Consider the following 72,089-nt stretch of genomic DNA (forward strand, 5'->3'; position numbering starts at 1 on the left):
AAGACCCATTTGTATCCAACCATTTTCTCCCTAGATAGTAAAGTAACAAGTCCCCATATATTATTACGCTATAAAACATCCATTTCTATTATCATAGCAGACACCCAATTAGGATCTTGGAGGGCCTCTGATACTGATTGAGGAATAGAAATGGTCTCAATCTTGCCCAGGAAGGATTTATATGCACTTGAAAGACTATCATAGGAGACATACTAGGAAATAGGATGGTTAGTGCTACTAGAGAAACCATACCAATTAGGAGGGTGACGATCATGGGTAGGATAATGGGGTGTATGCTCAGGAACGGTAGGAGACAGGAGAAGGAGAGTTACCTGGACCTAGTTCTGAAGATGATTCTGGCAGGGGAGGTTGAGTGCGATGGCGATGAGAGTAGACCTGCAAAAGCGGAGGGGAACCCTACATAGATAGGAAGGAGATTCCAGGATAGTGTAATTTTCAAAGGGAGGAACAGGACGGGCAATAGCAAAGATCTCTTTCTACAAACCACAAGAGAGAGAATCATGTACCACATAATTAGTACTATAAAAATGAACAGTTTCATGAAATGTCACATCAAGAGAATGATACATATGTTTAGCCAAATAATCATAACAACGCTAACCCTTTGACATAGCAGAGTACCCCAAAAAAATACACCTAATAGATTTATCATCAAGTTTATGACGGGAAGGACTACGGTTATGAACAAAACAAGTACAGCCGAAAACATGAGGCAGAAGGTGAAACAATGTATAATTAGGCTGGAGAATCTGAAGTGGGGCCTTACCACCCAAAACTCGACTGGGAGTACGATTAATTAGAAAAACAGCTATAAGAACAACCATATGCCAATAGAATTTAGGCACATGCATACCACTTAGAAGACATCGGACCACAGACATAAGATGATGGTTTTTGTGTTCAGCTACGCCATTTTGCTCAGGAGTGTAAGGGTAAGTGAATTGATGTAAAATCCCCTTTTTATTAAGTTCAGTCCGAAACTCATTAGAAACATATTCACGTCCATTATCAGAACGAAAATTACGGACAATAGTATTATACTGGGTTTTGATCATTTAAAGAAACTGGGTATATAAAAAAAGCATATCAAATTTTTTTTTTTTTCAATAAATAAACCCAAGTATAACAAGAATAATCATCAATAAATGTTACATAATATCGATGCTTAGAGAAAGTAGTAACTAGGGAAGGGCCCCAAACATCAGAATGAATGTAACGACCCGGGTTTTTGATTCAACCCGGTACTACAGTGATGAGCCGAAGATTGACCCGATAACGGATCCAGATGCGGAAGTAAGAAACAAAATGATGGTCTTCCAAGGCACAAAACACCTCTAAGACCCTAGGATGACCCTTCATGAGGTCACGGAACTCAAAGAAACAAGGTGCGGAAGGAAAGGACCGGAAGAATGACAATTTAAGCCCCCAGCGGCAAGGTAGTCATCTTTGAAGGTATGAATTCAGGTGTCACCGAGCACACCACTAGAAAGGCAATGAAAAACTAATCAAGATAGACTCAAGAATCGTATGATTCAGAGTCCGGACGAAGGAGAAACAATAAGATGAAGAGAAGCAAGTAAAACCCTTTAATCAAGGGCAAAGTGGTCAATTTGCAATTAAAAAGGGAGATTTAACTCTAAACAAGTCAAATGAGGTCCACACAACTTAATCCAATCGTTTCACAACATTCCAAAAGGTTCTAAGAACTTTGGACAAGAATCTTACGAAATACTCCTTCCCGGTTGAAGTAAAAACTGACACCCTCTCACTAAAATATGAATAAGTCTCACCACAATTGGATTTTGATTGCATGGTTGGTGTCATTGGAAATTTGACTTCAAGCTCATGAATTTAGGCTCAAGAATCACCCCATTTAGATTAGAAACGAAGAAGTTATGGCCGTTTGAAGTCAGAACAACAGTGCTGAAACTGAACTGAAGCAACTCTCAGGATCAGGCTATTTTGGTCAACCGAAATAACCCATTGGATGACTATAATGACTTAAATCTTTGATGAAAACAAGTTTTTAAGGCTTGGTTGGTTCAGTAGACCGAAATGGACCATTAGTAGACCGAAATATGTCCAAACAGCGAAGAAGGCTACTGGAAATGATGGTCTTGATGCTAAAATGAAACCCAAAAGGGCTTCGGTCGACCGAACTAGCATTTCGGTCAACCGAAATGACTCGAGGAAGTGCAAATGAACCTGTTATGCACAAAAAGCTAAAAGTCTATATGGAATCCCCCATGGTATGTTCAATTTGCACTATATGTAAGTGTGTGATGATGTGAACATGCACGCAAGTGTAATATGGATATTTAAATCTGTTACAATGGCCTATGGCCTCATTACATCCCTGTGACACCCCCAACATTTTCCACGCATAAGTTGATCAGGCTTATACACGAAAAACGAGGGATATCAAAAACAATTGGCAATATACAAGTATGGAATACAAAATGATGATAATAAAAGAATTTAGACAGGAAAGGAACACTAAATAATACAACATCCATCCATCCTTTATTTAAATACAGTACTCCATTACAACTTGGAAATCCTATATCAAGGATCCCTAAATATAAACCTAAGAGTTCAACGTCAAAAGTAAATAAAAACTGAAACGAAGTAATACATAAAACTTCTACCTTGAACTGGATCGTAAGAGTAGATGAGTTCGGATGGTGGTCCCACACTGCTAACCTCAACCTTGGAACGGGTACTGACCGTATCCTGAAATAACAACAATGGTGGGTCAACCCCACGAGCAAGTCCTCTCTACTATGACCCAAATCAGAGAATCAAATAAATTAATCATTTATATCCGGATGAGTACTATATCTGTATACATCCTAAGGGAACTATCCAATGTATAACATGACCTCAACCAGAATAGACGGTGATCACTTAGACTCACACTAGGTGGTTAAGTGTCGCCTTTCCCTACCCGGGAAATCAGCTATTATACAAGGTGCACGTTACTGACAACACAGACTGTAAAGACTACACAGTAATAACGCATCTCAATGTACTAATGAGTTACTGAGCATAACAATTAGGCAATACATGCCAATAATAATACTAAATATACTGAGTATGTTAATTAGGCAACACATGCCAATAATATGAATAAATATACTAAGTATATCAATTAGGCAACACATGCCAATAATATTACTAAACATACTGAGCATGTCAATTAGGCAACACATGCCAGTAATATGAAACCCCATACCCCGACAGCCACACATCTGTCTATAGCAACGAATGCATAAGGTATAAATGAGTCGAAACTTATTAGCCAGCTCACGTGGTTCTATAGGGCAACACATCCATATAATATAAATGCGACATAATTTAAACAGTCCATTTATTCTCTGAAATGCACACAGCATAATAATCATGGTTTATATATGATTAACAGTATAAACATCCCATAATATAACATGGATAATTTATATGACGAAAACCATGGCATTGTTTAATTTCAAAGCAATGATTAATACCATTTAATAACATAATAACACCATCTATATTTAACAATGTCGTTAAATAAAATACATTAACATCCGTACTGTAAACGAGCAAATAAATGCTTAGAAAAGACTAATTGGCCATAAGAATAATTAACGGGTATTAAAATAATAATTTCGTGGCCCGTTAAACCCGTAAATACCAACATGGTACCTAAAAAATCCAAGTTTAAGGTTCTAGAATTTACAAAATAGGCCCTAGGGGTATTCTGGTAATTTCCAGCAGCTAACAGGGCCCCTCACGCGCCCCCACGCGCCGCCCTAAGCTCCCCCACGCGCAGCCCAACCTTCCCCACTCTCCCACGCGCCTCCAAGCGCGTCTGGCATCAGCCACGCGCGCGCACGAGCTCCCACGCGCGCGTTTAAGTCTCCTGCAGACGTGGCACCTCCTGGTTGGTTGGCTGTATTGACTTGCTGTGGGTGCGCTACACAGGATCATTCATCTCATCTCACCTAATCCAAGGGTCAATGATCCGGGTGTACCGCGGTAACATGGACCGCGATGCACCGGATCAATCAGGTTCATCTAAGGCCTAGGATGCACGCGCACGCTACCCTAAAGTACACCGCATCACACCGGATCACTCCGGTCATCTCCCCCACCTCCGGTGGCCGGAAAACTCGCCGGAGTTTCGCCGGAAATTGCAGAAAAGCCCCGGAAATTGCCCAAAAATTCTAGAAAAATTTCTAAAGCCTTAAATAACAATTCTTAAGTTTCAATTAATTACCTAGGCCAATAATAAATTATTTAACCCTTAAATAATTAATATCACATTATTTTAATAAATTAAATAATTAATTTATCATTGTCCTAGCATGGTTTCTAACAAAAAAAAATAGCCGAATAAAGGTAATGAATAATTTATGGACTCAAAGGGGAAAAGTAGATAATAACTTGCCTTTTTGGATTTAAAATAAATCCGCCGGTTGCGCGTAGTCGGGTAAATTTCTCCTACACCGGTCCAAGCTCCTTTCTTTCTCTGTCACATTTCTTCTCTTTTACAATGGCTCACTAAAAGCTATAATTTTTTTCTAACTCCATTCCATTCCTTCTAAGGTAGGCTAACTAATTTATATACAATTTATATAATATAAATATTACAAATATCTAATTTTTACATTTACTAACCACCTTCCCAACCATATGCCTTCAAGTCTACCCATAAACATTAATGAAATCCTATCCTAATCTCTAATTTCATCATGACATTGTGATTTAATACTATTATTATTATTATAACTATTATTATTATTATATTATTATTATTATTATACAATACAAATGAAATACTTTAATTAACTAATATTAATTAATCTAAAACATAACCAATAAAGTTTCTAAACTAATCATTATAATATATAGAACATAAAATCAATATTACATGCACAAATAAATAAAATTAATTAAATAATTTAACATATATAATTAAAAGGTGAATAAATCTACACATTAAAGAATTAATCTAACACAAAATTAATTTAAATAAACTCTTTAAAATTACGGGGTATTACAATCCCATTTACAAAATTTGACATGTCAAACCTCAAAAGTTGACAAAATACATTTTAATGGCAAAACTTGAAGTTTAAATTACATACATATGAACTTAAAGGTTTGTGGCCCTTGGCCTCATGTCATACATGTCAAATACATTAAAAAGAGTGTACTTATGTACACTTTACATACATAGAATCAAGAATACAAGTTTTGTCATGTGAAGCCACAAATCACCCAAGCAATGAAATCTTCAAGTCTTGAGTCCTATACCTGAAATTTGCCCCAATAACGTAGGGGTGAGCAACATAAAGCTACTCATAGGAGATGAGCATGCATCAACCTAGCATTTTACAATTTATATCACCTTAAGGTGAAACATGTTAAAGGACTCATGCCACCTAGCGTCTATGTCAAGATGTGACTTAGGGAGCATCTTAAGCTACCTTAGAGTATAAACAACAAGAATCATGATATATATACATATATGAAACCAGGCAAGGTTGGAACAATCCAAAGAACATGACAAAAGGACACTAGAATACAAGGATTACATTATGAATGCAATTTACATGGTTGGAACATACCAATTGACACAATGGGGATAATACACGAAATCATGAACATGGCATACTATTTATGCAGTTAAACAAGATTTGAGCATTTCATAAAACATGAAAGGATTTTTAAATCTTCAAGGTATGCAACACTTGACATTTAAGGAATGAAATCACGGATGAAGCATAAAATCTATGCAATGGACAAGGATGGGATATTCCATAAAACACGAACAGAAGAATACATGAAATCAAGAACAGGGCATAATATCTATGCAATTAAACAAGATTGGTGCATTTCACATAACACGACCAAGACAAGATGTGAAATCAACCAATGTGGAAACTCGGATATTGCCCGGATTAAAACCGTACTCTTGAGATCACTTTAGGGCTACTAACCCATGGGTACCTTTCCCCTAGTGCGCACTATAGTGTAAGAGGACATTCCCCCGTACTAGGACCGAGTTCTAGCCATGCCAATTCTTGATTGATATCTCCAAGTCCCAAAATCAATAAGTTGAGTAAACCAAGAGAGTATCAAAATATAAGAAATGCATTAACCACGTTTCATGCGCAACCAAGATTTTGGAACACACAAGTCATGCCTTAAGTACTCAACTACGATGGCATGTGAAATGTCAAGAAGTCATAGTATGTATCTACATGGACTACACTAGGATTTAAGCACAGAGAATCCATTGATGAAAGTATACCACAAGTATAAGATACATGAGTTAATTATTTCTTAAGCAACACATGTGTAATTAAACCATTCCAAGACAAATGAGTATGTTCATTAAGTACATTAATGAAACCTAGATACAAGTGTTCACGATACTTGAATAAAAGATAGAAGTTCATGAAATTCAAGTCAAATTCACAAGTTTAACAAGAATTCTATAACAAGGCAAGATTAACTCGATGGAAGCATAGAAAGGAATTTAATCTACTCAAGGGATTAAATTATCCAGATTACAAGGCAAGTCAAGGGTCATGTCATTAACAAGTTCAATATCAAGTTACAAGTTCTTTTCATGCAAAACACAACCATGTGAGTTAAGTTCCATACAAAGGAACTGATTTGATATAAGTTTTAAAACTTATCCGTTTATTCTCGAATTGATACACGTGAAAGAACTTGTTAAGAAATCATGAATACAAGGTTAGAAACTTAATCTAGTTCATGGAACCATTGATTGGGTTTTAATTAATTCATTTAATTAAAATCTCTAGATTTAAAAAGTCATCCAAGTGACCTCAATTAAATGTATGTTATACAACATATCAAGACTTGTTTTAAAAAAACGATACAAGTGAATTACATGCAAGATACGACCATGAGTATTAAACTTTAATACTAGAAAAATAATAAATGATAGATTTCAAAACCTAATCAAATATTCTAGATCAAATATATGTGAAACTACATAGCATGCACATCATGAATACCAAGTCGGAATTTCAATGGAGTGAATAGTACACTCGAAATAAATTAATTAATCAATTAATTAAATATTCTTTAGATTTTAAAACATCTCCGATTACTTTCAAATTCACCTATGTTGAAGAGTATAATAAAACCTAACATAACATGCTAACATACATTGATTTCAAGCTAGTTAAGGCCATGTGAATTAATCTTTCATTCAAAATAAATATTAAATAAAATCTTTATTACTTGTTCAAATACCCTAAATTTAATATATGTCAATGACCATATTATGGAGTAATATAATACCATGCTACATGTTCAAAACAAGTTATGAGCAACCTGGAAAATCAAATCCAATATAAGAAAATTAAATAATAAAATCTCTAGATTTCATATTTAAGCATGTAATCAAGTTGTATAAGCAACAATATCATATTATATAACAAGAATTAAACCTAGAACATCCCCTACCTTGATTTGAGATGAAAACCTCAAAGGCCCATCGAAATAAAAGTGCTCCGAATTCGACGATACCGAGAGGTTTTGTCGGGGAAAACACCGTGAATAAGAATCTGCAAGAAGCCCCATGAAAATCTCAACTTGACCTTAAACCTGAACTCAAGAAATCGTCAGAAATGAGTTCTAATAAGGGCATAAGGTAGAACACGTTGAGGGGAACAATAAACGTTAAGGCCGAAGGATTTCTACCAAGGAAAAGTGGACCAAAAGAAGAGAGAGAAGGTGGCAGCCATGGCTGTCATGGATTCTGGCCAGAAGAGAGGAGAGAGAGAAAAAAATCTAACTTTTTCTCTTAAGGCCTCCTATTTATAGAAAATCTCAAAAAGTGCCCCGAAAGGGTTCCGTCGGGTCTGGAAAAGTGGATTTTGAGCAAACGCGCTCAAATGGCAAAACTCCGTGAACAAAAAAGATTTCAAATGAGAAAATATGGATAATAGAAGAAACAACGTCAAAAATCGAGTCCCGAGCAGAGAGATATGCCTGAACAAGTTCGGTGGCAACCTAGGTCAGAAACTCTGAAACTGGAGAAAAACGATCAGAACGGAATTCTAAGAGTACACGACTCAACAAAATGTGAAAATGGATCTCGTATGAGGATCCAGGCTATAAACGGGGTATTTAGCAATAGCTTTCGTTAATTGCACAATGACCCAAACAAAAGGGTTAACTGCAAAACTGCTCCTGAATGAAAATATCTTCTAAAATATATTTTCTTAGATACCCTTAAAATAAAATATCTTCAAAAGATATTTATGAAAAACACCCCAAGAAAAGAAAAGAATTCCAAAGAATTGTGCATCCATGCCCCTATGGACACCGGGAGTAACCAGAGTACTTTTGAAAAAAAGTGAAGATACATATTTCGTGGAAACCACGCAAGATCAAGATATGTGAAGTCAAAAACTAACTCCGAGCATGAAAAGTGAGGTTGTGCCAAAAACTGACAAACGGGAATAAGACAGAATAAGGAAAAAGACGAAATAGTGCATAGTGTCGAAAAATGAAAATGTGGAAATGACTCGGTTCTCAATGGAAGTTGTCAATCCATGGAAAAGAGTCTTGGAAATCATTTCCAAGCACTTAAGATGACACTAAGTGACAAGAAACAGAGTTCAGAAAGGAAAATTAAACGAAAAAAATTTATCCGTAAAATTTCAGGAAAAAGAAAAGGAAGGGAAATTTTCGGGTCGTTACAATGAATAAGATCAAATATACCAGGAACACGACTTATATGAGAAATATAACTAGTTCTAGTATGTTTAGAAAGCTCACAAACTTCACATTGAAACTTATGGTCCTTACATCTTTTATTTAACGATAGAAACAATTAACATAGATACTGAAAGTTTACATGCCCCAAACGTGCATGCCACGGACTAAAAGTGCGAAAAGAAACATCATAAGCACTAGAAGCAGGTAGGACAGAAGCTTGAAGACCCGTTCCTGGTAGTTCCCCAAAGTAGTAAAGCCCATCATGCTCATAACCCTTGTCAAAAATCCTCTTCGAACAAAGGTCCTGCAACAGACAGTGATTTGGTAATAATATAACTGCACATTGAAGGTTTTTTGCAAACCGGCTAACAGATAAAAGGTTAAAATTAAATTTAGATACATGAAAGATAGATGAAAGAGTAATATCAAGATACAGACAAATATCACTCCTACTGTGAATGTAAGATGTAGATCCATCCGTAAGATACACAGATTGGGTAACAGGTATGACATTGGAAGAAAAATCTGATAGCTCACCAATCATGTGATCATTGGCCCTAGAATCCAGAACCAAAGTAGGCTGCTTGACTTTAACATGAAATGCAGTAGGAGTAACTATAGCAATAGTGGCAGTGGGAGTAGCTGAGGGAGCACCAACTCTAGAAGCAAGGGAGCCAAGCCGGTATCTGCCCAATTTGAGACTGAAGTTGGCTCAGTCCAGGAAATACAGTAGATCCACCAGTAGTAGTAGAAGTCTCTGCAACAGCAACAGTACGAGAAGAACCAATTCCAGATAAACGGTTCCTAGAAAATTTCTGCTTCAGTTCAGGATGAAGTTTGAAGCAACGAGCCTTAAAATGTCCAATCGCTCCACAATGGTGCCAAATAATCCGACCTCCAGAAGTACGTAATCCAAAGTTGGCTGCAAAAGCTATACTATCCCCAGCAGGCTCAGACATTAGTAGAGGAACAAGTGAGAGTTAAATTAAATGGTGCCTGCATTTTTCACCATCAACAGTAGCAAAGGCTTCCAATAGGGATGTCATTAGTGATGCATTTAAAATGTGAGACTTAAGTGGTTCAAATTCTGGGCGTAATCCTAAAAAAAACTGGTAGGTATGCTGACAATTAAGATGTTTGACAAGAAGAGAGGCTGCCTCGGGAGGAAATTCAATGAGAGGCTCATATTGAGCCAGTTCCTCCCAACGAGATCTCAAATACCCAAAGTAATCAGCTACAGACAAATTCAGGCCTTCCTGCGAAGCCTTAGCAATATCTTGGTATAACTCAAAAATACGAGCAACATTCCTAAAATGAGCATATATTTGATTCGAAGCAGTCCACAAGTCATGAACAAAGTCATAAAATATGAATATATTATAAATTCGTTCCTCAATAGAATTAAACATCCATCTTAAAATGGTGCAATTGTGTATATCCCTTTGAGCATATTTAGGATCTTTAATATCTGGCAGCTTTTCTGTGCCCAAAAACCACCTTGATTTGCCTTTGCCACCAACATAAAGGCGGAAGGAACGAGCACAGGATACAAAATTACGGCCATTCAACAGTACACTAGTAACTTATTGAGCCGGTGTGTGTTACGCCGAAGAGAGAGTTTCTTTATTATTACTTGCATCAACCATAATATTAAATAGAACAATTCAACAGATCACCAATAATTTCAAATAAAGGAGGAATAAACCTGATTTTGATCAAACCAAGAAGTCGGAGACACAGTGGTCGGACTCGAAAATGCTGCCGAATATATCGGCAACCCCAAAAAATTGTAAACACGTCTTCTGACCCTTAGTGCATGAAAAAGACTAAGGGAATACCCCTACAGGGGTTGAACCTAGAGGAGATTGGCTCTCCATAGGACTGTCGTAACAGCAGCTTAAAGAAGAGAAAGGGTCTGTGAAGAAGCGAAAAAAAAAAGAAAGAGGGAAGGGGCTGTGACGAGATAGAGAGAAAGATGAATAGAGACGGTGAAAGAGAGAGAGGGGAGTCGTAAGTTTGAGGCTCTGATACCAAGAAGTAATTTGGTAAAATTGGCGTGCTCAATTTGAGAGCCTGACTATCAAATATGGAAAAAGAATAAAAATCATATCAGAATAAAAATCAAATCCCAAAACAAAATCCTAAACAGTATCTTAAAACAAAGACCCAATAAATCTGCCACAATCATTGAGTCAACTTATAGATATGAAAAAGAAAGAAAGAGGGAAGGGGCTGTGACGAGATAGAGAGAGATGAAAAGAGGCGGTGAAAGAGAGAAAGAGGGTAGGCGTAGGTTTGAGGCTTTGATACCAAAAAATAATTTGGTAAAATTGGCGTGCTCAATTTGAGAGCCTGACTATCATTATATACAAGAGGAAAAATACAAATATGGAAAGAGAATAAAAATCAAATCCCTAGACACAAGCCTAAATAATATCCTATAACGAAGACCCAATAAATTTGCCACAATCATTGAGTCAATGTGACGGCCTAAGTTTTTCAATCCGGTGCGTCAGTGATGAACCGAAAGTTAACTTGATAACGGATCTAAAATGCGGAAGTGAAAGATAAAACCAAAGTCTATAGAGATATAAATCATCCCCAAGAGATCAATGCGATCTTCCATGAAGTCACGAGACTCAAAGAAATAACCGAAAGCAAAAGCTAAAATGAAAAGGTCAAATGGTACCCTATTGCACCAATGACAACCAAAGGAACAAAATCTAGTTCAAACTAGACAACGTATGCCATCCAATGGCTTAAACAAGATCAACAAAATATGTGGGAATAAACAAATAAGGTTAACCAGCCGAGACAATCGACCAAGCAAAAACCGACAAGGCAGCATCATTTCGGTCGATCGAAGTGAGCAGAGAAAAGAAGGGAATAAGCCTTTATTTCGATCGACCGAAATGACAAATCGGTCGACCGGTTTATGGTTCAGAATGGAAAATGGCTACTGGAATTGGACTTTACTATTCAATTGCAATTTAAAATATGTTCCGATCGACCGAAACAAGCCACCGGTCGACCGAAACAGGTCAAAAATGTGAAGAATGAACCTGCCATGCACTAAAACTGAAAAGAGACTTTAAGTCTCATTTGAATCCCCCATAGTATGATCAATTTAAATTATATGCTATTGTGTGATGGTATGAACATACACGCAAGTGTATTACAATTCATTTACAACATTTGACATGTCAATCCTCCAAGTTAGAAAAATTACATTTCAAAAGCAAAACTTGAAATTTAAATACATACACTTGAACTATAAAGTTTGTGGCCTTTGGCCTCATGTCATACATATCAATACATTGTAAATAGTGTACTCATGTACACACTACGTGTTTAGGATCAAATTTACACATTTTGACAAATAAGACTACAAATGACATTTCGAGCCAACCTTCACAAAAATGGAATCTTCAAGTCTACTAATTGCCCAAGCATAATGAGAATCTCAACCTTGATTCCTGTACCTGAAATAATATCCTCGGTAACTTTGAGGTGAGTAATATAAAGCTACTCGTAGGAGATGAGTATGCATAGACCTAATGTTTTACAAGTTTAAATAATTTAATCATTGTGGTTCATTCCACCTAGCGTCTATGTCAAATGTGAGACTTAGGGAACATCCTAAGCTACCTTAGAACATTTCTAACATAAATCACACCATTCATGCAATTCTTGACAACATAAGTTCATGCTATACAAGGTAACAAGATATAGATTCTCAAGGTCATAAACTTAAAATCTATAATGCGAAACAACTAAAGTTGGATATGCCACCTAACGTCTATATTCTAAACGAATCTATAGGATCATTCCTAAGTTGCATTTGAACAGTATAGCATAGATGTACTTAACAACATCAAAATTTACAATGATCCTTTAAAATCATAATGCCTGAATGTATTTAACGACATCGAAACCTGCAATGATTCATTAGAAATAATAATGCCTGAATGTACTTAACGACATCGAAACCTGCAATGATTCATTAGAAATCATAATGCCTGAATGCACTTAACGACATCGAAACCTGCAATGATTCATTAGAAATCATAATGCCTGAATGTACTTAACAATATTAAATTGCCAACAACCAATACTACAAGTCACAATTAAACATTGGTTGTCATCTTGGAATTGAATGCGAAATCAACAAAGGCGGATATACTTGGACATCAATCAGATCAGACCGACACAGGGCTACTTTTGGGCTACTGACCCCTGGGCAGCCTACCCAACGCGCGTATAATTGACTTAGAGGACTTTTCTCCCCGTACAAGAGCCAAACTCTAGCCACCAATTCTTAACAATGTCCCAAGTGACTCCAAAATAAATAAGTTAACAACTTATATACGAAATATATATAAAGCACAAAACTACATTCCATGCACAAGTTGGTTGAAACCACATAATACATGCTCTAAATCCACAACTACTATAGGATGACAATGTCGAATCTTCAGAGTGCGATTCGTTACACGCTATAATAATACCATATGTCGAATCTTCAGTGTGCGATTCATTACACGTTATAACAATATATTTCAACATTGAAAACATAAACTCATGCATCCATTACAAGTCTAAAATCATGTTTCAAACATGCTACCAATGTCAAACACATGATTTAATCAGTAATGCGATGAAAACGGAAATCAATCAAATAAACTAATTAATTTCCCCATGTTTCAAATCTCAATCAAATGATCCATAATTAATACATGTTAAACAATATAGCATGGTCATTACATATACCAAATCGAAAACTTAATTAGGCCATTGGAATAATAAAATGGAATTTAATTAAATTATGATAATCAAATCCCTAAATTCTAAAACAACATCAAATGGTCTCAAATTAATATATGCTAGTATACAAGTCATAGTTATCACAAATATTAAGTCAAAAACTTAATTAAGCCAATGAAACCATTAAATAGATTTTAATTAATCATTTTAATTAAATCTCCAGATTTTCATACTCATCCAAACGCTCTCAAATTAAAGTATGTTAAAGAACATGCCAAGACTTAATTTAAAAGCATATCATAAGTTAATTTCATGCAAGGTACGTCTATGAAAATAAAACTTTCACCAAAGATAATTATTAAATAAAAAGTGCAATTCTTATTTAAATAATCCCAATTTAATGTATGTTAACAAACATACCAAAGCCTAATTTTCTAGCATGCCATAATTTAATTCTAAGTTATATATCATCATGAGAATTAAATCTTAACCATAGAAATTAATTAAATTAAATTCTAGAACTTAAACCAAAGCATGCATACAAGTAGTATAAGCTTTTAAATCATCAATACAACATGAATATAAACCTAAGACACCCCTTACCTCAATTTGAAATGAAAATCTCAAAAGCCACTAAAATGAAACCGCTCCGAAATCGACGATACTTCGAGGTTTCGTCGGGGACAACATGATGAATAAGAACCCCATAGAAGCCCCATCAAAATCACAACTTGACTTCAAATCCGAACTCAAAAAATGGCCAAAACGAGATTACAATCGGTGGAATCGAAGGTCTCACCGAGACGAACACAAAACACTAAGGCACTACGGCGTTTCATTGAAGAGAAGAAGCTCAAAATAGGAGAGAGAAAGTGGCAGCCCATGGCTGCCATGGAATCCGGCCAAGAGAGGGGAGAGAGATAGAAAATTTTGATTTTTTTTTTTTAAGACTCCCTATTTATAGAAAAATTCAAAAAGTGCCCCGAACAGGCCCCGCCGGGTCCGGAAAAGTGAAATTTGAGCAGACGCACTCAAATGGCAAAACTACGTGAATGAAAAAGAACCGAAATGAGAAAATATGCACAACGGAAGAAACGGTGTCAAAAACTGAGTCCCGAGCAGAAAGATATGCCCCAAACAAGTTCGACGGCAACCGGAGCCAGAAACCCTGAAACTGGAGAAAAATGACCAGAAGGAAATTCTATGAGTACACAACTCAACAAAAAGTGAAAATGAATCTCGTATAAAGATTTAGGCTCAAAACAAGGCATTCAGATATAACTTTCATTAATTACACAATGGCTCCTCCAAAAAGTGAAAACTGCACAACTGGCCAGAATGAAAATATCTTCCAAAAATATTTTCTTAAAAACCCCTGAAATAAAATATCTTCAAAAGATATTTACGAAAAATACCCTAAGAAAAGGAAATGTTTCTGAAGAACTGTTCATCCATGCCCTTATGGACACCCGGAGTAACCAGAGTACCTTTCTATAAAAATAAATATACGTATTTCATGGAAACCACTTAGAATGAAGATACGTGAAGTCAAAAACCAACTCTGAACACAAAAAGTGAGATTATGCCAACAAAGTAACAAACGGGAAAAAGACAAAATAGGGAAAAGGACGAAAAGTGAATAGTGTCGAAAAAATGAAAATGTGGAAATGAAGCGGTCCTCAAAGGAAGTTGTCAATCCAAATAAAAGAGTTTCGAAAATCATTTTAGAGCACTCGAGACGACACTAACTGACGAGAAATCGAACTCAGAAAAGAAAAAATCAACGGAAAGAAAATATTCGTGAAAATCTGAGAAAAAGGAAAGGAAGGAAAATGACAGGGTCATTACAGTCAACTTATAAATATGATTTCCAACAATTTCAAAATCCAACAATTTAAATTTCGCCTTCTTTTCCCTTAGCTGTAAAACTCTCCCTAAGTCCTTTTTTCAACACAGAAAGAATCCCTGGAAGTGGTCATTCTAAGTTTCCTCTCAATCGTTGATTCCAACCATTCTTTATTTTGGAGCTCCTCTTTGGGACGACAGTACTTCTTGGGATATCCACATTCCCTTTTACTCGCCTTGAAGGTACTAGCTTTTTCTGAGCCGAAACAAAAACAAATAACACAAGATACATTATCCCTATTATTTTCTTTCTTTTTCTCTTCGGTACCCTAATTCCATTCGATTTCAACATGAACACTGTTTTGTCTTTGTCTAAACTTGAACTTTTGACTATATATAAATATATAAATATATATATAGTACTTAACTAATAAAAACCCCTCTATTGACATATTGCATATATAATTTATTTTTATTATTTTTGTAAATGAAATGACAAAGTACTCCGTATCTAATTTGATCATAAATGAAATAGGATTATAATGTCATTTCATAAAAGGACATTTGGTTCTTGACTTCGACGAGGTACATCACTTCCGCATAGGATCCCATCTCCCGCAATTACTGTGTTCTTTCGTCACATCCTCCGTGACTCTCAACTCCACGTACATATATCAAAAGCGAAATTGGGTTTTGTGAGGAGGTTGTTCAGATCATTTGATCAGATAAAATGGGAGGGGGGCAACGGTCAGAAGTCTAGGATGGCTCGTGACAAGAACTTGGAGAAGATGAAAGCCCCCAGAGGTATTGTGTAACTATATATATATATCTAAGTATATATACTTGTATATTCTTCTTTTTTTTTTTTCCTTTTAATATATATATATTTTTGTTATTTTTGGGAATTTGACTTTGGGTTCTTATAAATACATGTGCAATTCATTTTAACTTTACTAATTCGCCCGATCTGTCAGCCAGCTGCAATCGAACCAAAAAGCCATCAATATCCAGGTATATATATCTTCATTTGTGTATGTTTATGTATAAACATGGGTTTATTAGATGATTAATTAATGGTTTTTTTTACTATGAAACAATTTGTAAGTGGAAGGAGATTGGGTTAGCATAACAATAAAAAAAAAAAAAAAAAAAAATCTAAAATGAAGTAATCACCAAGAAAAAGAACTCTCTATGTCGTTCATCTAATCGCTGATGCAAGTGATTTCTAAACCCTCTGTTTGGCTTGAAAAGATTTTGTGTGTGTTGATACCTGTCAACATGTATATCATATTTTGTCAAATAACGTGGATATCAGATTTTGTCAAATAAAAGTGTCTTGTTGTAACAAACTCCTATAGAAGAGATCCTAGGTTGTAACTTGCGAGTTCCACAACGGATGGTTGGAGTAACATAGTTTAATGGGAAGTATGGGAGGAGCCAGAAATTTTAGTCAATTGTAATGTGATTTTTTATAAGGCCAATTTCTCAAAACCCTCGAAACTATTAAAAAGTGATCATAAAACCACAACTAGTTTTAAAAACTCCCAACAATATAACAATGTTATCATTTTACCCAAACTCTATCAATTGGGGTCATTAACCAGCGCGTGGTTAACAATTGTTTTGCCAAATTAACTTTTGTAATGAAAATACCCCTACTGTCACATGTGTCAAACAAGTGATATTTATTTATATGTGTTATTCCAAAAATACCCCCAAGCATCCCTTCTCTCCTCCATGCGTGAAATAGTTTAAGGAAACCCTAGTTCATCCCATTTTCTTGATTTTGGATGGCAATTTATAATTAAAAAATTACAGCATTTACGATCTATTAGTCTTCTAAAGTGAAGTTCTTGATTTTGGTTGGCAATTTATAATTAAAATACTACAGAAACCCAATGAATAATTTTGTTCTTGATTGTAATTTGAATGCGGCACACATTTGCAGAGCTTTCATTTTGAAACTTGAATAACTCAAAACCACATCCATTGCCCTCTTATCATTCTTGTAATCAATCCAAGCCGCGATCAGATTCCCACTCTTAAGAAACTTGAATAACTCAAAACCACATCCAATGTCTCTCTCTTCTTCTTCTCTATCATGCCTTTCTCTGTTTCGCGGGCCATTTTTTTTCCCGAGAAAGTGTAGGAAAATCCGAAATTACATCCTCTGAGCTTCATGGGGATTTTGTTGAATTTTGTTTCAACTCAATGCAACATGGGAAACTCGTAAGTTTTTTGTGTTCTTCATTCAAAATCTGCAGCTTTACTAGATTTTCCTGAGAAATTATTCTGGAAATTGACTTCCTAACAAAAATCAACCATCTGGGTATTTGAAATTTTGTTTTAACTCAATGCAACGTGTGGAACTCGTAAGATTTTTTGTGTTGTTCGTTCAAAATCTCCAACTCTACTAGATTTTCCTTCTTATTTTCCCGAGGGATTCTGCTGGAAATTGACTTCCTAACCAAAAACACCCATCTGGGTATTTCAAAATTTCACCAAATCTAGCTTTATTTGTGTAATAAATGGCGGAGGTTGAGGAAAAAAGGGAAACGAACTGTGTTTCTCTACAGGAGGTAGAGGAAGAAGATGTGGAGCTGAGTCTCGGGCTTTCGTTGAACGGTCGATTTGGGGTGGACCCAAATAGAGAGAGGAAGCTAGTTCGCTCGTCGTCCATACCGGAGTTCATGATGGCAGAGAATAACTACACGGCATGGGTTGCGGCGCCGGTGGAGGTACACGCGCCGCTGGTGACGACGTGTTCGCTTCCTCCGGCGGGGACAAAGATGGAGACTGAGGAGTGTCAGAAACGGAAGGAATTGCAGTCGCTAAGACGCATGGAGGCGAAGAAGAAGAGAATAGAGAAGCTCAGAATTGTGGTAAAAGAAATGGGGAGTTTTTGGTGCCTTCTGGGATGGGCAGTTGGGCTTCTGGAGCAATTGGAGGGGATGTGAGTGTTCTGGTGACGGAATCGAAACCCGAAAATGGGATCTGCTTAGAGGGTTAAATTGGATCAGGATCACAATGGAGTGGCTCTTCTGGGATTTCTGAATTTGAGTCTCAACTAATCAAAGGTATCAAGATCGAACGGCAACTACACCAACCAGTGGCCTTTCTTTCCCGTTCTTGAATCCCTAATCGGCTACTCCTACAAGCCCTCGCCATCGTCTACACCTCACCGAAAAACACCGCCGGATTTTAACACATTCTTAGACCCAAGACCAGAAAACCCAGTTACCCGCCGGAGACACTGCCGGATTTTCATGCTTCTTCCCTATTCCAATTCCTAACAAAAAGGGGCTGAAGAAGGCGAAGAGTGTTGATCCCATTGCTCACCGACATCGTGCATCGCCGAATATCACCGATTCCCTTTCATAGACCCATTGATCTTGGGTTTGCAATTTTGTCATTGAGATTCGGCCACCGCCACAACTCACAAGCCATCGATACCGTCGGTGGTACCCTGATTCGCAGTCGCCTTGTATATATATAGAGATATATATATGATACCGCCGGTGGTACCCTGATTCGCAGCCGCCGTGTATATATATAGAGATATATATGTGTGTGTGTGTGTGTGTGTGTGTGTATATATATATATATATATATATATATAGATATAGATATATAGATATATGTGTGTATATACTGTTGAATTGTAATTAATTGTTAATTAATTATTAATTATAATTGTTAATTACACTGCTGGATTAAATCAAAAGGATAATATTGTAATTTGTAAAATATGATTTTTTGATTTTTTAAATAAAATGGAATATCATAAGGATAATTTAGTCATTTCACATACCTTTAACGGTTCATTGACAGTGTTTGGGTAAAATGATAATGTTGTTATATTGTTGGGGGTTTTTAAAACTGGTTGGGGTTTGATGATCACTTTTTAATAGTTTTGGGGGTTTTGAGAAATTTGCCCTTTTTATAAATACTAGTCATATAGTATATATACCTTGTGCAGTGCATATGGGCAGCTCAACAACTCCGATAGGTTCTACTCTCTTACCGTCAAAACCTACCGGGGATTCCTTTGTAGGTCTGACCTGAGAAAATTAAAAAATTATTAAGACGAAAAATTGATATTAGAAAGGAAAATATAGAGAAAAAATGACTAGATATAATTAAAAAGAGAAGATGTACAAAAATAAGTATTGTCAGATGATCAAAATTTTTTGATCAATTGTTTCAGTTTTTCAAATTCTAATTTTTGGAAGAAAAATTTTTGAGTGCTTTGATTTCATTGGGAAAGATATACTTAGATGAAAGATTAGAAAAAAATAATGAATTTTAACTAAACAAAATAATTTTAAAATAAACAAGATGTCAATAAAGATCGTTATATAATTTTAGATATTTTTCTTGTAGATATCATTGTACAAAAATGCTTGAATCTTTTTTATTAAACATGATGTAACATTAGTGATTTTTATCCATTTTTTTTCTCTCTTGAATTAATATTATAGATATTGTATATGTGTATATGTAAATTGAAATTTTTAATGATTTTTAGGGGTGATATTTATAAATTAATTAACATTTAGGGGATAGTAATAAAAAATTTCAAAAAGTTTGGGGGATATGAAATTTTTTTTTTTGAGAAATCTGATAAAGAAAAAGAATAGTTTAAAGGAGGAGATGAAGAAAAGGATAAAGCAGGGGAAGAGGGTTTTTGTTTTTCCATCATTACCACTATGGGTCTAATACCATCTTAAGACAGGATAATGCATAAAAGTATGTCTATGCTAAAGTAGGCTTTGAAAACGTAGAAATTTGAGAAGAGCCAATGTGGAAAATTCGCAAACTTGAACTATCACAGATAGTAGCACGATATATATAAACTTGGGACGTGCTACTTTTTTTATTGTGCCATATCCCCTATTAGGAGCGAGTTCCTTGTAGTTTCATCCTTTGTTTATGCGTAAAGAAATTGTCGAATAGGGAATGCATTGAAGTCTTACCAGTAAATAGATAATGATGTAACTAGTAGAATTAGAGTGGGTTGGACAAAATGAAGGCAAGTTTGTGAGATTTTATGTGATAAAAACATTACATATAGGCTAAAAGGAAAATTCTATAAGACCGTTATTAGACCAACTATGTTGTTTGGAATGGATTGTTGGCCCTAAAAGAGAAACAAACGCCTTCATATAGTGGAAATGAGAATATTGTTAAAATAGATAGGTGGAGTGACTAGAAGAGATAGGGTCATTAATGAAAATGTGAGAGAAAAATTATGTGGAGCACCCATTAGTGAGAAAATTCAAGTGAGTAGACTTAGATGGTTTGAACATAGACATTGGAGTTCTAGTGACACGCTCATCAAATAAGGAAGATTAGTTGTAATAGAAGATAAGAGATGGGGAGAGGAATAGCATAATGTTCGAAGGGAACGAGTCCTCCACGGCAACGCTGAAACTTCATATTATTCGCTCTCTTTTCAGTTATATGCTCCTCTTCCGATGATTTAATTATTTTTTTGGATTCTTTAGGGCCTTAGACCCCGGTTCCACTTTTGTATAAATGACGCGTTCCCCTTTTGAACGCTTTTTTATTTAATTCTTACTTATCGAAAAAAAAAGAGATGGGGCTGGCCAAAAATAACATGGGATGATGTTATTAAGAATGATATTAAAAAGTTAAACTAGAAAGTCCAATGATATAAACAGGCGTTTTCTTATTCTCTTTTCACCTTTCTAACTCAGACTTTACTATCAATGGGTTCAGAATGAAATTATCTGCAAGGCTTAGCCGTACATGAGGTTTTGGCTTTGTTAACTTCATTTTATTAGCAGTAATTAGTAAGTGAATTGACATGTAATAGAAAAACTGGAGAGAGAGAATTCATGTGACCAACCTCATTAAGGCAAGGATGATAATGATGATTAGGGGTGGCAATTCGTGTTCGTGTTGTATCAATGTAAGGGTATTATACTAAATAGGTAAACCCAAACCTAACCTATTTAATAATCGTGTCAAGAATCCTCAACACTAACCCAACCCGTTTATTAAACAGGTAAACGTGTTAACTCGTTTAATGACCTGTTTATCAAAACGAGACATTTAATATTTAATCAAATACTAAATAATATTAAAAAATTGTCATAATTAACCCAAATATTCAAAATAAAAAAGAAAAATCATAAGACATAGACAAGGTTTATGTTGAAATGATTTAACTATTCATAATAATTGGGTTTAAACAAGTAACGTATTACATAAGTCATATTCACGATTATAACATGTTGAGTTAAATGGGTCATAAACGGATTACACGGGTTGATCCCCTCAACCCTAACCCGACACGGTTAAGTAAACGGGTTAATCGTGTCGATCCTTTTATGACCCAAATCCGTTTATGCCAAACCCAAACCCTTTTAACTCGTGCCATGTTCGTATCGTGTTGTCGTGTCATGTCGTAATTTGCCACCGCTAATGATGATTGAAGTCGGAGTAGTTTCATTCGGTTTAGAAGGGACGACTTATCCACGAACAATTATGTTTAAGTCTCCCTTCTTATTATGAAGAAGTCAATGATTGAGATTAAATTTGATGGAGCACCACCATTATTTATCCATCTAAAAAGATTGTATTGTTGATTTGCTCACAAATTACCAATTCCATAAAGAGTTCCTTTGTCATAGAGCGGTACATGAACCATATTTTGGAATGACGAGTAGTTTTGGGGAGATCACCTTGAATGAAATTAAGAATCCTATATCCTTACCAGAGTATGGCAGATTGAGTGAGTCAGTGGCAGAGTTTGCTTCATAATTATTGGATGTCCCTGATTCAACATGGTCTATTAGATTGCAAGGTTTCTCATTATGGAGATCCGAAAATTTTGATGCCAAATGCCTACTTAATTGCAAAAACATCTTAGTGAAAAAATAAATAGCTAGCTCTCATATTGCAACAGATTCTTTATTGAATCCTTGTTAAAAATTCTCTTACATAATAAACACTCTAAATGCAAATTAACTAGGAGAAAAAAACAGAAAGCAGAAACGCCAATGAGTTTGCTCTTAAACGTGCACACATGACTAGTTTACTCAATGTCCTTGAAACTTAAAGATCACATATTCACGTACATATATTATTTTAAGAAACATTAGTAGTGCATCAGAGTTGGATCCATATGTCCAAATTGTTCCCATGTCATCCTTGTACCTACTATGATGAATACATAAATATAGTATTAATTATGCTCATGCGAAAAGCCATGAAAAACTATACTTTGAATATTATACCTTCAATTTGTTGGCTAACAAGCAAAAAATGTTTGAATGAAAGTCAGAACCAGTGCAAAAGTTGCAGCAAAGAAAGCGAAAGCAGTCCAGGGATTACTAAAATAGTTGTGCAATAGTTGAGCTATCCAAGTCTTCCTCTTGCTGTTGTAGTGCTCGAGTCTGATAAGCGACATTTGTAATCATGCCTGGTTGAGGCCGAACTGTAGAGAAGGTAGCCAAGGTGTTGAATAGTTTTGCCACGTCGTCATCTGTGCTAAGAAAGTTATGAATGATGTTGTGTGATCGCAGCTCAATAACATCATCAGCTCCATTTATGAGTGAATTCATAAAATTGATGTAACTGCATACCTCCAAGCCACTGAATCTAAAGGGTGCCAATTCATCGGCGATCATGTTCAGAAAGAAGCTCTTGCTTTGGGTGGTAACCATGGCTTGAGGAAGCTTCACCAGTCCATAAAGACATCCAGAAGTGAAAGTGAAGCCGTAAAAAAAAAAAAAAAAGTGTTGCTAGGCCTGAACTATATCCCCCTTGCTTTAAGTTTTGTGGCTGAACGAAATGAGTTACTAAACAACATCATGATTGGGTCCTTCGGCTTGGTTGCTCTATGTCCTCTCAATCTGGACCACCTGGGAGGTTTGAAGGAACCACAGGGTTGGTCTTGTTTATGAGGACCATCTTCTCCTTTCGTGCTGCTGATTTGTCCTGTAGTGGGAGAGTGGTTGTCGAGAGATCTTCTGCGCACGAGTTTTAGAAAATGAAGGGGTTTATGATCTCCATCATAATTGGTACCATTTGAACATTGTCCTGATTTCACCTTTCTCAACGTTTCCAAGTCTTGTATGCATACTATTGTAGACACTAAAATTTTAGTGGGCTTTGGTTTTGACAAATGGACCCATAAAATATGGGCCTAATGTTTAATTAAGTTATTTAATTGGCCAAACTTGGTCCACTTAAATTATTTAATTAGCCCAGCCCAGATAATTAAATAGAAAAATAATTATTCCTAATAAAATATATTTGGAATAATTATTTTAAAGGATAATTATCATAATATAACCGGCCCGGCCCAGTTATGATTTTATCCTTATCAGGAGATGACATTTGTCATCATCCTATTAATCCAAGAAGCCTATAAATAGAGACCTGGAGGAAGAAGAAGGGGTCCAGAAATTCAGAATTCAGAAATCCAGAATTCCAGAGAGAACTCTCATCCTCAACATCCAAACCCAAAAAAGGGAGAACATCAAGCACATCAAATCGTGCCGTTCATCAAATTTCACGGTGATCAACAACAAGCACAGCAAAAGACGTGTCGTTCTTTAACCAAATTCCACGGCGATTCAAAATCAAGCTCGTGCAGCCCTTGGATCCCACCAACCAAAAAGGAGATCGAATCAGAGGACCGTATTCTATTCTTTGTAACGAATATTACAGAGGATTGTACCCCATTTATCCAAATTAATAATATTATATTATTTACTCCATATTTTGTTTATATTACAGACTTACAAAATTTGTGTGTACAAATTTGTGGCATGCCCGGTGGGACCTCCTTTACCTCTCATCTCTTTCTCCAACCATCAATTTTGTTTCTATTTGATTCTATGACTCCCCCTAAGACTCCGATAGAGAAGAAAGCCCAAAAGAACATCGTTACCGCAAAGGTCGACACCAAAGCCACCATGAAAAGTGGCATGAAGGCCAAATCAAGTGACGGGAGTACCTTGGCGGGCCCTGTGACGCGTAGCAAGTCCCAGGCAATGGCGTCATCCAAACATCAACAAGACTTGGTGAAAACCAATCCTGCAAAGCCGGCGAACGTGAAAACTTAACATGTCAAGAACCTTGACATTGTTCCAGAGGAGATTCTACCACCAGATTTACCTCATTCCGTCTATGATGCTCCCTCTAGTGTCAGTTCACCCCCAGAGTCACCTCGTTAGACTTCAGAGCAATCAATCACTTCAAGGAACGTTGACTCTCAAGGCCTATCATACTCAGATGTGGTCGCTGCTATGATGACTGGAGCTGCCACGGTAGAGGAACAACTAGCAACTATGGCTCGTACCATTGAGAACCTCACAAAGACTGTTGAACAGAAGGACTTGCAAATTGTTACACTGATGAACAAATTGGAAGTTCAGACCTTCGGTGAATCACCAATACAATCTGGGCATCCTATAGCTTCCACAACACCACCTTCTGGGAATTCTACATCTTCCACAACACCACATTCTGGGAATCCTACATCTTCCACAGCAGTGCCAACGGAGAATCCTAACTCTGCCGCACAAGGTACTCGCACGGAGGACCCCAAACAGACGCCGGTGACAGAATAGGTGACTGGTCAAACCAATCATACCTCTTCTTCAGTCTCTTCATTATCTGTCAAACAATTGCAAGATATGATAACGAATATAAACCGAGCCCAATGCGAAAATGTCTCACATAGCACTCTCATGTATTTAAAGCCCTATACAAGGAGAATCGACAGTATGAGGATGCATGTAGGATACCAACCTCCGAAGATTCAGCAATTTGACGGAAAAGGTAACCCCAAGCAACACATTGCCCATTTTGTCGAGACTTGCAATAATACCGGGACAGAGGGGGACTTACTAGTTAAACAGTTTATCCGCTCCCTTAAAGGAAACGAGTTCGAGTGGTACACCGACCTAAAGTCAGAATCAATTGATAGTTGGGACCAAATGGAACGAGAATTCTTGAACAGGTTCTATAACACTCGTCGTACGGTTAGTATGATAGAGTTGACTAACATGAAGTAATGGAAGGATGAGCCTGTAATCGACTATATTAATCGATGGCGAGCACTTAGTCTTGACTGTAAGGACCGATTGTCAGAAATCTCTGCTATGGAGATGTGTATGCAGGGAATGCATTGGGGCCTTCTTTATATTCTGCAAGGCATAAAACCTCACACATTTGAAGAATTGGCTACGCGTGCCCATGACATGGAGATCAATATGAAATCTCATAACGGTAAAGGTCCGGTGGCCATAGAACCACGTAAAGACAAGAAGGATTAGAAGAAGAGTGACAAGTCATCAAAAAACACTGCTAAGGAATCCATGACTATCTCAACTACCCCAGTCAAGATATCTGTTAAAGATAACAAGAAAGATGATAAAAAGTATCGCCAGTTTCAAGAGGGGGAAAGACAGCGTCCTACACTAAAGGAATTAGAGAAGAAGGAATACCTATTTCCCGATTCCGATGTTCCTGGCATATTGGAATACTTAGTTGAAAGTAAAATTATAGAACTCCTTGAAAGCAAACGCCCTCAAGAGATGAGACGTGTCAACGACCTAAAATATTGCAAATATCATCGTATTATCAGTCATCCAATTGAGAAGTGTTTTATCTTCGAGGAGGTGGTGATGAATCTGGCAAAACAAGGAAAAATCTTGTTGGACACAGACGAAGTTGTAATTTCAAATCATACTACTGCTACATTGACAACCTCTATTGTAGGGAGTGCTCGTTCTCAACCTTCAACTTCTGTGGTATATTGCACAACCATCCAGTTTGGCTCACTAGAACTATCCCCATCTATCTTGGCCAAGGGAGTGTACCAGACGTTTCAACATTTGGAAGGGTCTTTCCTCAGGATGATGAAGAATGATGGACTCTGGTGACAAGAAAGAAACTACGGAAGCAACGAGCTGACATTTTTCAGACTAGTTATTCTGACAGGGGGCAAAGGAAGAAGAAACTTCAATATCGCCATAAGTAGTCTAGCCATAATAGAAAATGGGTCAAGAAGACAAAGTCAACCAAACACGCCTCTATAAGCGAAGGGATCCAGAAGCCTATTACTTTGCAAGAGTTCTTCCTAGAAGGATATCTAGATGACAAAGTTGTGACAACTTACATGGTTTTAACTAAGGAAATGAGCCCTGATGATGAGAATATCGAGGATCAAGATAAGGCCCAGCCTATAGAGAACCATGCAAAAGGGACAGCCATCATTGAAAAGTCCGATGATGAGGAAGTAGTCAGAGGTACACTTGATTCATGTTATTCACCAATTGTTTTCACTGACGAGGATCTTCAGTTGGGTTTAAAGCCGTATAATTGTCCTCTCTTTGTTTCCGGTTACATAAAAGAACAAAAAGTTACTCGAATTCTTGTTGATGGTGGATCAGCAGTGAATCTCATGCCAAAATTTACGATGAAAAATCTCGGCATCACAGTCAACGAGTTATCTCGTAGCCGTTTTATTATTCAAGGTTTTAACCAAGGAGGATAAAGAGCTATTGGCATGATTTGAGCAAAGCTAACTATTGGTGAGCTCCAAGCTGAAACCTTATTCCATGTTATTGATGCAAAGACGTCCTACAATTTGTTGTTGGGAAGGCCTTGGATGCATAGTAATGGTGTCATTCCATCGACTCTTTATCAGTGCTTCAAATTCTACAAGAATGGCGTACAAACGGTTGTGGCGGACCATAAACCATTTACAGAAGCAGAATCTCATTTTGCCGATGCCAAGTTCTATATCGATCCTGGTACACCTTAGGAAGTGCCCATCCCAAGCCGTTCGTCTATACAAGAGAGTCAATCTACAAAGACAAAAGAAGCATTAAGTGATCCATTAGATGTTTCAATGACAGACATTATAAAGGTAGCTAAAACGCGAGGGGTCTCGATAAAAGCACATCGGACGAAACCTATTTTAAAGTATATTCTAAAATCTCAACGACAAGAAGGGCAATCACCTATCATTGAGATAATTGAAACCAAGGAATTTAAATTAAAGATGTCACAAACCAAGGAAAAAGAAGATATGCAAAAGCTTAAAGGAGAGTTAACTCTTCCTTTCACTGAGATTCAAAAGTCTTCGCCGTCCAAGTCTCTGTTAAAAGGGTTCAGGCGGCCTTCTTAATCTCTGGTCGGACATGGATCACTTCCAAAACAATGGACTAATGAAGGATTCGATCCTAAGGCATACCAACTCTTGGCTAAGTCAGGGTATGATTTTGCTAATCCTGTAAGCCTTGGAAAACTTAATTCTGAGGTTACCGGTGAGAAAGTGCATGGCCTCAATGAGACACAGAAGAAGTTGAAAGATCAAGGGTATAAAATCATTCCACCTAAGTTTGGTATTGGTTTCGTAGCTTCTGAGCCACTTCGAATTCAAATCATAAAAAAGGATAAGAAGTTAAACACCTTATACATTGGGTTTGAAGAAGTTGAGGATGAACAAAATCATCAGACTATGCATCAAAGATCGGTCTTCGACCGTATAGGAGCTCCATGTGATTGAATATCTGTATTCAATAAGTTGTCGAGCCAAGAAACAAATGTCTCAAGTTCTCATGTCAGTAGTTTGCCTCGTGCCTCTATTTTTAACAGAATGAGCTTTCGTGACCAAGGAACAAAATCTCCACAACCTCAATCTCGAAAGTCAATATTTTCTCGAATTGGTACTATCAATGATGTACCGCTAGGAAGCAGTAAGAGTGGAAAGTCAAAGAAAGCTAACATCGACGTGGTGAATAATAGTGAAGTTCAGAGCCTAGTACCCTCGCGAATGAAACGTAAGACAGAGATAGATGTCATTAATGATGTTACACTAAAAGCTCGAAAGCGAACCATTGCATTCACTAATCAATTAGAAGAAGTGGATAGAGCAGAAGACACTGGCGAATCGTCTTGTGTTACTTCGTACCACATCACTATTGAAGAAGAACTTGACTCTGAACAACCAGATGACACCGAGAGAGCTCCACCAACACTAGAAGACGGGGGGCAGGCTACCGTTGATCAACTCAAAGAAATCAACTTAGGGACTGATGATTAACCCAGACCAGTTTTCGTTAGTGTATTCCTAAGCCCCTCAGAAGAAAATGATTACTTTCAATTGTTGTTTGAGTACAAGGATGTCTTTGCTTGGACATACAAAGAGATGCACGGTCTTGATCCTAAAATTACAGTGCACAATCTCGCTGTCAAACATGGGACACGTTCGATTAAGCAGTCTCAACGTTTCTTCCGTCCAGAGCTAGTTTCGAGGATAAAGGAAGAACTCAACAAATTGTTTGAAGTGGGGTTTATTCGTGAGGTCAAATATCCAACATGGATTTCGAGCACTGTTCCAGTGAAGAAGAAAAATGGACAGATTCGAATTTGTGTGGACTTTCGTGATTTGAATGAGGCATGCCCAAAAGATGATTTTCCTCTTCCCATCCCCGAGCTCATTATAGATGCAACCATGGGGCATGAAGCTCTCTCATTTATGGATTGTTATTCCGGGTACAATCAGATAAGAATGACTCGGAAAGATGAGGAGCTAACTGCTTTTTGCACTCCTAAAGGTATATATTGCTACAAAGTTATGCCCTTCGGACTCAAAAATGCGGGAGCAACATACCAGCGCGCCATGCAAAGGATCCTCGACGACATACTCCACAAGATTGTTGAATGTTATGTTGATGACTTGGTGGTAAAGACGAAAGAGCGAAGAAATCATTTACAGGATCTACGTACAGTTTTTAATCGCCTCCGAAAATATCAGCTCAAGATGAATCTCCTTAAATGTGCATTTGGTGTGACTTCAGTGAAATTCCTGGGATACGTCGTACGTCATCGTGGTATTGAGATTGATCATAATAAAGTTGAGGCCATTCAAAAGATGCCGCCACCAAAGAATTTACGTGAGCTTCGAAGTTTACAAGGTTAACTTGCGTTCATTCGTCGGTTCATCTCAAATTTAGCTGGTCATTGTCAGCCTTTTAACCGACTCCTGAAGAAAGATGTTCCATTTAATTGGGACCAATCATGCCAAAATGTTTTTGATAGCATCAAAAAGTACCTTCTCAATTCTCCGGTATTGGGAGCACCTATACCTGGAAAACCGCTCATACTTTACATTGCTGTGCAAGAAGAATCGCTGGGTGCCTTACTTGCTCAGAATAATGAAGAATATAAAGAAAAGGCATTGTATTACTTAAGTCGCAGACTCACCCCGACGGAGCGAAATTATCCTCCATGCCTCGCACTTGTCTTCGCCTCTAAGAAATTGAGGCATTATATCTTAGCTCATACGATACATCTTATTGCAAGAGCTGATCCTCTCAAATATGTCATGTCTAAACCGGTCCTTTCTAGACGCTTGGCGAGGTGGTCAATTTTGTTTAACGAATTTGAAATTATTTATATGCCACGAAAAGCAGTGAAAAGATAAGTCTTGGCAGATTTCTTAGCTGACCATCCTATTCCAGTCGATTGGGAAATTTCTAAAGATTTTCCTGATGAAGAAGTCTTCCTTGTAGACATCCTCCCTCAATGGATGATGTTTTTCGATGAGGCAGCATGATCAAACGGAGCCGAAACAGGCGTAGTTTTTGTTTCCCCAAAAAGACATGTTATGCTATACTCTTTTGTGCTCGCTGAAAACTACTCAAATAATGTAGCTGAATATCAAGCCCTGATCATCGGCCTTCAAATGGCGAATGAGATGAAGATTGCGGATCTCGAAATATATGGAGACTCTAAGTTGGTAATTAGCCAACTTCTTAAAGAATATGAGGTTAAGAAAGATGATTTACTACCGTACCATCGTTATGCCTCTCATTTGTTGGAACGGTTTGATAGCGTCATGCTAGAACACATTCAAAGGAAAGAAAATCGAATAGCTGATGCTTTGGCAAATTTAGTTACAACATTGGCGTTAACTGATGAGGACCTGGTTGATGTTCCTGTATGTCAACGATGGGTCTTGCCACAAGTCCTGGAAGATAAATTTGAAGAAAGTAATTTGGTTTCTTGTTAGACACAAGAGGAAGAAGATTGGAGGCTCCCTATCATTGATTATCTAGAACATAGAAAGCTTCCCGGAGACATACGCCACAAGACTGAAATACGAAGCTGAGTACCTCGTTTCATCTATTACAATGATACGTTGTATAGGCGTTCATATGAGGGCATTTTCCTTTGTTGCCTTGGAAATGACGAAACAACTCATGCAATGAAGGATGCACATTCTAGGATTTGTGGAGCCCATCAATCTAGTCCAAAGCTTCACTTTCGCATCAAAAGAATGGGTTATTATTGGCCCACCATGGTTAAAGACTGCTTGGAGTATGTGAAGAGGTGTCAAGCCTGTCAATTCTATGCTAACTTCATACACCAACCACCGAAGCCGTTACACCCTACTGTGACGTCATGGCCATTCGATGCATGGGGTTTAGATGTAGTGGATCCCCTAGAAAAGTCTTCAAAGGGCCACTTGTATATCTTGGCTGCCACTGATTATTTTTCTAAATGGGCAGAAGCTGTACCCTATAAACATGTGAAAAATGAAACAGTAGTTGATTTCATCAAGTCTAACCTTATTTATCGATATGGTGTCCCTCTATACATCATTACTGATAATGGCACGAATTTCAAAAACAGTTGGGTGACTGACCTTTGTGAGAAGTTTGGCTTCAAACAACGTAAATCCCCCATGTATAATGCCCCTACAAATGGTCTCGCGGAAGCATTCAATAAAACACTTTGTGAGTTATTGAAGAAAGTAATCAACCAGACAAAGAGAGATTGGCATGAGCGAATGGAAGAAGCATTGTGGGCATACCGCACTACTCATCTTACACCTACTCAAGCAACTCCGTATTCTCTTGTCTATGGCGTAGAAGCGGTTCTTCCATTGGAACAACAGATCCCTTCATTAAGGATTGCCATACAAAAAGGCATTACAAGTGAAGAAAATGCCATCTTACGTCTTCAAGAACTGGAAACATTAGATTGGAAGAGATTAGAAGCTCAACAACAGCTAAAGTGTTATCAAGCTCGACTTTCTAAAGCGTTCAATAAGAAAGTTCGAGCTCGGTCATTTCAAGTTCGAGACTTAGTATTAGCTGTTCGGAGACCAATTATCATGAATCGTAAGGGAAATAAATTTGTATCCAAATGGGATGGACCATATGTTGTTCATGAAGTTTATACTAACGGCGCATATCTCATTATTGATGAAGACGGAGTAAGAGTGGGGCCCATTAATGGCAAATTCCTAAAGCGCTATTACCCATGAAGGCTATGCTCCTGATCGTACGAGCTTAAACTGCACTATGCTCCTGGCCCGCATGAGCTAAAACTGTGTACGGCCAAAAAAAAAAAAATTATGTCTCTTTTGAACTACGTGATGACTTGATCCCTCATTTGAGGGTATGTAGGCAGCTTAAAAATTTATTCTAAGTTTAGTATGATGAAAAAAAAACTCACTCCTGGCCCGCAAGAGTATAAACTGTGAATGGCAAAATAAACAAATCAAATTCATTGCTTTGTCATAATAAAATGATATTTTATTACAAGGTATGTAGAAAAAAAAAAAAAAAAAAAAAAAAAAAAAAAAAATTTCTTATTAAGGCAACAAAGGGAGATCCTCAATTTCATTTTGAGCATTTTGTAACAGTTTCTCCAGGAACTTTAAAGTTTTTATATCATCATCAGTGACAATGGAGGTTTCTTCAATTGAATTTTGTTCGTCCTTGAATTTTGCAATGTTAGCTTTTCTTTGGAGAATTCGGTTATTAGTTTCTTTAATGGTGGCTTTATGTCTTTCCATACAAGTATGCAAAAGTTTGACTTCTCTCTTACAATTATGTAGAGCTTCTTGAGCTAATTGAACTTGTTTCACGTTTGTATAATCTAAAGCTAGAGCTTTTTTAAGGTGAGAACCAACATCGGCTAAACGTCGAGAGCGTACTTCTTTAGATAAGGCATGATCATGCTTGAATCGAACTTTGTTATATTCTTCACCATTCTGAATGTATGCATCAATTCTATGGCGGAACTCCGGAAAATCCACACATTGTTTAGAAATTTCAAGAAAGATCTCGTCAAACTTTAGTTTAAGAGATGGAATCTTTAAAAGCGGGGTACACTTCACTTTACTCTTAATGATATTCTCAAATGCTTTGGCTGCTGTGTGCTTAATCTCAGAGATGGCAAGGTAATTGCAGAAGGTGTGTTTCGGTGAGATGGCTGGGCATCTCCAAGGTGATGTCTCTTAGTCGATAAGGCAGTAACACTTGCAGGAATCTCTTCAACATTCATAATCATTTGTTGGCTTTGGACATCCTTCTCAATCAAAGAGGCTTGGGGTTGTGACTGCCTTTCAAGGGACTCCACCTCTTGTAAGAGAGGGTTGTTCTCATCTTGAGTAATTACACAGTTTCTTTTAGCTGCTCAATCAAATGCATATGGTCCATAAATAGATTCCCCATTGCATATAGGATTAGTAACCGTAACAACATCTTCTCCAAGAAAGCCTTCATTGCCTTCTAAAAAAAAAAAAAAAAACAAGCAGTTTAAATCATGAGGAATAACAACCCGATTATATGGGAAGTTATTTACACTTACATGTTTCCAGTTACGGTCTTCATTGTCAGTTTCTTTATCTGATTGGACTAACAATTGAGAATGGTGCCAAGATTCTATCGGTGACAGAATTTGCTCTGTTGGTAGGTCTGCATTGATGTTGTTGGTATTGTGAGTTTCAATAACTTCTTGTCTGTAATGAGAATTTGACTTGGGTCCACTGATAATGATTTTTCTGACTTTGGTTGGTGGTTCCTTTGGAGAAATCATACGCTTGGTCGACAATGAAACCAATCTTTTAAATGGATCAACATATACGTTGGACCACCATTTAGCATATGCTTTGGTAATTGAGGACTTCTGGTGACTAGATGTTGAGGGAAGCAACGCGTCACAACCAAAAGAGTAATGAACGGAGGAATTCCAACACCTTAAGAATTCTTCTAAGGTATAGTTACGAATATCATTCTTCAATTTTCCAGGAACATCTTGGTGGTATCCAAATTGTCGACTAAATCTGTGTGGACCATATGGCTCAATAATGAGACGGTCATCTTGGCGCAATGTCAAATAACATGATCGAAGACTGATTAGGTAGTCAGAGTCAGCCTTTATCATATGGCCATTGTCCACAATGAGTCGCTGTTTTGAAGATCTTTTAGACAAATGAGTTAAAATTACTCTTTCATATGATCTGAATAAATTTTGTGCTTCAAAGACGTCAAAATGTCTTGCTCTTCCTTCTCCTGCATATAGTGTCATTCGAGGCCAGTATTTGGTATGGGGAACGATGAAATTAGTTTTGAAATAGTCACTCAACCATCCGAATACGTAGTGTATAGGAAATATCACAGAGCAACTTCTAGGATTTGGAGAGGAAACAATCTCGTTCAAACCTCTGTAAATACTGGCCAAAACTGGGATGGAAAGACAAATGTTGCAGCCATCTGCTAACATGCCGGCAACCTTGAAGGTTCCAGGACGAATCACGTTGCCAGGGTGTGTAGGCAAGGTGAATTTACAGAGCCAACATGCTAAAAAACCGGCTAGATAAGTAGTGTCTCTCGATGCTTCATCTACACCAAGGTTAATAAATACTTCCTTCTCTTTAGTGGACATTGACTGGACAGGAAGGATTACACCAGAAGGGTTTTGAGTCTCATTTGGATGATAAACTTTATTTTTTTTCGTTCTCTTTGAGGGATTGGCATGCCTTGATGCACTTTGGAACCATAAATTAATCCAATCAGATATCTTCACATTCTGTTCTCCTTTGTACTTTTTGCGGAGTCTGTGGAAAGCCAAAAATAGATATTGACAACTCAAGGGGAGAGATCCCTTGGTCTAATTAAGTTTTTAACTTGGTAATCATGATGACTAGGACTTGTATACTAGTATATATTGAAAAGGGACCATTTGAAGTTGCTTTGAAATTTTAAAGTTTAATTATCAAGATATAATTAAATTCTACCTTAGTGTACCATTGGCCTACTTGAGATTTTAGTGAATGTGTGTAGATACCATGCTATGTTGTTTAACATGTATAAATTGCGGGCCTTTTGATTGACATTTGAAGAATAGGGAAATTAATTAGTTATTTGATTAATTTCCGTTTCTATTGCATTATTCAATAAATCATGTATTTAACATTGTTAATATGTTTAATGCGTGAATTTAGACTTATAATGGATTTATAAGTTATGTTTCAATATTAGATTAAATTGTTATAGCGTGTAGTGAATCGCACACTGAAGATTCGACATGTGATGTTATTACAGCGCGTAACGAATCGTGCTCTGAAGATTCGACATTGTCATCCTATAGAAGTTATGGATTTAGAGCATGTATTGTGTAGCTTCAACCTACTTGTGCATGAAGGTAGTTTCGTGTACTATTTAATATAAGTTGTTAACTTATTTATTTTTGGAGTCACTCGGGACATGGTTACTATGTTATGGCTAGAGTTTGGCTCTAGTGCGGGAGGTATAAGTTCTCCCCAATTGAGATAGTGCGCACTTAGGGTGGTCTTCCCAGCGGGTTAATGCCCGGAATAACCGTTGAGGTCTCGGCAGAATTCCAAGCGTGGTGTCCCAGTCTTCCACTAATTGATTTCGCACTTTTAGATTTCTAGTTGATAACCTATAGAATCTATGTCTTGATGTGTGGTATTAGACATTCTAATTATACTAAATTGCTATATTTAGTTGATCTCGTATTTTAGATTTCTAGTTGATAATCTAGAGAATCTATGTCTTGATGTTTGGTATTAGAAATTCTAATTATACTAAATGCTATATTTAGTTGATTTTGCACTTTTAGATTTCAAGTTGATAACTTTGAGAATCTATGTCTTGTTGCTTTGTATAGCATGCATCTATGTTGGTTAAATTGCATAGATATGGTGAATTGTGCTATATTGTTCAAATGTAGCTTAGGAATGATCCTATAGATTCATTTGGAACATAGATGTTAGGTGGCATAACCCACTTTGGTTGTTTTCGCATTTTAGATTTCAAGTTGATAACTTTGAGAATCTATACCGTGTTGCTTTGTATAGCATGCATCTATGTTGGTTAAATTGCCTAGATATGGTGAATTGTGCTATATTGTTCAAATGTAGCTTAGGAATGATCCTATACATTCATTTGGAACATAGACGTTAGGTGGCACGACCCACTTTGGTTGTTTTCTTATTTTAGATTTCAAGTTGATAACTTTGAGAATCTATACCTTGTTGCTTTGTATAGCATGCTCCTATGTAGTTTGAATTGCATGGATGATATGATTTATGCTAGAAATGATCTAGGGTAGCTTAGGATGCTCCCTGAGTCTCATCTTGACATAGACGTTAGGTGGCATGAGCCCCTTTGACATGTTTCACCTTAAGGTTATAAAATTGTAAAATGCTAGGTCGATGCATGCTCATTTCCAACGAGTAGCTTTATGTTGCTCACCGCAAAGTTACTGGGGCATATTTCAGGTACAAGATTCAAGGTTAGAGGCTCTTATTATGCTTGGATGATTTGAGGACTCGAAGGGTTTAATTCTTGTGAAGGTTGGCTTGAAAAGCCATTTGTAACCTTATATGTCAAATGTGTATATTTAGTTCTAAACTTGTAATTTGTGCCTAAGCGTACTTTTTGATTCTCATTTTATGTATATGACATGAGGCCAATGGCCAAACTTATTTTGGAATCACATATATGTCATGGATGTTAAATTTTCCCTTCAATGAGAATATATGGAAATTTTTGCATTTTAGTATGTTATTTTGCACCGGAGTGTGCAATATGTATGAGATTCATCCATTAGAATTCATTAATCATGTATGAAGTGTGGCCAAGGGCCGAACTGTAATTTCCAATCATTTGTTAATTTTGGTTTTCAAAATTTCCATATCAAATTCATTTTTGCCTTTTTGGTCGTCGGGGGGTCAGATTTTGCATCGGTCGTTTTCGGGAGCCATGGACCATTCCCGCGTGCTCAAAATCACTTATTACGTTTGTGTGCATATTCGTTTCAGCCTAGAAGTGCATTTGGGGTTAAATGTATGTTTGGTGCAAATTCACATTTTTGCCGTTTTGAGCCTAAACTGAGCATAAGGGCATTTTGGGGATTCCACATAAAAAATAAAGTTTTATTTTGGCATAGTTGGCTAGAAATCATGATTTTAAGGGGGGTTACTTTACAACTTTTTTCCAAAAAAAGGCCAAGAAAGTCCTCAAAATCACATTTCAAACTCAGTTTTCTACTAAGCCTTTAGCAGAACGAGGGCTCGAAGATGTCGCACGAGCGCTCGAAGATGGGGAAGAGAGTTTTGGCCCTTGGACGTGTGCCATTCGAGTGCTTGAAGCCCTTGCAAGAGTGCCTGTGGTACTGTTCACGTGTTTGTGTCTTGGTTCAGCACTGCACCTCCGACTTCAAATCATCATATCTTCTTTGTTTTAACCCCGAATTGGTCCATTCTTGAGTCTAAATTGACTGCGTCAAAATAATATTTCCAATGGTACCAATTAGAGATTCATATTCTTCTTGTAGCTCTATATATTCAAGTTTTAGTAAGGTAGTGTCTGTTTTTGGTTTGAACCGGGATAGGGTTTCCCTTCCTTCGACTTCAGAACTTGATATCTTTGTCGTCCGAACTCCGAATCATGCGATTCTTGAGTCTATTCTTGTTGATTTTTCGTTGTCTTTCCAATGGTGTGCACGGTGGCACCCATTTTAGTATGAAATGACCATTTTGCCCTTGGTTCATTTCTTTTCGGGTTTGGCATTCTTGTTTCATTGCTTGGCTCATTTGAGTTCCATAGCTTCATATAGAATCATTTTGGTGCCTTAGGGATGACGTGCATCTCTAGAGGTCACCTTTTCTCTTTTGCTTCCGCATTTTGGATCCGTTTCGGGTTATCACAAGACACACTAGGTTAAAAAATCCAAGGTCGTCACAGGTGGTATCAGAGCGTCCGAGTTGGAATACCTTGGACGACGGGCTTTGGGAGCATATCATGCTTTTGTTGATGTACTTTGATATGTTCACATGCTTTTGATAACATGTTTACGTGCCTTTTGATAACATGTTTACGTGTCTTTTGATAACATGCTCGGTGTGATGACATGTTTTCTGTTATTATATACTTATGTGTTTAAAAACATCATAATTTGATACGTGCTTATGTATTTAAGTACCTAGGAGTTTTTCATTATTTGTTTAGCATGTTGAATATGCTTATCTGCTTATGCATGACTACTGTATGTTGCATACATTGATGTGCTAATTATTTGATGCATTCATTGAGCGAGTTGCATTCGATCATAATAACTCATGTTATTATTGATCTCGTTTCCTTGTTACGCATATAGTGTCACAGTCTTGACTCACGGAGAGACTTCTCGCTAGGGATCAGGTGAGCGTAGTGTTGTAGTGTCCGTCCGAGATGAGATGTAGGCTACAGAGACATCATTTTGACTCATTTTCTTTTGTCTTTTCGTGATGTAGTCATGGTGGTGTTAGAGGTAACGGTGTCATCTCTTAGGACTTCATGGTGGTCATGACATCATTGATGTCATTGAGATCTTTGTTTCTAGCGTCATGGGAAGATGAGTCAGGGCTGACTCGAATCCTTCCTTTGGGAGTTGGGAAGTTTCTTGTGAGCCTCAGGGCAAGGTTCGTATGTCTTGCCTCTTTAGGGCAATGGTTTCAGAATTTGGATAGGTGTGTTAACCTAAGATCCTTCTTGTGTTGCCTTGAACAGCTCTTACGAGCTATAGTTGGGATGTGAGCGGTCTTATGTAATTAATTGCGTTGGTGCAATTGATTGCCCTCCCTTGTCTTGGAGACTTGGGGCATTGTGTTTGGGTTTTGGTAGTATCCTGTAGAGTTCCTATCGAACCCGTTGGTATCTTGGATTGCGGGTTCTCTTGTTGATGTCTCGTAACGGTTAGCATTAAGGCTATCAATTTCGTTATTGTCTTGTTTCATGTAGTGTAGGGATTCCATCAGAGTATGTGCTAGTCTTGGGAAAGACTTGCCGACCCTATGTCTCAAGGACGTAGTGGTCATTGGGGGGGGGGGGTGATTCCTTTCCTCATGGTGGGGGATTGGATTCATCTACGTTTTGTATTACATTTTCTGCGTGGTGTCTTTTGAGAGACATTCCATTCATTTCTTTTGATTTTATGAACTTGCCATTTGTATGATCATTTTATAGGTTTATGAGCCCATTGTTTTAGGGCATGTCATAGAAACATGTTTAAGATGTATGACTATGTGGTAGTCTATGTGAGAATGTATATGATGCATTCGTTTATACAGTAAATGCTTACCATGTTAATGTCGTTGGTGGTGTATAGTGCTTCGCTATTTAGTTAACCTCTATGTGATAGATGGTTTATTTGGTTTACCTTATGTGTACTGGGTGTTTAGTACTATGATATTATTTGATTTATGTCATTTAATTTTGCAAGCAGATACTATGTGAGTATTTGGTTTATACTGTTTCATTTTTCCTGCACTTATGTTGGGGTTTTATGACCTTGGTTGTCGGGATTGTTATGAGTAAGCTACGTGGTAGACTTATGTTTTGAGGTTTTAGTTGTCCAGTATAGGGATTTTAACCTAGCGTTTTGTCTTCTGTATATGGCCTTACGATAGGTTTACTTCAGATATGTGCTTAGGGTTTCGATTTTGTGGATCCAATCCATTGGCTTGAGGGCACGGACTTGTCAGGCTATGGATTTGGGACTGGTGTTGTTGTTGTCGCATTCTCATATATGGGGGTCGTTAGTTACACCAGCATTAGGGATTTTAGGCCTTAAGCATAATGGTGCCAATGACATTGTTGTTAGAGTTTTGGGATTAGCTACCCCAACTCTCACGGATGCCTGGTTTCCGTAGTGCTTTTGGTAATAATCATTTCCGACATTGATGTCATTTGTATCGAAAAGTTTTTTTCTGTGGCATGTTATGAATTAGTTCTTTATACTGTCATGCTACCTTTCTGACGAGTAAGTGTGGGCGGGTTCTAGTCGTTGTTCGTACTACCGTGTCATTCTTAGCCATCAGTCTTGATTCGACTTGTCGTTGTCTTGGGATTCTTTCTGTGATTGACATTGGGTTAATATGCCGATTCATTGGGAAGTGTCACTCAGTCTTTGGTTTTTGCGTTCCTTCGGATAATCTTCAGGCTTTTGGAGTTCTCCTTTAGCACCTTATGGTGTGTCCTTTGGTTTAATCTTGCTATAATCTCGTTCGGTTCTCTTTTGTCTGTTCCTGATTTTAAGGACGAAATCTCTTTAAGGAGGGTAGGTTGTAATGACCCGGTCATTTTCTTTCTTTTCCTTTTCTTAGATTTTCACGGATATTTCTTTTTTTCCATTGTTCCTACTCTTTCTAAGTTCAGTTTTTCATCACTTAGTGTCATCTCGAGTGCTCTGGAATAATTTCCGAGACTCTTTTCTTTGGATTGACAACTTCCTTTACGGACCGAGTAATTTCCACATTTTTTTGTTTTTTGACACTATTCACTTTTCCTCTTTTTCTCGGTTATCACTTTGTTGGAATAACCTCACTTTTCGTGTTCGGATTTGATTCTTGTTTTGCATGCATCCACGATATTGAAATTCCATACTATGTGTATTTTCACTTTTATAGAAAAGCAAACTAAATGCTTACTTTTCTTGTAAAGGGTATAGACGCATAACCTTTTTGTAATTTTCCTAACTTTTAGGGTTTTGTGTAATTACCGTAAAGTAATTATTTTTCGTCTTAGAGACCATTTTATAATTTAATTTGGAAGATATTTTCAAAAAGGACCTTTTTGCAATTTTTGAAAAGTGTGACAAGTGTCACACTCTCATTGGTCCACTTGTTGACATTTGTGTGGAGACACTTTAATGCCTTGGATGACGACATGTGGAGGGTGGAGATTCACCCACTTGTTAGCCTAGGATTGGTGCACTTGCTGGCTTAGATGGTTGACAAGTGTAGGCTTAGGATTAAGCCTAGGAAGGAGACATGGATTAGTGACAAGTGTATGCACCAAATTAAGTCTTGCAATTGTTTTTGGGCCACTTTAGGATTATGGTTTTAAGGAGGGGTTTTTGTGCAATTGACCATAGATGTGTGTGTTGACCATGTTGTAGGATCACAAAGTGAGTGGAGGATTTCTATTTCCTTCACTCACTCATTTTCACATTACGCCATTTTATTCCTTACAAGAAAACCCTAGCCTCCATGGATGGAGCTTGAAACCTTAGGCCTTGACCTTGATTTTTTATGGCCTTCCACTCACCTTAGACCTTTAAGTTTTGAACACTTTTTGTTCCCCTCATCCTCCTCTACATAACCCTAGGAGGGTTTATCATTTTGAGCTTGTTTACCTTGGACTCTAGAGAAACACTTCTCTAGTGAGGTAGGGGATGTTTTAGGACTATCTATGTGTTGTATTGAGTATTTTCCATGATTATACAACTTTTATGTATGCCTTCTATCAAATCTAGAAAGTTAGTAATATTTAATTTATTGTATAAGATTAAATTTTCATGATGATGTATAACTTGGATTTGAATTGTGGCATGCTAGAAAGCTTAGTTTTAATATGTTTGTTAACATATATTTAATTGGGATTATTTGAATAAAAGTTGCACTTTTTATTTAATATTTTTTTCTTTGTGAAAGATTAATTCACATGGTCGTATCGCGCATGAAATTAAGTTGTGACATGCTTTTAAATTAAGTCTTGGCATGTTTGTTAATATACTTTAATTTGAGAGTATTGGGCAAGTATGAAAATCTAGAGATTTTAAATTAAATGACTAATTAAAATCTATCTAATGGTTCTCTTGGCCTAATTAAGTTTTTAACTTGATAATCATGATGACTAGGACTTGTATACTAGTATATATTGAATAGGGACCATTTGAAGTTGCTTTGAAATTTTGAAGTTTAATTATCTTGATATAATTAAATTCTACCTTAGTGTACCATTGGCCTACTTGAGATTTTAGTGAATCTGTGTGGATACCATGTTATGTTGTTTAACATGTATAAATTACAGGCCATTTGATTGAAATTTTAAACCTAGGGAAATTAATTACTTATTTGATTAATTTTCGTTTCTATTGCATTATTGATTAAATCATGTATTTTACATTGATAATATGTTTAATGCGTGATTTTAGACTTATAATGGATTTATGAGTTATGTTTCAATATTAGATTATATTGTTATAGCGTGTAGCGAATCGCACACTGAAGATTCGACATGTGATGTTATTATAGCACGTAACGAATCGCGCTTTAAAGATTCGACATTGTCATCCTATAGTAGTTAGGTATTTAGAGCATGTATTGTGTGGCTTCAACCTACTTGTGCATGAAGGTAGTTTCGTGTACTATTTAATGCGTATATAAGTTGTTAACTTATTTATTTTTGGAGTCACTTGAGACATGGTTACTATGCTATGGCTAGAGTTTGGCTCTAGTGCGGGAGGTATGAGTTCTCCCCAATTGAGATAGTGCGCACTTAGGGTGGTCTTTCTTGCAGGTTAATGCCCGGAATTACTGTTGAGGTCTCGGCAGAATTCCGAGCATGATGTCCAAGTCTTCCACTAATTGATTTCGCACTTTTAGATTTCTAGTTGATAACCTAGAGAATCTATGTCTTGATGTGTGGTATTAGACATTCTAATTATACTAAATTGCTATATTTAGTTGATCTCGTATTTTAGGTTTCTAGTTGATAATCTAGAGAATCTATGTCTTGATGTGTGGTATTAGAAATTCTAATTATACTAAATTGTTATATTTAGTTGATTTTGCACTTTTAGATTTCAAGTTGATAACTTTGAGAATTTATGTCTTGTTGCTTTGTATAGCATGCATCTATGTCAGTTAAATTGCATAGATATGGTGAATTGTGTTATATTGTTCAAATGTAGCTTAGGAATGATCCTATAGATTCATTTGGAACATAGATGTTAGGTGGCATAACCCACTTTGTTTGTTTTCGCATTTTAGATTTCAAGTTGATAACTTTGAGAATCTATACCTTGTTGCTTTATATAGCATGCATCTATGTTGGTAAATTTGCATAAATATGGTGAATTGTGCTATATTTTTCAAATGTAGCTTAGGAATGATCCTATAGATTCATTTGGAACATAGACGTTAGGTGGCATGACCCACTTTGGTTGTTTTTGCATTTTAGATTTCAAGTTGATAACTTTGAAAATCTATACCTTGTTGCTTTGTATAGCATGCTCCTATGTGGTTTGAATTGCATGGATGATGTGATTTGTGCTAGAAACAATCTAGGATAGCTTAGGACGCTCCCTGAGTCTCATCTTGACATAGACATTAGGTGGCATGAGCCCCTTTGACATGTTTCACCTTAAGGTGATAAAATTGTAAAAATGCTAGGTCGATGCATGCTCATTTCCTACAAGTAGCTTTATGTTGCTCACCCCAAAGTTACTGGGGCATATTTCAGGTACAAGATTCAAGGTTAAAGGCTCTTATTATGCTTGGATGATTTGAGGACTTGAAGGGTTCAATTCTTGTGAAGGTTGGCTTGAAAAGCCATTTGTAACCTTATATGTCAAATGTGTATATTTAGTTCTAAACTTGTAATTTGTGCCTAAGCGCACTTTTTGATTCTCATTTTATGTACATGACATGAGGCCAATGGCCAAACTTCTTTTGAAATCACATATATGTCATGGATGTTAAACTTTCCCTTTAATGAGAATATATGGAAATTTTGACATTTTAGTATGTTATTTTGCACCGGAGTGTGCGATATGTATGAGATTCATCCATTAGAATTCATTAATCATGTATGAAGTGTGGCTAAGGGCCAAGCTGTAATTTCTAATCATTTGTTAATTTTGGTTTTCAAAATTTCCATTTCAAATTCATTTTTGCCTTTTTGGCCATCGGGGGGTCGGATTTTGCATCGGTCGTTTCCGGGAGCCGCGGACCATTCCCGCATGCTCAAAATCACTTATTACGTTTGTGAGCATTTTCGTTTCAGCCTAGAAGTGCATTTGGGGTCAAATGTATGTTTGGTGCAAATTCACATTTTTGCCGTTTTTAAGCCTAAACTGAGCATAAGGGAATTTTGGGGATTCCACATAAAAAATAAAGTTTTATTTTGGCATGGTTGGCTAGAAATCATGATTTTAAGGGGGGGTTACTTTACAACTTTTTTCCAAAAAAGGCCAAGAAAGTCCTCAAAATCACATTTCAATCTCAGTTTTCTACTAAGCCTTCAGCAAAACAAGCGCTCGAAGATGTTGCACGAGTGCTCGAAGATGGGGTAGAGAGTTTTGGCCCTTGGGCATGTGCTGTTCGAGCGCTCGAAGCCTTTGCACGAGCACTCGTGGTACTGTTCACGTGTGTGTGTGTTTGTGTCTTGGTTCAGCACTGCACCTCCGACTTCAAATCATCATATCTTCTTTGTATTAACCCCGAATTAGTCCATTCTTAAGTCTAAATTGACCATGTCAAAGTAATATTTCCAATGGTATGAATTAGAGCTTCAGATTCTTCTTGTAGCTCTAGATATTCATGTTTTAGTAAGGTAGTGTCTGTTTTTGGTTTGAACCGGGATAGGGTTTCCCTTCCTTCGACTTTATAACTTGATATCTTTGTCGTCCGTACTCTGAATCATGCGATTCTTGAGTTTATTCTTGTTGATTTTTCATTGTCTTTCCAATGATGTGCAATGTGGCACCCATTTTAGTGTGAAATGACCATTTTTCCCTTAGTTCATTTCTTTTCGGGTTTGGCATTCTTGTTTCATTGCTTGGTTCATTTGAGTTCCATAGCTTCATATAGGTAGACAATCTATGCTTGATTAGATATTCCATTTATTGATGTGTGCTACAATTGTTGCTACCTAGATGGGTTCTTAAACTAGATGGGTTGTGCTACAATTAGTTTAGGTAAGACAATTCATGCTTAAATTAGATGGTCTATGCTTAATATTGCAATTGGTACTTGCATTTTGTTCACAACAATGTATTTCCCATTAATGGAAAGTAAGTGGTTAATTATATGAGTTTAGTGGTGATTCCAACACCCTAAGTCCTCTCTTCATATCTCTTAAATCCCCATCTCTACTTAGTTTATTTTAATTGTATTTTCATTAATTGAAGTAGTTTAATCATCTCATCAAATCTCTTTTGCAATCTTTTGATACACTAGCGTCGAAGTTAAATTCCAACACGTATAATCTCTTGGGACGATCCCTTCTCACTCATACTACATAGTATAGGTGTTAAGCGGTTTATAAATTTAAAGTATGATGCCCACTTGACACTAATTTCCAAACTCAAAGTGTTATGCATTATTTTGTGCACACGCTCGGGTCGCACCATAAATCATTTATTTATGACCAGTTCAGCACTCGTGAGCTGAGGACCAGTTATGTTAAACTATTTATTATAATAAAAATACGCAAAACAAAAATTCTTATGCATGAGCCCTAATTGAATTATATGTGAAGCATAGAAATTCTTATGCCTGAGCCCTAATTCAATCATATGTGAAGCATAGAAGTGTGTGTGTGTGTGTGTGTGTGTGTGTGTTTTGAGAAACTATTACTAAATTAGGATTCTTTAGATTTTTATTATTATTTATTTTTTTTTTTTTTTACACCAACAAAAAGTAGATTAAATAGAAGAAGAAATACAGTCAAGATGAAGAACATCCAAAAGCCATGGAGGCCAGATGCTCCACACTAAGTCACCATACCTAGCAAGCAAAGCTTTCTTGCTCAACATATGAGCAACTACATTTCCCTGTGGGGAACCCAAGCAAGGGAAGAACCCAGACATATCTAGGATTCTTTAAATAACATACCCAAGTTCAAGGATGGAGCTACATGTAGTTAAGTGGAGGCAATTATCTCCCTAAATTTTTATTTTTATTTTTATTTTTTTTGTAATTTACCCTTCTTAATTTAATTTTTTCAATTATACACCCAAAAAATTACTATTGCCCCCCTCCCCCCTACCAATTTTCTGACTCTGTACTTGCGATGTTGCTGAATACGTATATATAATTAAGCTTACGGGAGGCAATGAGAAAATAAATTCTGAATATTTTACTTTGAATTTGTTGACTAATTACGAGGAAAAATATTTGAATGAAAGTGAGAACTAGTGCAAAAGTAGAAAAGAAAACAAAAACAGCCCAGGGATTACTAAAATAGTTGTGCAATAGCTGAGCCATCCAGGTCTTCCTTTTGCTATTGTAGTGCTCCTGAATCCATTGAATAGTTTGTCTATTGAAACCTACTTCTTTAATTTTACAAGTTGAAACCCACTTATTTGACCTAAAATCTGTTGTTATGTTTGAGCGTATTAAATCGGTGTCTAGAATTTAAAATCGAAAAAAAAAAATTTAAAATTTATATTAATTTTTTTTTAATGTATTTGTGAATTTGGTTCCGAACATAACATTGTGTACAAAATGGGGCGGACCCTTGGCTTATTAACTCAGGATCATTTTAATAGAAAGTTGGTAAGGTATCAACCTCTTATTATAATTATCCAATAGTTGATGTCACCACTTACGCATGTTAGTGAGGATAACAATGGCATCATAACCAGTTATATACATCCATCAATTTATATAGATAGACACACTTTTCATTTATATATGATGCTTATGAATTGGGTTTCATTAATAGGCAGTACCACCTTAACTCGTGGTCCTGCACTTGCCTCCATTTTCATTTGCAACAGATGACAAAAATTTGGTTGTTGGGTTGTTCAGAAGTCTAATCCTCCAACTGTAAAGATGGGAAATCTAAATCAAGTCCACTCATTTGGTTTAGGTTTCAATAGGCAGTAACACCTTAATTAAGTTGTGGTCCTGCACCTGCCTCCATTTTAATTTATGCAGACTATAGAGATCACAAAAATTTGGTTGCTGGGGGCACTTGGTACAATTAATGCATGAAAATGATGTGTTTTCTTTCGTCATGTAATTTTTAAATACATTTTTTTGTTCGATTTTTTTTCTTTTTTTCAATGGAATTTAATCTTTTAACAATGTATAATCTTGGGAATCCTGTTAAAGGCATTTCAGTCTAAGTGCTTTTTTGGTTTTTCAGTCATTTCAGTACTTATATAAGGTTATTATCATCTTTTCATACAAATGAAGGGCATTTTTGCCATTTTCATTAACGATTCTAACATACCGATCACGTCACGAGCGTTGAGCACATTCGCAAAAGTTGAGGGGAGGTCATTGTAATAGAACTCAATCACTCTATTCAAATGAGATTTGTCTAAACTTTAAGGGAGGTAAATGTAATTTACCCCATTTATATATGATGCTTATGAATTGGTTTTCGTTAATAGGCTGTACCTGTTGGAATTTATATATATATATATATATAAAAGAATTATTTTATGGTCCTATGCACTATGTTTTCTAAAGTAGGATTGCAATGTGATAATTGATACTTGATGGATTGGGTTTGTACTTTCCAATTTGGTGATCTAATTGGGTGAGACGACCTTGGTTTTTAGGCCAACGTGTCCCGTGATGAACTAAGATTGACCCGATAACGGATCCGATATGCGGAAGCAAAAATAGAAAATAAGACTCTAAGAAGTCAAAGTGACCTTCCATGAGGTTGTGGAACTCAATGAGAACTGATGCAGAAGCAAAAGATCAAAAATATGACAAATAAGCTCCCAGGGGCAAAATAGTCATTTTTGAAAGTATGGATTCTGGTGCCACCGAGCACACCACTGGAAAGACAATGAAAAACTAACCAAGATGGACTCAAGAGTCACATAATTCGGGGTCCGGTTGAAGAAGATATGAAACTCCAAAGTTTCATAAAATCAAATTTTTGGGTTTTAAATCAATGCGGCAAGGGTACTTAGCGAGGGGTAAAATGGTCCTTTTAGAGAGAATTGAATGCAACCGTACATACCGCTGGATAGATAAGCAAAAATTAATAAACTTAGACTCAAAAATCACTTGATTTGGAGTCCGGATGATGAAGATATGAAGCCTCAAAGTTTAAAAAAAAAAACAACTTTCTGGGTTTCAAGCATGTGCAAGGTCTACACAGATTTTCAGACTTCAAATGTGATTTTGAGGGCTTAAACTACATTTTTTGGCAAAAAGTTGTGAACAAATCCCACCCCCCCCCTCCCCCTTCCCCTCCCCAAAAATCATGTTTTCTACATGACCATGTCAAGAGAAGATTTTATTCTCCAAGTGAAATACCCGAAATGCCCCTAAGATCAGAACATTTTTCGGAAAAACCTGAAACGCACCAGGTTCCAAGATCTGCGAGTTATTTTAGGCATCAAAACGATTTGTTTTGCAAAAACACAAAGAAGAAACCCCCCTCAAAATTGAGTTTTCTACATGACTCGCAAGAGAATTAAAAAAAAACGTAATGTAGAATGCCCGAAATGCCCCTCCATGAAATTTGGTCATGGAGGTCCAAAAAGCTGCTAAAAAAAAAACGGAAAGCTGAAATTTACGATCGATTTCCGGCACCAAGACAACATTTTCTGAAAAAAAAACACGAAAAAGAAACCCCCCCTAAAATCACGTTTTCTAAGTGACCAAGTGAAGATTGGAATTTATTTCCTGAAGGAAAACCCCAGAATACCCTAAAATCAGATTATGCAACAAAAGTGCAAAATGAATCCATAGGAAGCTCATTTCACCAAAGGAGAAGGTTTGCCCGGAAACGACCATGCACGCAAACGTAACTTACCTAATAGGACGTGCTACGATAGTCCATGGCTTAAAAATACTGCCGAAGCAAAATCCGATCCCCCAACGGCCAAAAAGGCAAAAATGGACTTGAAATGGTAAATATGGAAACCAAAATTAGGAAATGATTTCAAATTACCATTTGGCCCTTGGCCATACTTCAAACATGATTTATGAGACTCTATGAAAGAATGAAAATGGAATTCCCACACCCGATGCAACCTGGTGAGACAATGACGTGGCATTTTCAATATTTTCATAATATTTCATGAAGTTAAAACATACATAGAATTCAATATATATGTCAATGGCCTCCGGCCTCATCTCATACATATCAAATACATTGTAAAGAGTGTACTTAGGTACACATTACATACATGGAATCAAGAAATACAAGCTTTGTCAAAATAAACAAAAGCAAACATGTGCATATTCAATATCATCAAAAATACTTCAAGACTTCTAGCATGTCTAAAAGTGTTGTGTATCCCACAACAAAGCTTCTTTACCTACAAAACACCTAGTAACTTCGGAGTGAATAAACAAGACTAACAAGTTTATTCGTAGGGGATGAACATGCATCGACTCGATTTCTTTAGAGATTTTTAGGACTAACATGATATAGTTCAAAAGGGATCATGCCACCTAACGTCTATGTCAAAGATTAGACTCAGGGATCATCCTAAGATACCATGGAGTATAAGCAACAAGAATCATGATATATATACATATATGAAACAAGTCAAAGTTGGGATAATCCAAGAACATGACAAGAAGGTTACTTGAACATAGATTAACATGAATTGTATTATCAATATAATTAAACATGATTGGAGCATTCTAATTAACACCAAAGGGTTAATACACGAAATCAAGAACATGGCATAATATCTATGCTATTAGACAAAGTTAGAACCATTCACATAACACGAAAAGAGTTACACATGACATCAAGGATAATGCATAATATCTATGCAATTAAACAAAGATGGGATATTCCATAAAACACGAAAAGGAAGGTACATGGAGTCAGGAGCAAGGCATAATATCTATGCATTTAAACATGGGTAAAATCTACCACATAACACAAAAAGAGTCTTAAATCTTCAAGTAATACAACAATTAAAATTTAAGGAGTTAAATCATGAATGAAGCATAAAATCTATGCAATGAGACAAGATTGGTGCATTTCACGTACACGACAAGTTTAAATCTTCCAGGAATAGTAACTTGAAATTTAAAGAGTGAAATCAACCAATGTGGAAACTTGGATATCGCCCGGATTAAAACCGTATTCTTGAGATCACTTTAGGGCTACTAACCTATGGGTACCTTTTCCCTAGTGTGCACTATAGTGTAGGAGGACAATCCCCCGTACTAGAACCAAGTCCTAGTCACGACAATTCTTAATTGATATCCCAAGTCCCAAAATCAACAAGTTGTGCATGTCAAGATTGTATCAAAATATAAGAAATGCATTAACCACATATCATGCACAACCAAGATTTTGGAACACACAAGTCATGCCCTAAGTTCTCAACTATGATGGCATGTGAAATGTCAAGAAATCAATGTGTGCATTTATATAGACCACAACCAAGATAAATAGCACATGGAATCCATCGAAGCAAATATACCATAAGTATAAGATACATGATTCAATTATATACTAAACAACACATGTGTGAATAAACCATTCCGAAACAAATGAGTATGTTCATTGAGCACATTAATGAAACCAAGATACAAGAAGTCTAAATACATGATATCAAGGCATGATTAACTCAAAGAAGACATAAAAGGAAATTTAATCTACTTAAAAGAGTAAATTATCAAGGTTACATGGCAAGTCCAAATATTCTACAAACAAGTTATGTCAAGGATCATGTCAAGGCCAAGTTAAATGTCAAGTTTCAAGTTCATTTCATACACGACACAACCATGTGAGTTAAGTTCCATACAAGAGAAATGAATGAATATAAGTTTCAAAACTTATCCGATTATGCTCAATGTAATACACGTGAAGGAACTTATCAAGAAAATCATGAATACAAGGTTAGAAACTTAATCAAGTGCATAGAACCATTGAATGGATTTTAATTATTTCATTTAATTAAAATCTCTAGATTTTGAAAGTCATCCAAATGAGCTCAATTTAATATATGTTATACAATATGTCATAACTTGATTTAAGAACACAATACAAGTACATTTCATGCAAGTTATGGCCTTGAGTATTAAACTTTAATACAAGAAAAATAATAAATGAAAGGTTTCAAAACCTAATCAAATATTCTAGATTTAATATATGTGAAACTATATGCCATGCACATCAAGAATTTCAAGTCGAAATTCTAATGGAGTGAATAGTACACTCGAAGCAATTTAATTAATATAATTAATTAAATATTACTAGATTTCAAAACTTCTCCGATTACTCTCAAATTAATCTATATTAAAGAGCATGCTAAGGCCTATTATAATGTGCTATCACATGTTGATTTAAAGTTAGATAAGGGCACATGATTTAATATTTTATTCAAGATAAATATTAAATAAAATCTTCATTACTTGTCCAAATAATCTAGATTTAATATATGTCAATCTACACATCAAGGGGTAATATTCTATTATGCCACATGATTAAACAAAGCTATGGACAACCGGAAAAATTAAATCCTTCATAAGAAAAATAAATAATAAAATCTCTAGATTTTACATCCAAGCATGTAATCAAGTTGTATAAGTATCAGAAGCATGTAATATAGCAAGAATTTAAATTATAACACCCCCTACCTCAATTTGAGATGAAAACCTCAAATCCCCACTGAAAAAAAAGTGTTTCGAATTCGCCGAAACCGAAGGGTTTTGTCGAGGACAACATGATCTACATGAATCCGAAGGAAGCACCATGAAAATCACAACTTGACCTCAAACCCAAACTCAAGAAATGGTCAGAAATAAATTCTAATAAGGAGGAATGATAGAACACGTCGAGGGGAACAATAAATGTAAAGGGCGAAGGATTTCTACCAAGGAAATCAAGTGGAGGAGAAGGAGAAAGGGTGGCAGCCAAGGAGCTCCCATGGCTGCCAGCTAAGAGAGTGGAGAAGATGAGAGAAAATCTGATTTTTCACTTTAGGGCATCCTATTTATAGTAAGTCTCAAAAAGTGCCCCGAAAGGGCCCCGCCGAGTCGGCAAAAGTGGATTTTGAGCAAACGCGCTCAAACGGAAAAACTCTGTGAACAAAAAAGATTCAAAATAAGAAAATATGAACAACGGAAGAAACAACATCAAAAACTAAGTTTCGAAGAAAGAGTTATGCCCTGAACAAGTTCGGTGGCAACCGGGTCCAGAAATTCTGAAACTGGAGAAAAACGACCAGAACGGAATTCCAAGAGTCCATGACTTAACAAAATGTGAAAATGAATCCCGTACGAGGATCTAGGCTTCAGACGATGTATTTTGCAATAACTTTCATTAATTGCACAATGGCCCCTACAAAAAGGGTTAACTACGAAACTGCCCCAGAATGAAAATATTTTCCAAAAGATATTTTCTTAGATGCCCCTGAAATAAAATATCTTCAAAAAATATCCCAAGAAAAGAAAAAGATTCTTAAGAATTGTGCATCCATGCTCCTATGGACACCGGGAGCAACCAAAGTACTTCCTTGCAAAAGTAAAGATACGTATTTCGAGGAAACCACTGAAGATGAAGACACGTGAAGTCAAAAACCAACTCCGAGCATGAAAAGTGAGGTTATGCCAAAAACTGGCAAACGGGAAAAAGACAGAATAGGGAAAAGGACGAAAGAGGGAAAAAGACGAAAGAGAATAGTGTCCCGAAAAGTAAAAATGTGAAAATGACTCGGTCTTCAAAGGAAGTTGTCAATCCATACGAAAGAGTCTCAGAAGCCAATTCTGAGCACTCGAGATGACACTAATCGACGAGAAACAGATCTCAGAAAAGAGAATTAAACAGAAAAAATTCATCTGTAAAATTTCAGGAAAAGGAAAGGAAGGAAAATTTCCGGGTCGTTACATTGGGAGTATGGTTTTATACCGTTGGATTTTTGTTTTATAACTTATAGACAACTTTCAGAAGGGGGTAAAGAGCTCTAATTTTTCAGATCTTTTAAAGGGCACTCAAGAATTCTCAAAGGTATCTAAAGTTTATTTTTCTAATCAGGTATGATATCAAAACCTCTCTTTAATTCAAGATTAATTTTTGATTTGTACATGTTGTTTATTATTTAAACCCAACAATTGGTATCAGAGTTAAGGTTAGGTTTTGTAGAAATCAAAATAGTAAAGATTAATTTATGATGTAGCATACTTAAATCGATATATTTGAAATCATTAATTTAGTGTCCTTGTTTTTTTTTTGGTGTCTCGATTTTGTGGGTGATTAATCATCTGAAAAATTGTGTATTGTATTAGGATATGGATATGTAATTGATTTATATAAATCAGTAAGGTTCTGTTTGAAACTAATATAATTTTTTTTTTAATACACGTTGAACGAGAGAACCTTTAATTGTTTTAAGCAGCAATATGATTGTACATGCCGAACGTGAAACAAATCAATGAATTTGCTATATATATATATATATATATCAGTTGGTTTCCTTATATATTATTATGTTGTGCACGCCGAACGAGAAACAAAATCAATGTATTTGATTATGAAAATCATATTATGTACAGTATAAAGAGAGAGAGAATATTTAATTAATTCTTTAAATTATTTCATATAAATGAGGTAGTAATTTGATGTATTATTTATTAATTGCTCATTGACTAATTGATAGTAATCTCAAATAATGATGAAGAAATTGCATGAACTCATGAGTGTGCTATACATATAATTTTAATGGTGTTATCCAATACATTATAATTAATTTATTATTTTGTTCCATATTTTGGTTTAGTTTATGCACACTACATAAATAAATTTGAACCTGATTAAAATGGAACTTCTAAAGATAAGGTCTTTCGTTGGGGTTTATGAGGACCAGTAAAGTGACCGTTTTAATAATAATAATAATAATAATAATAGTCAAAGTGAGTGATGTCTGCTAATCCAATCGTCGTCCTCCGATCGCTATCTTTCATTCGAAACCCCGGTCGTGGTCATCGATCAACTGTTCTAGAGAAAGTCTCCCTGTCAAGGCTAGTACTCTATTATAGGATTAGGCTCACCGTTTCGCTTTCCTTTGCTACATTATGTCTATATGGAATGAAGGAACGTGGGACTTGTCCCACATCAAATCCAGAGGGGAAAGTGAAGTGACTTTTGGGTTGGATCTTGTAATATTCTCTCCCTGACCTCGCACCCGCCAGTTACAACTTGGCTCTTTGACATTTCCTGCAGGAATTGGAATTAGAATTCTGTGGAATGCTTTAATCATGCTGTTTGTGGTGCCATGGGATTAGATGGTATTTGTGTCTGGCAAAGGAGATGTGGTGGAATACATATGGTTTTTGTTTTACTTTTCTTTTCTTTTCTTTCTTCTTCTTCTTCTTTTTATTTATTTATTTATTTTTTTTGAAGTTTCTTTGTACTTTTAGAAATGGTCTTTTTTTAAGGAATGAATGTTGTCTAGTTGTGTGGAGGCTCTGGCCTCTTCTGTAGTACGGAGTATTTTGTTTGTTTTTTTTTTTGTTGAAATAAAATGTTCCGTCAGGCAAAAAAATATAAAAATAAAGGTAAATAATAGTCAGTAGGCAAGTCGAAGTCTTCTTCACAAGTGTCCCCATAATTAATTGGATGTCTCTTCTTGTCACCAATGATGGCTTGCGACATTAAAAAGTAGGTTGCATGTCTTTTTCTTTCCAAAGCCCACGAAAAAATCATACATAAAAAGGGAAGCAACCAGGAAAAATCCCTAAGACTTTGTGATATAAAAACTCTTTTAAAACAGCACATTTTGAACAAACAAAAAGAGTAAACAAATTATATCATTACATGGTTAGCACGTTTCTTTCAAAATGTGCTAATTTACACAGATGAGTACACAAAAAGGAGAGTTCCTCGTTGTCTTGATTGCTGCTGGAACGTGGTTTGCTGCTTCGCATGATATTTTTGCAGTTTCATCTTTTTTGGTTATTGAGGAATTGATAATATATTGAAGTCTGACCCAATTCGAAAGGATGGTATTTATTGTGCCCGGTGCACCGTACACATTACAACCATCCATGCTTAGTATGTACGTTTGTGATGGCCAGGTGCATGGTGCACCGGGCACCTGCAATATATTTCCATTCGGCATGTTCTTGTGGTACGTACATGAACTTCTACGATTAGAGTGGACTCAACTGCATCAATTGCCATTTTCGATTTACATCAAAACTCGAAGACAGTGGATTAATTCAACTACTTTGGTGGAAAAGTAGAAGGTTTGAGGAAGGTGAGCATTTATTGACGATGTGGAATAAACATTCCAAAAGCAAATTAATTGAAGAAAGAAAAGATAAAAAGAAATACAAATGAGTTTGTTTTTAAACATACACACATGACTAATTTATTCAATGTCCTTGAAACTGAAGGATCCAACACACACACATATTATATGCTTTTAAACCAACACACATTAGAGTTGGATCGATGTGCCGACCAAATTGCTCACAGGTCGTCCTTGTACCTGTCATGATGAATACATATATATATATATATATATATATATAGTATTAATTAAGCTTATGCGAAGGCAATGAGAAATTAAACTCTGAATATTTTACCTTCTAACGAGGGAAAAATGTTTGAATGAAAGTCAGAACCAGTGCAAAAGTTGCGCAAAGAAAGCCAAAGCAGTCCAGGGACTGCTAAAATAGTTGTGCAACAGTTGAGCCGTCCAAGTCTTCCTCTTGCTGTTGTTGTGCTCTTTAATCCCAGTAATGACAGCTTTAGTTTTGTCTGATAGAAGAGGATCTCCGCAGAAGGCAGCCAAGTTGTTGAATAGTTTTGCAACTTCCTCATCAGTGCCAAGTAAGTTATAAATGATGCGGTGTGATCGCAGCTCAATCACATCATCAGCTCCATTTATGAGTGAATTCATGAAATATATATAATTGCATATCTTCTGGACACCGAATCCAAAGGGAGCCAATTCATCGGCCATCATGTTCGAAAAGACCCTCTTGGTTTGGATATCAACCACGACTTGAGGAAGCGTCACCCGTCCATGAAGAAATCGAGAACTGAAGGTGAAGTCGTTCAAAATATATGTGTTGCTAGGCCTGAAATGTATCCCTCGTGCTTCAAGTTCTGTGGCCGAACGAAATGAGTTAATCTGCTTGGTTGCTCTATGTCCTCTTAATCCGGTCCCGCTGGGAGGACCATCTTCCCCTTTCGTGCTGCCGAAAAATCTTCTGCGCGTGAGTTCTAGTAAATGAAGGGGTTGCTGATCTCCATCATACTTGGTACCATTTGAACGTTGTCCTGATATCATCATTTTCCTCGCTTCCAAGTCTTGTATGAAATAAACGTCGATGTAAGTCTCAATCAATCCCTTCCCTGCGTCTTCTGGGAATCTTACGCTCATCAAGGTTTGGAGAACTAGGAAAGGAAGTTGGTTCTCCAGCAAAATTAAGTCCCCTATTAACACAGGCCATCTACCAAAGCCTAGATGCCCAGCAAGTTCTTCCAAATCATTATATTTACCTTGCAGAACCTTGTCAATGAAATACAGAAGAAAACAACCATCAACGAACATCATACGGACGAATGCTTCATCGTCATATGCACCTGTTGATCCATCAACGTAGCAATTCCTTGCATCACTGACCACTTCTAATAACTTGTCACGGAATTCAAGGATGTCTCGTTTGCTGTCAGCGACAAACGCGCGTGCCATTCTCTGGTCTTCACATTTTCCATTTCTTGGAGCTCTGGTTTGCCATAGTGAAGGGGACCGATTGAAACGACTGCAGGATCAAAGAATTCATTTCTGCCCTTCCGCAGTTGTGGTGCAACCTTCTGTATTTTATTTTATTTTATGTGGCAAGGGTTCCTCTTCCATTATGGATATTATCCAATTATCACCATCTTTGATTCCAACACTCGATTGACCATTTTCATAGCTCGACTTACTTGCTGCCATTTTTGTACGTGTCACGAAACTTAGCTAGAGAGAGTTTAATTTTCTCCTTCACGCACAGATGAATAAAGAAGCAGAGATATCTAAAAGGAGAAAATTGAAGTTGAAGAAGAGTGATCGATCTATAAATGATTCTTTTATTGGAACAACAATTAATGGTGTATATGTAACAAATCAGATGCAAGAAAATATTGTGTAAAAATCCAAATGAAAGCAACACAAAAATTCAAAGACAGACTTGTAGTGTGGCTTTCAAGTAAGAAAATATCAGGTGATAAAGTTTGATTTCACCTGATATAAATACTGTGTAAATCATTTATTCATGACCAGTTCAGCACTGGTGAGGACCAGTCATGTTAAACTATTTATTATAATAAAAATATGAAAAACAAAAATTCTTATGCCTGAGCCCTAATTGAATCATATGTGAAGCATAGGGATACTCATCCCTTAGACAAAGCAAATGAAGTATACGTGTGTGCATGCGTTGAGAAACTATTACTAAATTAGGATCGTTTAGATAACATACCCAGGGATGGAGCTACATGTAGTTCAGTTGGGGCCATTATCTCCCTAAATTTATTATATTTTTATTATATTTTTTATTTATTTTTAATTTACCCTTCTTAATTTAATTTTTTCAATTATACACCCAAAAAATTACTATTGCCCCCCTCCCACCTCCCAATTTTTTGACTACGTACTTGCCATGTTGCTGAATACATATATATAATTAAGCTTAGGGGAGGCAATGAGAAAATAAATTCTGAATATTTTACTTTGAATTTGTTGGCTAATTACGAGGAAAACTATTTGAATGAAAGTGTAATGACCTGAACCCTAAGTCAACTAAGGGCAATACCGTCATTTCCTAAGCTCACACATTATAAGAAAAGTGGGCTTTTATGACATAGTATTTACGGGGCTTCTTTATTTTGCCTCGTGATTACTACCATTTACGAAGTTTTTAAAAGAATTCTCGTAATTGTTATGTTATAGGGCATACTTTCACGAGAATTTAGCAGAATCGTCGTAGAAAAGTATTTTTACGGTATATTAAAAATCCCGTGAATATTTAAATATATTTATGATATATTTGTACACCTTTAACGGTATAAATGTTCCTCATTGATAAAACACTAAAATTCTACATTTAAGACATTTTTTTTCCCGTAAATAAGCAATAAAACTACAATTAATAAAATTACTTAAAAAATATATATTGAAAGAATGAAAAAAATGAACTTAAATTCTTTTACGATATATTTAAAAGATCGTGAATAAATTTCACACGCCTTTTTTGCACCGTAAATAAGTCCTTCCATTCCCTCCATTTTTTTCCCTTTAACTCCATTTTTTCCCTCCGTTTATTTATATGCATTTGATTATTTGGGCCCTAAACTACGTCGTTTTTTGGGGCCAATTAATTCACCGTAAAACACTTTCCCATTTCATTTAGCCCTAACACTCTCTCTCCTTCAGCCGCTCTCTCTCCTTCCATCACACCTCCCTCTCCTTCCATCACCGGTCTCGCCCTTCCATCACCGGTCATCACAGCTCTCTCTCCTTCCATCACCAGTCATTACAACAATCTTGTAATCTGTTTTCTTTTTTTTTTACTTTGATTCTCTTGTGCTCCATTTGGTTGCTGAGGAAACGCCCAGAAATGGAAAGAAAATGAAGAACGACTGAAGCATAAGAATGAAAAATTTCTTTCCTTTTTGTCTCCTCAGTTTTCGTAGCAACCATAGCGAGCAGTAGAATGATTTCCGTAGCAAACTCTCTCTTCGTTGATCTCCATATATCTATATAGTTAGTATTTTAATCCTTTTTTTTTTTTTTTTTTTTCTAAATCTATACATATGTGTGTGTGTGTTTTTGTGTATTGATCTGTTGTTTAATCGATCCCTGATTTTTTTCTTTTTTTTTTTTGATGAATACATGACTCATTTATGAGATTTTGATGCTAGAGTTGGGCCATCGGAGTTCAATTTTTGAAGAGGATGCCTACGAACAGGCTAGGGATTTCAATTTTGTTGATGTATTTACGAGATTAGGGTTAGGGCTTTGATGTGTAGTACAAAATTGGGGTTAGGGTGGGGCGACAACGCCAGTGAACCAGGTGTGGCAAGGCATGAGTTTCAGTGAAGCTCTAGTATTCCGACAAGGTATGAGTTTCAGACAGAGCAACGGTGGCACCGGAGGAGACTTGACGATTAAGAAGAGAAATGTAAGATTCTTCTACCTGTTTCTATTTTTGTTAGTCTAAGTTACGATTTTTAGATCTTTTTCATTTTCCGTGTGGTTTCAGTCTAGCATATTTTATTTTATTTTTAGTATTTTTTTATTTTTTATCGATAACATTTATACAAATTTTGCTGATATATATATATATATATATATATATATATATATCTATATATCATTTTCTGTGCGTATCGGCCTTGCCGACGTCGGAGGAGAAGTCCAGAATTGCCACCGCCATTCGTCCCAGCCCTACACACCTCAACAGGCCTAGGGTGCGTGCGCTCTGTCTCTCAACACAACACACCTCAACAGGCCTGGGGGGTGGGTGGGTGGGTGTGATTCAACCCTTTTTCTCAGTTAAGTTGATCTTGCAATGGCAAGGTTAATTTCTGGATTAATTTTTATTGCAACTGTGCTATTGTATATACATACAGACATCCATATTTCATATTTAATTACTTGTATTTTATTTCTTGATTTTCTTTTCCCATCTGTTAAAAGGGATATATTTATGTTGAATGTTTTTAGTGAGTGATTAAAGCCTTCTTCTCAGTCTAAACTGATCTTGCAATGAAAAGGTCAATTTGTGGTTAAATTTTGATGTGCTCTATATTGATATCATATTTAATTACTTTTGCTTTTATTTTGTTGTAACTGTGCTATTGTATATACATTCAAAAATACATATTTCATATTTAAGTACTTTTGGTTTAATTTTGTCGCAATTTTGCTATTGTATATACATTCAAACATACATATTGCATATTTAATTACTTTTGTTCTATTTTGTGTGTGCTAAATTGCTAATGTATATATTTGGATCAAATTTAGATGCTATATTTACCTGTTTATTAGAAGGATATATGTTATCAATTTTAGGAGAAATTTTGTTTTGATTTTGTGTTCCGTCTGTTAAAAGAATAACTTACAATCTTATTATTTGGATTAATTGTGTGTGTTATTGTATATTTCTTCCTTTGTGCCTTTCGACCAATATATATATATATATATATATATATATATATATATATATATATATATATATATATATATCTTCCTACATTCTTTACATATTCAGCCAGTATTTTGCTCAAATCCAACTTGAAGTTAAGTTGGATTTCTGTCAGGGTCCATATGCTTGGAGTTCCACTGTAATTGCTATTTGTAGCTCGTGTCTGAACTTTTAGTAGCTTATGTTAATCTGCCTAAAATAGAACTTCTGGTTAAATTTCAGGGAAGAGCTCTAATTTCAATTCTTGATGGAGGAGAAGGCTACTGCAATTCAACAAAGTAACAAGCTTCGTCAGGAACTGTTGAGGGATTCATATGACTTCATTCTATACTATTTTATATTCTTCTTTATTATTTTTTCTTATAATTGCATCATGCATTCATGAGTTTTTAAGTTGGGATACTGCTAATGTCCTTTCAACATGGTATCTTTGTCTTCCCTGCCTTATGTCCAACTTATTTTTTTCAGTGTTTTGATCATCATGTATATCTTTAAATGAATATATATCTATATCTATGTGTGTGTGTGTGTGTGAGTGATTTAGCAAAAGGGCATAAGGCTAGAAATACGTAAGTTACATTCTATAAAGAGTCATTGTATGGGATAAAGCAATGTTTAGGAATACCACTAGAGGACCAAACAGCTCTATAATAGTCCCAAAGCCTATGGTGATTTCTGAACCGTGTTGATGGCAGTAATTTGAGGAAAGAAAGCTTGGTTTCCTAAACTCGTCTTTCTCAGATTGGACTCCCGACGGTGTCGATCATTCCGTAAGCGACCAGCAAAGAGGTTAGGGTTTTCAACCAACGACCATAAATTGAAGTTGAAACGAGCCACCATGGACGATGGTACGTACCTTATTACAGTTGCCTCTCATCCTTTCCATTATCAGTTTAATTTTTTTCACAAAATTTTATCTATATCTATACATTTTTATGCACATGTGTTTGTATATATGTGTGTGTGTGTGTGTGTGTGTGTGAACTGATTCTTGATATGATCTATTTGATCGAGCTATTTGTTTATACCACCTGGAGAAGAAAGTGTTTAAGATTGATAACTTAATAGAAACATCTGAACAGTTGCTCGCATTCAGAGTATTTCTTATTTTCTTTTCAAATCCCATAGATACTAAATCTTTCACTTCTATAATTCAATCGGATTAATTACATCTCCTAATTTTGCAAAGGTTTCATGAAAGCAAAAAGGGGAAATAGACAAATTTAATTTGCAAGATGAAAATAAAATTTATAAATGGTGGGTTATCTTTAAGAAAATAAGCTTTTGGAGCATCAATTAGTACTATAAATCATGAAATTTAGAACGCAATTTAATTTCATATGAAATTTCTAGAGTGTCAAATTTATTTGAATAGTGGAAATTTGAGTAGAAAAAATAAAATAAAATGAAAATCAAGGTCGTCATAAGTTTATCACAGATGATTAAAAAATTCACCCATGTTGGTCACCTTTCAGAAAAGTTAAATGAATTGTACCTATTTCTAGTCAAATTTAAATAAGTCAAGTTATTATATATACATATAAATGTGGGTAATAAATTGGGCTATGTATATATGAGGTTCTCTTGTTTAATTACTAGTTCTTCCTAAGTGAAGTTTGTTGATTTCTACAATTGATCATTTTTGTCATATTGTTTTTTCTCATAAGATGCTTGTTTTAGAGAAGTTGATTCTTCTGCTTCAATGATTAAGCACTCACAGGGAGTGTTCTTTTTCATGAAGGCCATGATTCAAGATTAGGACCTAGAGTTTCCTTGTTAATTCAGGAAATGCCTTCCTAATGTACACTATATTTTTCAGTGAATTCAATATTGTATTGCCTCAAGAACTTGTTTTGATAAAATTACTTCTTTTAGCAGCAGTGAATCATCTCGTTCTTTAATATCCTTGCAAAGATTTGTATACTAAATCCTAAAATCCAGGGCGATTAAACAATGTCGATTATGTTATCTTCATAGATAATGCTTAAAGAGTATTAGTTTCAAATGAAAAGTCCCTATTATCAACGAAAAAAGAAAGCAGCTGTAGCTTTAGAAGCACTTTTACACTTTGTCATCTAAAATTTATTGAAAAGTAATTTACCCAATACATGCTAGATAATTGAAAACTTCACACTTCTTGAACACTAATTTTCCCAAGAAAAGAAAAGGAAAGAGAGAGAAAGAGAGGGAAAGCCTAGGAGTGGCCTTCATATACTCGTTTAGGTATTAGAAACTTCCTTGACATGTATGCCCTGTCATTTGCCTCATCAAATAGCCACAAGTATTTATTACTAATTTAATTAACTCATACTTCTTAAATTATTTTTGTTGCCTCGTATTAAATTTTAATGGTTTTTCTTATTTTCTTATCTTGCATATGTTCTCATATAAAGTCCTCTAAAGTGGGTGCAAAAAGAGGACCAAGAGAGAGGAATTGTATTGATGCTAACACAAGCTTGGTTGTATGGCCTAACAAATATGTGAAAACCATATAGGTCAATTAGTCATTCACTAACTTATTATTATATTTCTTAAATTAGTCATACGATCTGATTTTTTATGTATTTGGCATTACATTTTTGAAATATTTTTTTCTGACAGGATTGATTATCACCAGTTCATTTGGAGCAGAAAAATCAGAATTTTTATGATTCCATTCTATAACAAAGGTCAAATACTATGCTTCTTCATTTTTCTTATCACCATGTATTAGGGGTCACGTGCCTTGCCATATTTTTATTATTATTGTGCATAAATGGAGGTTGGAAAATTATTACGGATGGAGTTTGGTTTTCATTCATTGCATATTACGGGTGTATAGGGGGTCACGTGCCTTAAGTGACCATTTTTGCTGTTTTCCGATTTATTATTTTTATGCACGAAGGATTGCTTAGGTCTATTAATGCTAGTTGGGTTTGATATTGGGCTGAACAGAAAATTTAAATGTGATTTTATTTAATTAATACAACCAATCAAGCCAGTAATCATCCAAACTTTAGACAAAGATTAAAGAAGAATATCAACCGTGAATCTTGAAAACACTAAACATTATAATTTGATATGTCATTAAAATGTAATGCTACCAAGAGTCACGAGTGATGCGAGAGTGATCTAGATTATAGTAGTTGGCTAAAAAGGTTTAATTAATTTTGGTGATTACGCATGTCAAGCCCATCCTTCTATGATGATGTGAAACAAAATTTCAAAAGCTGTTCAACATTTTTTGAAAATGGAATGCTCATACCATATCTGCTTATACACAGTATACTACATTCTATATATATAAAACAGAGTCTCTTAATAGTTGATTAATAAAAACTAATTATAATTATGTTTAAAAAAGATTATTTTAATAAATTTATTAATAGTTGGTTCCAAAATGACCAACTATGATAGGAAGTCTTCCTCTCAGCTTCTCCTCAATTAGTGTCTTCTTAAGGCATCCATTTGTTTTATCTGTTCTTATTCAGCGGTCAACCGATTCTGTCCACTTTAAAATCTCATTTTTAGCTATGCTTTTTTAATGCCCAATAATATCCACCATCAATCATGCATTGCTTTGTATTCATTTTATAAAATCCCAGCTTTAAACTCTATCAAGTATTCAACATTCGGATATGTTGACATGATAACTATGTTGTAATAATAATGATGCATGGACACATAATACACACATAGATCTGTCAAGTATTGGACCATTAATTTTTGGGTTGAACCTTCTTCCTTACACATGGGGCTTAGACTCAAACGACCCAACACATTAGTGACTTGTTTCAAGAAACGTATCTAAACTAAATCCATAATACTACTAACAACAATGTTATTTGGACCTAAAATGCCAGCCAAATGGCAGACCTACTTCATTGCAATGAAGTGGACCCGATTATCATTTTTCTAATATTTATTCGCGCAATGTCAAACTGAAAAGTCAACTATTTGTGACAGATAGTATGAATTCACACTATTTACACTTTTACCGATCTGAACTTTGTAATTATTGAATAATTGAAATTCAGAAGAAATTATACATTGGGACGGGACGAAATTGATTGGATGACTACTAGCTTGAATGCATGGATAACTTAAAGTTTGAAATATTGCCCAACCATGCATTTCAATGTCCAAATCAGGCCTTTGAGGAAGTTAAATGTGATATTATTCAATTAATACAACAAATCTCCACACGTCAGTGTTTTGTTCCCTAGCCTTCAAAGAAGGCTAACCCTTAAGAAAATACTAAAAATATTACTAGAAGTACATAACAAAGATAAGGGATTAATGTATAAATTAAAGGAATAAAGTATAGGAGAGAAAGGTTTTCAAGATTCCTTTAAGACTATCTTGTTAAAAAAATTATATTATCTAATTAGTATATGTTTAATAGAAAGTGATAGTTTCAAGAAGGGACAGGTTTTTGTCAAAATCAATGGATCACATGCTTATTTTTGGACTGTTCTGCTATGTGATTCTCTGTTGAAAACACAATTCAATCATGGCAGGATTTGCAACTGAGAGCAAATCAACACAACCTACTGGACTTGATTTCTTGAGGGTTTTTTTGCATCTAGTTAGTGTTTTTAGACTACATAGACGATTATCAACCTAGTTAGGTGAAGCTTGATTATTTGTATTGTGGGTAATTTATATTAAAAGAAAACAAAGAATATATTATTAATACACAAAACTTGTTCACTGAGTAATTAGTCAAGTGATTCAAAAATGCCATGGACACCTGATCACTGAGTGTAATACAATCCTAAATTTATGGTTCGAGCCGGCTAGAATATGTGTTCTCTTTATCTCATGAATATAAAGAAATTTTGATATTGTCTGTTCTCATACATACTTGCAAAAATCTAGTATTCAATTAAGAAAAATTATCTGATTGAAATATTTTTGGCAGATCTGAAGAAGAAATTCTTAGCAAAATATTTGTGTTTGATTTATAAATGATAATCTTGTTCTTTCGCTTTTTTATTAGCATTATGAATTTGAGACTTGTTTGATGCAACTTCTTCCTTGGATTTTGTATAGTGAGCTGATTTTTTGACAAGTGCAGATTGAACCTCAAGTGCTAGAAGGTTTATTAATTTTTCAACAGAAGTGCTAGGAAATTGATAATTTTCTTGACAAGGGGATTTACTTCCTATTTTGGAACATTGATAAATGTTGAATTGTTTTGGCACATTGATAAATGATGAATTGTAAAAATGTTTTAACTCTTTTGATATGTTTAATGGGATATATTTTTTTAATTGAATTATAGCTGAAAGTGATGTGAATTACAGGTAGTGGATAATTGATTGACTGGCATTAATTAATGGTGATTTATATATAAAAAACATTTATATATATATATATATTTTTTATTTACAGGAAGCTTAAAACCCCGTAAATAAAAGGTTGTATATTAGTGAAAATTTTCGTAAATAACTTTTTTACGACATACATGGCAACTCATGAAAATGGTTTATATATTTACGGGTAACTAAAATTCGCCGTATAAAACTTTTCTACAGCATGTTTCAATGCCTTGTGAGATTATTTATGGGTAGTTAAAATGCATGCGTCGGTGGCTCGTGAGATTATTTACGGGTAGTTAAAACTCGCCGTAGAAAACTTTTCTATGGCATGTGCCGGTGCCTCGTAAGTTAATTATTAACGGAAAAATATCCATGCTGTAAATAAATTTAATATATAAATGAAATTATTTTTCACAGCGAATCTATTATTTTTCTATGAGATAGATTTTTTCCAGTAAAAAAAATTAAGTATTTACGGAACTCTTATACACGAGGATCTAGAATGCGCCGTGAATAAGTTTACATCCGTGAATAAGTTTACATGACGTTTTTGGCCCCTCGTAGAAGCTCTTTTTTCTTGTAATGACAAGTGGAACACAGATCATTCTAAGGTCCAAGATACTCCAAATTACAGTTTGGAAGGAAAAGTCAAAGGTGTTGGTCAAAGGGACAAGATCAGCCAGATAGCTCTTCGTCGGCTAGCTGAAACTGCATGTTCAATCGGCTGATGGAGATAATCAGCCGGCCAAAATGATTCCCAAAACTACATGCTTTTGGGACTCTCACGCCCTGAAATTTCTAATAAAATCTTCAATTTATTCAAATCTAAATACATCAAAATACACTCATTATCATTAAAAAATAAATAAATAAATAAATGAACAAAACCAAATCAACCCGACCTGTTCCTTCTTATCACCATAATATTATATATAATATGTAATCAAATCAAATAACCCCATTAAATATCTTCTTATTGGGCCTCACAAAAATCATCATAATTTCACTCCTCTTTTCCCACACTTTGGCTACCATGCTCTCTTTCCTTTCTCCATTTGACCACAAAACATAAATAGAAAAAATAACAACTACACCTCCACTAAACTAAACTCAAAAAAAAAAAAAAAAAAATTGTAAATTAAAATCTAAAAAAAAATCCGAGTTATCACATAGACTTTGCCAAACTGGATTGTCGGCCGACTGATGATGGATTTCGGCCAACTGAAGATGGAGGTTCGGTCGACTGATGGTGAAGTTCGGCATGCCGAAACAATGCTCCTAGGAACCCAACTCTCTGGAATGCCAAGAAAGTGCACTGTCAGCCGGTTGATACTCCATGTCAACCAGCCAACAGGCCTGGAATGCTGTTATCTGCAGCTGATAACGCCAGAAGGGATGGGCTCATTATGAGCCAACCTACACAGAACCTGATAAACAACCCATCCTGAATTCACGGCAAACATTGTACAACAATAATACTTGGTCACAAACGTAAATGAGTTTCTCAAAAGTTTCTACATCATAGTACCATTTATTTCAAGTATTAATATGGTTTCAAGTTACATTAAAATACTGTCAAGAGGATACAATTTCACTACGTAGCCATGCTTTACAAAAGAAATACATTTTTAAGACGAGCCTTTACAAAAGATCAGAATTAAGATACAAAAGGTAACAAAATGAACTTCTAGCCCTCTTTAAGCTTGTGGTGGAACGTCATCCGCCACCTCTTTCCCGAACCTTGAAAAATGTTAATAATAAAGGGATGAGCACAATGACTCAGTAGGAGGTACCTAAGACATACCTCTTGTGACCTCATGAATCCGAACAATAGATAGAAATAAGGAGAACGGGATCATGCTTAATCGAAAGAGAAAAACATAGCAACAATTCCAACAACAATGCATCAAAGTTCTCATTAAGCCATGCCATGCTATGGAATGCAATGGTATGCAATATCGCTCCCTATTTCAAAAACCTTTATCCATCATCATTTCTAACCTTTAATACAACCCGTCTCATACCAACTTCGTGGCAGCACAAGAGAATGATTGGCTAACTGTCCCTGACCACAAGGCAACTTTAGGACGTCATTTGGGACCCAGGGAACTCAACCACACCAGGGCAGTCTCCCTAGTTCCCTCTAGGTCACACTAACGCTACAGACCCATAAGCCACTCCTAAGTGACCGAGTTTTTGCAAAACCTCTTTAAAAAAAAAAAACCTTTTTCCCAAAATCAATTCTCTTTCCTTCTCAAATCACATTTCTCATTTTTCCTTGCCCAATGTCATGCATGAATGTATCATACTTTTCCATGTCATACCAATGTCCATTATCATACATCTAATTCAAGCTCAAATCATTTAGCATGTTTTACAAGAAATCTCAAAAGAAATATCATGCTTTCATATTGTAAAATCTAGCAATTTAAACACAATAGGCAATGAATACTACCACTTAAGCATTCAAATTCACACAATAACCACTAACACACATAATCACATACTTCATTTACAATAATTAGGTCATTTTAAGAGGAATGAATACAAATTTAGCATGCTATGTGACAAATCATGAAAAATAACTCACAAAAGTGTAAGAAATTGTGAATTAGAGACTTTTACCTCAAAAGATGAGAAAAGCCCCAAATTTAAGCCCTAATTTTGAAATTCCAAGGTTGGCTAAACGGAGATTGGCTCCGATCAAAACGACGGCCTCGACGAGCTCTCTAACTTTGCCTAAAGCTATACTAGCAAATTCCAAATAACAAACAAAAAATCAATGCTTGAATTTTGTGTGGAAAGAAAAAGAAAATGAAAGAAGGGAAGGAGAGAGAGAACGTGAGATTAGAGAGAGAAAGGATGAGGCCATAAAATGGCCTTTTGACCATTTAAAAGAAATGATGGTGGGTCCCACCAGAATTAAAATAAATCCCACATTTCCTATATATATATATATAATTCAAATCCCAACCACACAATTTAATAAATTAAAGATCTTGCATAAAAATAAAAATGCCAGAAATGTAATTGACCTATGACACAACCCCCGTGCGCAACAATTCTAGTAGCGGGTCTCACTTGGGACCTTCCTGTCCGAAAACAGAAAAATTGTCAAAACGGCAACCATTGCATTTTCAAGAGTCATGAACTCAATAGAATGCCCCAACCAACTCTTAGACACAACCGGCACACCCCACGGTGTCTGGCACGTAAAACGAGAAAAGACGAAAATACCCACGAAAAAATCAAAAAATTTTAAAAAATAGAAAATGGTAAAAATAAAAAACATTACAGAAAATGAGAGCTAGTATAAAAGTAGAAAAGAAAACAAAAACATCCCAGTGAGTACTAAAATAGTTGTGCAATAGCTGAGCCGTCCAGGTCTTCCTCTTACTATTATAGTGCTCCTGAATCCGTTGAATAGTTTCGTCTATTAAAACCTACTTCTTTAATTTTACAAGTTGAAACCCACTTCTTTGACCTAAAATCCGTTGTTATGTTTGAGTGTATTAAATTGATGTCTAGAATTTAAAATCGAAAAAAAAAAATTAAAATTTATATTAATTTTTTTTTAATGTATTGGTGAATTCGGTGCCGAACATAACATTATGTACAAAATGGGGCGGACCCTTGGCATATAAACTCAGGATCATTTTGTAACGACCTGAACCTGTGGGTCCGAACCGTTAACCGGGTCCTTACCCGAACCCGAGGTCACCAAAGTCGATCCACATCATATCTAATGTCCATACATCATCCTTGTGTCTTAAATAAGCTTCAAGAAGGCTTTAAACAACTTACCAAGGCCAGGGACAACCCAAAACAAAGGAGGAACAAAGTGCCACAAACAACAGCTAACTGGTCGACCGAAGTGGAGCTTCAGTCAGCCGAAATAACTCTGGTACTATTCAACCAAAATGGCCATTCCGGTCAGCCGGTTGTGGCCCAAACAGTAAGTGAGTCCACTAGAATGTTCGGCCGACCAAAGTGCCCATTTTAATCGACCGAAATGGCCTTCGGAGTTGAGGAATCTGCTACTGAATTGGTGCAATACAGAAATGAATAACCACATTCCATTCCATTGAAAAACAAGTTTTACACATCCATTATTTGATTCGAAAATGATCTACATAAGTTATATCAACATTGTGTCAAATTTGTAACAAATACTACCATGGAATTATAATTACAAACCATAAGCTACAAAATATACATGCTTTACAAGGCTTTGCAAAATAAGATCTAATTACAACGATAACCAAAAGTAGTCTTCTAATCTAAGCTAAGGCTGTGGTGGATCATAGTCCGCCACTTCTTTTCCATGTCCTGAAAAAAATGTTAAAATGAAGGGGTAAGCATAAGCTCAGTAGGAGGTGTCTAAGGCACACCTCTTGAGACCCTGTGAATCCATACAATGAATAGATAAAAGATAGCGGGATCATGTTATGCCGGGGGAAAAATAACCACAATACCACATCCTTAACCCAAGTCATGAATGAATATGCCATGAAATGGGGTGAAATGTCATGCAATGTCACTCCCCATTTCCAAAACATTTTCCATCCTCATTTCCAAACTGTTAATGAAACCCATCCCATGGCAACTCCATGGCGGCACGAGAGGAGGATTGGCTAATTGTCCCTGACCCATGACAACTCCATGGCGTCATTTGGGGCCCAGGTAACTTAACCACGCTAGAGCGATCTCCCTAGTCCCCTCTAGGTCTCCCTAATGCTGAGGTCCCTAGGCAACTCCTAGACGGCCGGGTTTTTTGCAAAATCCTTTCAAAACTTTTCTCTAAAAATCTCGTTTCATTTTTTTCAAAACCAAATTCCCATTTCTTTCCTAATGAAGTGCATAGATGCATCATGCTTTTCATGCCATGCCGTGAAATAAGGAAATTTATGCCTTTCAAATTAACATTCAAGATTATACATGATTTTCAAGTAAGTTTCTATGCTAGTACACGTCTCATATTTCCATTCAACAACAATTCTAGCATAATGAGCATGTAAAACATAGATTCTACTTCATACAAGCATGCTAGTTCACATATAATCAATTAATACACATAGCCATATACTTTGTTTACATCATTTTAAAGGAAAATCAACACAATATAGCATGTTAGACAGCAAATCAAGAAGGTAATTCACCAAGGTGCAAGAAATTATGAATTAGGAACCCCTACCTTCAAGAATGCAAAAAGTCCCAATTCCCAAGCCTTAAACTCGAAAATCCTATGGTTGGCCAAATGGTAAATTGCTTACATCAATGTGAAGATCTCGTTGAACTCTCCGTTTTGCCGCAAACGGCACTAAAAATCTCCAAATGGTTAGAGATTAATCTAGGTTTAAAATTTATAAGAAAAAAAAAAAAAAAGAAAAGAAAAGAAATGAGGGAGAGAGAGATATAGCCGAGAGAGAGAGAGAGAGAGAGAGAGAGGAAGAATGAGGCCAAAGTTGGCCTCTTGACCACTAAAATGGAAAGTTAGTGGTGGTGGGTCCCACCACTAAGAAAAATCTTTTTCCTCTTTTTAAATTTCCACCACACACATATATACACACACACTAACCATATCACATCTACATAAAATACAATAAATAAAAATAAATGAGATTCAAATGGCCCCAAACAAAAAGTCTGCACACAACAAATCCAGTGGTGGGTCCCACATGGGACTTTCTGATCCGAAAAACGGAAAAACGCCGAAATGGCAATCGGTGCATTTTTAAGAGTCCTAAACTCATTGGAATACCCCAACCAACTCTCAAACACACTCGGCACACCCCACGGTGTCCGACACGCAAAACAAGAAAATACCAAAATACCCTTGCAAAAACAGAAAATTCTAGAAAAAGAAAATGGTGAAAATCAGGAACTTTACAATTTTAATAGAAAGTTGGTAAGGTATCAACCTCTTATTATAATTATCCAGTAGTTGACGTCACCACTTACGCATGTTGGTGAGGATAGCAATGGCGTCATAACCAGTTATATACATCCATCAATTTATATAGATAGACAAACTCTTCATTTATATATGATGCTTATGAATTGGGTTTCATTAATAGGCAATACCACCTTAACTTGTAGTCCTGCACTTGCCTCCATTTTCATTTGCAACAGATGACAAAAATTGGGTTGTTGGTGCTGCCTCTGGGTTATTTCAATAGTCTAATACTCCAACTGTAAAGATGGGAAATCTAAATCAAGTCCACTCATTTGATTTAGGTTTCATTAGGTAGTACCACCTCAATTAAGTTGTGGTCCTGCACTTGCCTCCATTTTCATTTATGCAGACTATAGAGATCACCAAAATTTGGTTGCTGGGGACACTTGGTACAATTAATGTATGAAAATGATGTGTTTTCTTTCGTCACATAATTTTTAAACACACTTTTTTTGTCGGATTTTTTTTTTTCTTCTCTTTTTTTTTTTTTTTTTTTTTTTTTTTTTTTTTTTTAAATTTTTTTTTCATTGGAATTTAATCTTTTAACAATGTATAATCATGGGAATCCTGTTAAAGGCATTTCAATTTTCACTCTAAGTGCTTTTTTGGCTTTTTAGTCATTTCAGTACTTTTATAAGGTTATTATCATCTTTTTATACAAATGAAGCGCATTTTTGCCATTTTCATTAACGATTCTAACATACAGATCACGTCACGAGCGTTGAGCACACTCACAAAAGTTTTTTTTTTTTTTTTGAAAGGTAAAGTCTAATATATTAATGCAATAGAAAAATTACAATAGTCTGAGGGAGACTATGGAGAAAATACGATCCTGGCCCAAAAGCTAGCCCAGCCCAAATCAGTAGTAGACCTAACCAGCTACAACAGCTTCCAAAAGTTGAGGGGAGGTCATTGTAATAAACCTTGATCGTTCTATTCGAATGAAATTTGTCTAAACTTTAAGGAACGTAAATGTAATTTACCCCATTTATATATGATGTTTATGACTTGGCTTTCATTAATAGGCAGTACCACCTTAACTTGTGGTCGTGCACTTGAATCCATTTTTATATGCAACAGACCACAAAAATTGGGTTGTTGGTATTGCCTCGGGTTAGGGTTGTTGGTGCTGCCTCGGGTTATTTTAGTAGTCTAATCCTTTAACTATAAAGATGGGAAATTTAAACCAAGTCCACTCATTTGATTTAGGTTTCTATAG

The 72,089-nt window shown here is 35.9% G+C and overlaps 1 protein-coding gene and 3 long non-coding RNA genes across 5 annotated transcripts; 2 read left to right on the top strand and 2 right to left on the bottom strand.

The window, feature by feature from the left end:
* Positions 1-15,962: 15,962 nt before the first annotated feature.
* Positions 15,963-36,224, top strand: LOC132266971 (uncharacterized). Its single transcript, XR_009468787.1, has 3 exons — positions 15,963-16,185; positions 16,356-16,392; positions 35,975-36,224. It is a non-coding gene; the product is annotated as an uncharacterized LOC132266971 (long non-coding RNA).
* Positions 36,225-53,859: 17,635 nt separating this feature from the next.
* Positions 53,860-56,614, bottom strand: LOC132266975 (uncharacterized). The gene is made up of 2 exons (XM_059768008.1): positions 54,995-56,614; positions 53,860-54,897 (listed from the first exon to the last, which is right to left on the bottom strand). The coding sequence occupies exon 1, from the start codon at positions 56,107-56,109 to the stop codon at positions 55,027-55,029; it is 1,083 nt and encodes a 360-aa protein (XP_059623991.1). The 5' UTR covers positions 56,110-56,614; the 3' UTR covers positions 53,860-54,897; positions 54,995-55,026.
* A 1,185-nt stretch (positions 56,615-57,799) lies between these two features.
* LOC132266972 (uncharacterized) lies at positions 57,800-64,830 on the top strand. Of its 2 annotated transcripts, none has more exons than XR_009468789.1 (4): positions 57,800-58,164; positions 58,323-58,871; positions 59,834-60,459; positions 62,213-64,830. It is a non-coding gene; the product is annotated as an uncharacterized LOC132266972 (long non-coding RNA). The 2 variants fall into 2 exon arrangements; XR_009468788.1 differs by having other exon boundaries at positions 58,323-58,582.
* Positions 64,831-68,993: 4,163 nt separating this feature from the next.
* On the bottom strand, positions 68,994-70,737 carry LOC132266973 (uncharacterized). The gene is made up of 2 exons (XR_009468790.1): positions 70,109-70,737; positions 68,994-69,243 (listed from the first exon to the last, which is right to left on the bottom strand). It is a non-coding gene; the product is annotated as an uncharacterized LOC132266973 (long non-coding RNA).
* Between the last annotated feature and the right edge of the window lie 1,352 nt (positions 70,738-72,089).

The sequence above is a fragment of the Cornus florida genome, unplaced genomic scaffold (genome assembly GCF_030987335.1).
Source record: "Cornus florida cultivar Cherokee Brave unplaced genomic scaffold, ASM3098733v1 CherokeeBrave_3.0.0_Hap2_Chr07, whole genome shotgun sequence".
NCBI lineage: Eukaryota > Viridiplantae > Streptophyta > Magnoliopsida > Cornales > Cornaceae > Cornus > Cornus florida.

Coding starts and splice junctions, on each gene's coding strand:
- LOC132266975 (XM_059768008.1), bottom strand. CDS start 56,109: ATGGCACGCGCGTTTGTCGCTGACAGCAAACGAGACATCCTTGAATTC.